Source organism: Equus przewalskii, chromosome 2 (genome assembly GCF_037783145.1).
Source record: "Equus przewalskii isolate Varuska chromosome 2, EquPr2, whole genome shotgun sequence".
Classification (NCBI taxonomy): Eukaryota; Metazoa; Chordata; class Mammalia; order Perissodactyla; family Equidae; genus Equus; species Equus przewalskii.
Window position 1 is genome coordinate 88,654,714 of NC_091832.1, and position 72,089 is coordinate 88,726,802.

The 72,089-nt window shown below is 36.6% G+C and overlaps 1 protein-coding gene across 2 annotated transcripts; it reads right to left on the reverse strand.

Annotated features, from left to right (window-relative positions):
- Positions 1-3,421: 3,421 nt before the first annotated feature.
- On the reverse strand, positions 3,422-34,789 carry USP38 (ubiquitin specific peptidase 38). Of its 2 annotated transcripts, XM_008531588.2 has the most exons (10): positions 33,583-34,778; positions 31,899-32,034; positions 26,566-26,695; positions 24,729-24,830; positions 20,808-20,966; positions 18,492-18,685; positions 15,058-15,151; positions 12,539-12,645; positions 9,987-11,346; positions 3,422-4,630 (listed from the first exon to the last, which is right to left on the reverse strand). In XM_008531588.2, the coding sequence occupies exons 1-10, from the start codon at positions 34,262-34,264 to the stop codon at positions 4,469-4,471; spliced, it is 3,126 nt and encodes a 1,041-aa protein (XP_008529810.2). In that variant the 5' UTR covers positions 34,265-34,778; the 3' UTR covers positions 3,422-4,468. The 2 variants fall into 2 exon arrangements, with proteins under 2 accessions (XP_008529810.2, XP_070465037.1); XM_070608936.1 differs by lacking the exon at positions 31,899-32,034 and having other exon boundaries at positions 33,583-34,789.
- Positions 34,790-72,089: the final 37,300 nt, after the last annotated feature.

A 72,089-nucleotide genomic window follows, 5' to 3' on the forward strand; every position in this document is an offset into this window, starting at 1 on the left:
AAAACCACTGATGTAGCCAGGGAAGGCTAACTTTTTCATCCCTCTGAAATCAAGATGTGTATGTGCGCGTGTGTGTGTGTGTGTCTAGCACACAAAGCAAAACATAAAAACATGAGATCTATTTAAAAGAAAAACAACTGCAGGCCATAACTGACACTTATGAGAGCTGGCAACACACTTGGCTGACTTCTTAGATTCTATTTTTAACGTTAAATCCACACTGGTTATGTAACATTGGAACTAAAGGTTTTACATAACAAATCCCTTTGAATTTGTAAAACCCAGATTGTTGATTTTATAAAAATCTTTATTTCATTTCTTTAAAAATTATTTCTATAGCAAAATTTATTTTTATACGGGAAAGCTGCAGTTCCTTTACGAGCTAGGTTTTTTTTAAAAGCACTGTTTACTTTGAAACCTTGTTTTTTTAAATCCCTTTTTCATTTTGAGGTTCATTCACTTCCAAAAAGGACTCTATAAGAAAATTAACTTAGTAAAGCAAAATAAGGCTGACACTATGATGATACATGACAGTTTGGTAAATGCTTAAGAAGGTGTGTGGAGAGAGAGAGAGAGATATATATATGTATGGAACAACTTATATTTGACTTATTTTTTAAGTTTCACTGGGATAAATTTTAATTCAAATTTCCTTGCTGTTGCACTTTAACCTCTTAATTACAGGATCACAATTATCCAAAGTTTAACCTTACTCCTCTAGATGATGTTACTGAATTATTAATAATAGTTAACATTTCCTAACAAGTTTTCATAAAATGTGAACTTATCCTTCTCTACTTCAGAAATATTTAGTTTCAGAAATCTACCCATTAGAAAAAACAGAGGATGAAAGGATATACAAAGTACACCATTCTTATGAAAAAAATACCATATATAAATGTACAATATTTTTTCCTCTGAAATATTCATTTAAAAAGCTCTCTTTAGGGGTCCAGCCCTGTGGCCGAGTGGTTGAGTTCACGTGCTCCACTTTGGCAGCCCAGAGTTTCGCTGGGTTCGCATCCTGGGCGCGGACACGGCACCGCTCACCAAGGCACGCTGAGGCGGCATCCCACATGCCACAACTAGAAGGACCCACAACTAAAAAATAAACAACTATGTACCGGGGGGCTTTGGGGAGAAAAAGGAAAAAAATAAAATCTTTAAAAAAAAAAGCTCTCTTTGCACAGAGTATATTACATGAAGTACACAATCATAGGAAAAGATAAACTGAGAATAAAGAACTGGACCAAAGTACACAACATCCAATGGTGATTTCCATTAAGATCTGTGTGCTGGACAGACTACACCAATTATGTTTTCCTTAAACTGTGCCAGGCACACAATAAGCATTCAACCTCCTCTTATAAGAGGGTAGCAACAAGTTTTTAAAGAGGTAGTATAGCAAAAGACAATTCCTTTTGTAAATAACATTATAAAAATAACAGAACTAAATGAGAAGGAACACTATAGATATGAGCTTACGAATTACTTTTTAAATACTTTTTCTTTCCAAATGTGAGTTAAAATATAACAGGCCTTTTGGACCTGTCACAACGTTCCCAATACCTCTAGACATTATGAGGAATCTTTATTTCTACATCCAAAGGATTCTTCTGGAATCTTAAGGTACGGAGATAAAGGTCAGGGATCTCTAGCCTGATGCTGCCCTGCTTCTCTGATTTATTCAGCTGGAAGAGGGGTGGTGGGAAGATACTTGGAGAATGAGCTAGATTCCTTGTTCCAACTTGAGCTATGTAAATATCATGAATTAGGGTTGCAAAAGACACCTGCTTAGTAGGGCTTGCATGGCCGACCACATCACACATATTTTGTTCTTTGCATAGCTCTCTGAAAAAAAATTCTACTTTTCTCAATGTGTCAATAAAGATCTTTGAAAGGAACAGACTTAGATTTCCAGTTTTTCATTTTGTTAGTAGTGAGGCCTAATGTGCTCTTTTTAGCAGCAACAAGCAGCTTCATTTAAACTGATTACTTTGGACTGAGTTAAAGAGAAATAGCGGGGCTGGCCCCATGCCCGAGTGATTAAGTGTGCGTGCTCTGCTTTGGCGGCCTAGGGTTTTGCTGGTTCAAATCCTGGGCGCAGACCTAGCACCACTCATTAAGCCATGCTGAGGTGGCATCCTACACAGCACAACTAGAAGGACCTACAACTAGAATATACAACTATGTACTGGGGGGCTTTGGGGAGAAGAAGAAAAAAAAAGAGAAATAGCAATAGTACTCTGGCCAGCCTTCAGATTCAGACATTTGCAAGAAGCAGAGAAAAGTTCAAGGGCTAGGAACAGGGGAGAAAGAAAAGACCTAATATGACAATTAAATAAAACTGCAAGTTAGTAACAGGGATGCTCATTACTGACTGAAGAATAAAGTGATCAGAGCAATTCTACGCATTAGCTTTTTAAAAAAGTTCAGGTGGATGAATTTTTGAATGAAGCTTCTGATTATTCTGGTTCCAAGTCTTCCACAGGTATAAATGCTTTACATTCAGCAAATAATTAATGTTATTATATTTTTAATCTTAAAAAGAAGTTTTTAAGTCTCTGGTATTGGTATGAAGTTATTATCTAAATAGTCTCAGTATTATTGCATAACTAGAATGTCACCTTTTTGTTATCATCTTGAAAATTCAATACGTATTACCTTGACACACAAAACCCTTGAGTGACTTGATATTCATAGATAAAACTGTGTATAGGTTTAATTGTCTTTATGGAAGTTCCTAGAAGCAGCTGAGCCCAATATCAAGCCACCAAGTATTAAATGACTTTACCAATTTCAATAAATGCTAAGACTGTATTATAATCTGATTATAAATCATTATCTAGCAGTGGATAACTGAACACATAGGGTAGCTTAGAAATTTGCTATTAGAACAAGAGGAAGCCCACAGGAAAGAAGGTGTAATAAAAATCCTTGTTCACTCATTTATCGGGAAGAGAAATCTCAATCAATTCTGCAAGGAATTTTCAGTTTTTAATCCAATCAAATTTCCTAATCTTTCTAGTGACTGGAAGCAGGTTAGGAGTGAGAGGTAGTGGAATGAAGATGAGGAATTCTGTTTGTAACTAATGACACTAAAAGCCTGGGAAAAAGATAAAACCCAAATCACCAAAGAACATTCTTTCCTTAAAATGTTTTCAAAATAAATATGAGACCAATCTTTAGAACAATGTACAACCATGGATAAGTGAAAGCCCTTAGGAAGGGGGACATTTCGGATAACTCTTGAATCTTGTATAATCAAGACCCAGGAGAACTGGCTTGTTTCCAGTTTCCTGGCAAAAGAAAATGCGGGATGGTAGGGTCTGACATTTCAATGTTTTATCTGAAACTATGAAATAGAAACAACTGTGCAAAACATATGACTCAAACAAAAGAAAACCCAAATGTACAACTCTGAAAATATGCGATCAATGTTTAATATTCTGAGGATTAAGTAACAAAATCAAAAAAGATTTTTTACTTGACTAGGTTCATTTCTTCTGAATTCTTCTAAGAGTTAAAAATGAACTATCACACTTATTGATTTAGAACCATCAGATTTTACTTCAGGAAAATCTAATACCTTTCAAAAAGTTATAATTTTAATGTTAGCACAAAAAATTACTTCCTAACATTTCATTTTAAAAAAACTTTTCCGCAGCCAAAGATTCCTATTTTTGAATTACAATACTGCAAGGCACATACAGAACTCACCTCCTTCAAAACACACAGAAGAAATACTCCCTGAAATATAATTTTAAAATCCTTAAACAATTATAAATACTACAAATTTAGCAATTTTTAGGTAAAAATGTTGCTCCTATAGGATCATGCACCTTTCTTAAAATCATTCAGCACATATGTATAAATAATCCTTTTTTAAAACATTTGTATTTGAAATGCAGATACAGTGATGCTGAAGACAGCACTAAAACCTGAAAAGTACTACAGCTTGATACATTTTATGTTATTGCCTTCATTAGAGACTGTATCATCTCTAGTATTTTTCAAAGACTTGAATTTAATAATGGGATAACTACATAGGAAATAAAGGGTTTTCCTTCTTTTTTAACAATATTTCCTTCACTTCTAACATTAATTCTTTTAAAAGATGCTAAATGAATTATATTTTTTCTTAATAGGACCATTTAAATACCTCTACTAAATTTAATGCAGCTTAATTAGGGACCAGGTACACATTTTCCTCTGAAAATTTTTGGTCAAGCATATCTATCCACGAAAGCAAATGGAATTTTAAGAGGTAGATTTTTTTCCCATGATGCATTTTGTTAATAAATGTATTGTCAAGAAAATTAAATCAAGCACTGAGTGTGTTTTCTTAAAGTATAAGGGTCTAATGAAAAGAAAAATAAAAGATATGATATGGTATTTGTTACAGTTTGACATTTTAACAGTCACGGTACTGGATGTTTCGTGACCAGTGCATTTTGGACTCTCGGGATCAAAACACGAGTCTGCCGACTGTATTAAATCCTCCGCCGCCGCCTCCACCAGTTGGTCCGCAGCTTCCTGGCGGATCATTGTCGTCAAATCCATTGGGCCGAAACGAACAGGAGGCAGATGCAGCTTGTAGGGCCCGGGCTCGAGCATTCAACTCTTGTTCCTAAAATTAAAAGTAATTTTTATACAGTGAAAATCCTAAATACAACTGATGGGTATATCACCTATATAAATATTTTAAAACTGCCTTAATCCTTAATAAGCATCCTTCAAATTTCAGTAACTAAAAAATTACTGATTATACTAATCCTTACCAAATCTTACTAAGGTAAGTATGTAAACACAGATGGAGCAAACAAGATAGAGAGCAAAATCCTGGTGAAACTCGACAGAACAACAGATCCTAAAGGCTGTTCTGTTTCAATAGAGAACACTCTGTTTCAATACTGCCTCACTTTACAGAAGAGGAAACTGAAGCCCACAGCTCTAAAATTTCTCTACAGAAATACTACAATTCTTGCAACACTCATCAACACAAATAGGAAGAGATTTCTTTTCTAATATACAGAATGTAGAGTTCAACAGTTATGACGATGGATTATCCACTCTCTATCAAGTGGGGCTATTTTGGAAGTGGGTGATTACAGTAAAAGGTACAAATAATGAAAGAGGACTGAATTTTTTCTACCCTTTCCTTAGAATACTTCTCAGTAAATAAAAGTAAGACAGATCTCAAAAACACTGCTAAGGAAAATGGAACCTATCTCCTTAAAAATTTTCCCTACCAGATTATTACAACTTTTATCAGGAACCACATTTATCATGTGCCAGACACATATTAGGTCCTCAATAAATATTAATGATCTCAGATTATAACACTGTAAGGTACTTAGCCACAAAAGGAGCCAATGTGAATAAAAAATGACAAATTCATTTGGAAAGGTTTAAAACTGGATTCCAAAACTGGCACAAACTCCTTGGAAGCATATGCAAAACATTCTGGCATGTGCTCATCTTTCTGGGAAAGGGTCTATAACTTTCAAATGAGGTGGATGTCAACAAGGTTTAACAGTCACTGGTAATAGCGTAACTCTTAATTTGTTAGGCAGAATCATCCTGAAGAACTTTCAAATACAGTTAACATTAATAACAGAAACTGTACTATTTCCAATTTTCAACTGAAAGCCCACTTACTTTGCTCCATCCAGCAAGGTAATATTATAATTTCTAGCTAATTTTTTTTTAAAGATTTTATTTTTTTCCTTTTTCTCCCCAAAGCCCCCCGGTACATAGTTGTATATTTTAGTTGTGGGTCCTTCTAGTTGTGGCATGTGGGACACCGCCTCAGCCTGGCTTGATGAGCGGTGCCATGTCCGCATCCAGGATCCAAACCTGCAAAACCCAGGGCCGCCGCAGCAGAGTGTGCGAATTTAACCACTTGGCCACGGGGCTGGCCCCTCTAGCTAAATTTTTTTAGTTAACTGTTCTCCCCCTTTTATAAGACGCCCAATTTTTTATTATGGGGAAAAAACCCCAGGCTTATCCTGACATCTATCCCTCATATTATAGATACCTTGTTTCTCAGTAGCATACAGTGACTGCTGTGTGATTCCCAATACACAAATGATCAAGTGTCACATATTTCTATGGCTGAATGTGACCTTAGATAACAAATCCTTGTAACAGAACGACCTAATTAACCCTGATAGGGCTTAGAGAGGCTTCTAAAATATAATTTGCAGGATATTTCTCAAAAACATTTTTTTTTCATTTTTCTCTGTCATTTACAACATTTATAATTGCTGTGCCCTCTGTATAAGGTCTAACTACACAATATTTTTCAGGAGATATATTAATTTATTCTTCCATCTGTAAAATTAAAGCAAGAATTACAAATGTTTTATAGATAGAAAATAAAAGCCATAGATAAATCAGAAATAGACACAAAAATAAGAAACAAAATCCTCTGCTGTAGCTCTATAATTTATTAAACTATCTAAACAAGCAATGAAAATATAACTCTGTGCCTAAGAAACAATATCTGGTTTCAGGTACAGATCATGTTATCTAATGAAATAAACAAAATTGAAGGAATGGGCAAGGTAGAGCTCAAGAATTTCTGCTCCCGAAAGACATGGCATTTTGCCTGGACTTTGTAAAAAGTGCTTTCTCCCCAGAAGCTATTTTGAAGGACACACAAAACACAAAATTAAGTGAATAACTCCACTGCTTCTGAGACACCTGAAACCTATATTTCAAGACACAGAGCTTCCCAAGAAAGTAATATTCCTTTTTTGCTTTCTTACCTATTTATATAAATACATGGCTGACAGAGAAAAATGTATGATACTCTGTTTCAGAAGACAAGCTTAAAAATGGGTAAAAGTAGGGAAAATTCCTTTCCATTTTATTTCTCTTAATACAGATGAGAAAATTGTGTATAAAGTCAAAAATTAGGATTCTCACAGAATATGCAATTTATATGCTAATTTTTTATCAAGTAATAAAGTTAATTCATATTTCAGTAGTGGACTATAGGTCTATTCACAGAAAGGAGTTACTGTTGCTTTGGGACAAATAACTTTCAGTATATTTAGATCTCTCATTTAAGTAAATCTGTTAACATGAAATTAATTCATCTTTTATTTTTCTTTAAACTACACAGATATAATGTATACTCTCTGTATGTACGGCAAGAAAAAAATTAAGACATCAAACTACCACCTTTTCCAAAGAAACAAAGAAAAGAAACCTAGTAAGAAAGGAGAGAAGTCTGCCTGCAGTTGACGTGGGACCTGTGGGACAGGTGATATCTTCACAGTGCACTGGTGGTGCAACTTACACAATCTTTCTCTCACTGGATTTTAACCAAAAGCATAATTTTTGTAGTCCAGGCGCTAAAATAATGGAGATACTCCTAATGGAAGTTGGACTGAGGTGAAAGAAATATATGGAGAGTAAAGCCTTTTCCAAAATTTACTTTGAGGTCCACAATTTGTTTTGCTCTCCTGTGTGTCAGGCTATGAAACAGAGTAGAAAATGATTTGTCATATAGTATTTTCTGCCCAGGCTTTTCAAAACCACTAATCTTGCCAATACTAGAAACAGCAAGAGTTTCTTTCTAACACTTGTAAATCTAGTTGTGACTTTAGTAAAATTCAAAAGTGGAATCCTAAAAAAAGCTTGCTAAAATTATACAAGGTGAATTTCTAATGTGATTGTAAAGTATTAAAAAAGAAAGCAGCTCCCCGGATATGTACTAAAATGGTAAATTCATTTGCAGTACTGCTCAAAAGTAAAGAAGCTCAAAATGTTCAACTCCACATCCTTACTTTTACTAAAATTCAATTAAATTTTTACAACTGTTTTATAAATAGATACAATGCTATTTCTTAGAGCTAAAGTTGTATTCTAGACTTAGCAATCCACTATAAGCCATTATTACTATTAAATAGGCACAAATTTTGAACTATACCTAAAAAAGCGAATGTAAAAACAAAAATGAGAGTAAGAAAAACATATATATACACACTCTCTGTGCTCAAAATGAAAAAAATGACAGCTGAAAACTGCTGTATACAAAAATCTCAACATCACACACTCCCCCTGCCTGGCAATTCTGAGAACGTGTTTATCAGTAACAGAAGAAACAACAGTCTCTGAACACAGACTTAAAACACCAGAATGATTTGGTTAAATAGTATGAGAAACATCACAATTCAAACCATATCAATTACATTATTGTATTTAAATGTAAATAATACAAAATATAAATATATTTAAGTTTCTAATTAAGAGTTGAATATTTATTATTGTAATTTGCTTTAAAAAGGCACTTTGACAATTAAGCTTTAATAGCCTGTCTTAATACAGGTAAATAAATACCTTAACGCAAAACTTAGCAATATCTTTTCTCATTAACAATTTGCTAATCTGAGACTTAAGATAGAATTTAGAACTGCCCAACACTGAAAAACTGAATTAACAAAGTACATAATGCTTTTCTTTTATAGTGACAAAGTACATAATGCTTTTCTTTTATAGTGACAAAGTACATAATGCTTTTCTTTTATAGTGACATATGGGCCTTAAAACAATAGTAAGAATGACTCATCACACTCAAATATTGTAAAATCAGGATGCAATGGGGTAAATGGCAAGATAGAGAAAATCATTCAGAGTTAGGCTACAACAGAGTTGTTACGGTTGTAAGAGCTTTTAGAATTCCAATCACGGAAATTAGAGTAGTTTATAGTAGTTTTTCATCTTTTCAAAACTCATGTCTCTCCTTTGATAAATACTTCACCCAATCATTGATATATAAATAATCTGCATATTTCCAAAAGTCAAGACTGCATTAGGCTTTATTTTCTATGTTATATAGTACAGAAAATTTCTATTTCAACCCAACCTTCTTACCCTCACTCCACCCCTCCAAGAGGGACATGGCTGAATACATTCCATTACCTTGACTGTAAGCCTTCTGATTGGATAATAGAATCTTTGGTAGTGAATCAGTTCTAACAAATATTCTGAATTTCTAATTTTTTTCCTCTAAAGTTTATTATTTTTGTGTCACTCTAAAATACCACCATATCCCTTTAAAAATGTATCATGTATCATTGAGCATTTTACAGTAAATTTGAAAATGTCCTTCTAAAAATCAGCACCATAGTGGCCTATTTCTTCTCTTATTCTATCTGTATCTTTTAAGAGTTTTGTGACTTTGTGTGAAACACAAAATTTTTAGAAACTTATCTAAACTCATAAAATCACTTGGACTACCCAATTAATATGCCTACAGTCTCACCTATAATTACTGCTGATCCTTTATGTTGATAGCAAGTTGGCAGGCTTCAAAGAAAAATACTTTCAGCAAGATCTTCATTAACTTTAAAGTCACTAACTCCTTGCAAAAAGTATATTTACAAGTAAATTCAGGTGATATGAAACTTTTATTCCATGGCTTTTCTTTACTAATTGTTCTATCATCTCCTTGGTTTTATTGCTCAGGTCCTTCAAGAGTAAAAATGTCCTTGCTCTACACAGTCTGCCTCTTAGTGTTCTTTATCTTATTCACCTGAATGTCGATAAACAGCCCTTCAAATATTTATACAAAGGTCTAGAATGGAATAAACACCAAATTTAGCAGTTGTTTCCCCAGGCAGTGGGACTGAAGAGCAGAGGGAAGATACTTACATTTTAGTAAACTTGCCATATTTCTGTGGAATGACTTTATAATGATCTCATCTTTTGTAATTAAAAACAAATAAGGTCTTCTATACTGCAACTAATTGTGACTTTTCATAATTAATTCATAACATTAGAAAGTAAGACAATTTAGTTATGTAGGTTGAACCCATTTCATATAAACTCAGACTCAAATTTCAAAATCACCACTGTAAATTCCTTAAAAATGTAGACGTTAAGCTGGATTTCAAAATTAGGGTACTCATTTAACCACCCGTTAAGAGTTTAAATATTTTCTACAAATGATGAAGCTTATATTTCCAACTTACCTGTAAATAGAGTTTATTGTCTTTTGTTATAGCATCCATAAGTTCTTTCTGTAGAGGTGGGTCTCCATTTACCCAGAGTCCACTGGTTGAATTATTAGCACTTAAACCATTAGTGCTGTTCTGTTTTTTATACAAAAGCACATAAGCTGTGTCCTTTGGAAACCTACTTGTAATTTTCTGGACTGAATGAAATGAAGTAAACGTCACTCTGCTATCATTAAATAAAAACCATTCTTTTGACATTTCCTTATTTTCCAAATCCTGTTCAATAACTGCACTGGGACTATCTCTTCCTAGTAAATGACTCCGGGAGGACGCTAATGCCAGAGTTTCAGACTGGTGGCACACCTGGTATGAGGACTCTGAACCTGTGATGTTTCTGGCATAAGAATAGTAATGCCCACTTTCAGAGGATATACCAGAGTGAACGACAACAGAACTTAATAGATAGGGCACCAATCTGGGGCAGCAAACTTCTTCAGTTCCAGAAGGCTTTAATTTTTTAGCTAGGTTCTCACTAATATCAGTGAAGTCGACATCTATAGACCAACTTTCTGACAATGAAGAGAAAGAAGTAGTTCTTTTAACTGGCAACTCCAAAACCAGTGGCAGTGACACATTGTCTAAAATTTTTCTTCTCACATGATACTTCTGATCATATGAAAATCTCAGAAGAGTAAGAATAAGGTATTCAGGTTCCTCCGTGATTTGCATAGTTTTCTCAGCATTCTGCAGAGAGGCACAGTTTTCACAATAATATTGGTTGTCACCAGTTAGAATCTCTGGAGCCAAAAAATAATTTAGTAAGTCAGTTACAGAAGGTGTGGTTTCACCTCCTGGTTTGTGAGGTACATCTTTATTAACAAGAATCTTGCTAGATTCATTAGGGACAGAAGTGTTTTCAGTGCAGCAAAACTCATCAGGAGGACTGCCTACCATTCTTTCATTCACAGCTGAGTCACAGACAAAGGCAGCTGTTGCTGGATTATAAACTCCCAGTTCTTCCGAAGGACCGGGGACACTGGCTCGCAGTAGACCACCACCTTGTGTATTGGGTGATAATGCTGGATCTTGAAAAGACAAGTTTTCCAAAGAGGAAGGACAAAAGGCAAGTGAAAGATCCGTAAAGGCTTCCACTTTTTGTGAGGTACTCCTGCAGTTCAAACAACATATGTGAGTCCGTAGTTTTCCACCAAACATTTTTTCTATTAAAGTCTTCTCACCATCACTTGTGCAAGGGCTCTCTGTTAGGAAAGCTGCCTTACCGGCTACTTCCTGTAAAGAAGTTTCACTGCACCCCAGACTTTCAGAAGGCTTGTGTGAGGACTGAACTTTCAAGATCTTTTCTTCTTCATGGAGCCTGCAGGACAGTATATCATTATATAGCTACTTCACTTAAGTTTAAATGTCATTTCTATTTAAAAATATTGATGGCTTAAACAGTCAAATTATTTTTATCAAATATAATGCTTAATTTAAAAAATCAAGTTTCTCCCTTTTTTCAATCAAGCAGAATATTGAACAACTGGAGAATGTAGATTAGAAGAGAAGCCAGGGGCTATTACTTCCCTATAGTCTTATTACATTTTCTTCATACTGCTATTTTATAGCACTTATTACATTACAGTTAATTATATATGTCCATTAATTGTCTGCTCTACCTGTCTGCCTGACATCTCACGGAAAGCCTGGCACACAGAAACCATCTGACATATCCTCAGCTGAATGGAAGGAAGATCGCACATGTTGAGCTCAACTAACTTTACTAGTCATTCATATCACAGAAGGGAAGCAAACACAAGGAGATACAAGAAGAGAATAGGTTTTATTAACGGAGTGGTAAAGACAATAAAATATACCAAACGCACTCAAGTTCAAACTGGTCTAAAGAAGCAGCTATTAAATTTTTTGGTCTCAAGACCCCTTTATATTCTTAAAAATAATTGAGGAACCCAAGAGCTTTCATTTATGTAGTTGTATCTATCAATATTTACTGTATTCAAAAACTGAGAATACAAGTAATAATACATTTAAAAACAATAATAAACTCATTACATGTTAATTAATATAAACAACATTTTTTAATGAAAAAGTTATATTTTCTAAAACTAAAAAAATTTAATGAGAAGAATGGCACCATTTTATATTTTGCAAGTATTTCAAGTATCTGGCTTAGAAGACAGCTGTATCCTCATAGCTGCTTTGCATTCAATCTATTGTAATATGTTGTCTTAGATGAAGCATATGGAGAAAACCTGGCCTCAACTATATATACACAGATATGTAGTTGGAAAAGGGAAGACCTCTGAAAGTGATTTGGAAACCCCTAGGGGTCCTTGTACCACACTTTGAGAACAGCTGGTCTAAAGTAAGAAAATTTAAAAAAGAAACCAAATTAAGAACAAAAGAACACTTAAAAAAATACAAGGAACGCAAGGTATTTTAAAGACTAACACTTGAAATATGTTTTTAAAGGTAAAAACAATATTCTGTAGAAATAATCTGTTATGAAAGAACACAATTCAAATCATAACTTTAAAAATACTTTTTACCTGTCTAGCAGAAATCTGAGGTATTCAGAACAGTCCTGCTGAGATCTAGGGGTAAACCATGGAGGTCTGGAAGCCTCAAAGAATATCCGAGGTGCATAAGCTTCTCTCTTTTGATATTAGTATAGAAAATACAAGGAAGTGATTCTCACACTATGAACCAAATAAATGAAATCTCAATATATGTTTAATAAAGATTACTTAAAATTACCTTGTGCTTAACCTTTACTACAAAGTGCCAAACATGGAGGAAGACAAAATTAGTTCGAAATCAATTTACGTAAATTTCAATCATAACTTCTCATTTTGCAGATGAGAATTAAGATCTAGAGAAATGATGTGACTTGCCCAAGGTCACACAGCTAAATTAGTGGCAGGGGGAATTACATCAGAACCCAGGTCTAACTCTTAATATAATGCTCTTGGCATTATCCCTCTATGATAGTCATGTACTTGAGTCCACAATTTTTTGAAAAACCAAATCTGAAAAAGATATGTTAATGAATATATATTTTGGATAAAGTAATAAGGGGAATACTCTACAAGGGCCATGCATACATCCTTTAGGTGAATATTTCCTAGACTGGGTCCACACGTCATAAATATACAGAATGTGAGCGCACTGGTTAGGGACCTTGCTGATTTTATTTTTTTTAGTACAGTGGCAGTTTAGTGAAGTGGTTGTTCTTTGGGGAGCAATCTAGACTTTGGAGCAATCTAGGTTCAAATCCTAGATTTTGCCACAAGAAAAAAAGAACTGAAAAGGCATCTGAAAAGATGTGATTATAACTTGAAAATTTACAATTCTTCCAATATTTTGGATATTTGTGGTATATAACAGAGAGTCCTCAGTTAAGGAAAACTTCATTGAAATAGGACTGTTATAGTACTTTGAAGGAAGGAAGTTTAGAGTACTGCTTGAGCATGGGCGCCAGAGTCATTTGGTCTATATCCCAATCTTGCATGAGTTTGTATGACCCTGAAAAAAGGTAACATGAGCCCGTTTTTTCATCTGTAAAATGGGAATACTACCTTATTAACTCACAGATCGGTTTTGAAGATTAAGAGATGACACAAGTAAACCACTTAGCACAGGAGCTAGACCAATTTAAATGCTCAATAAATGTTAGCTTTATTAATTACAAGAAAAAAGCCTTTTCAATTAAAAGGAAATCTGCCTACCTAAAATAATTCTTTTTGGCCTGCTATCAGACAGGGTCTTAACTCTGACAGAACTTTAATTAGGTTCTCTTGTTAATTCTTTTCTTTTTCTCTTGGGAGCATGGAAATCTCCTAAGGTTTTTTCTAATAGTTCTGATTTAATAAGTTAATATAGTATCTATAATGTATTCATGTCTACATGTATATACGTAGATACATATATACATACATATTACATATAGTATACAGTAAATATAGACTAGTGATAAAGCAAGTGCAGAAGTTAATTTACTAGGAAAGAATGTTTGGGAGTTGGAGGGAGGAGATTTCATCTCCCTTGGTCCTGAGATCTAAATTTAATTTGTGAACATAGTTCCCCTAGATAGAGAATAACAACATTATCCCTTTGAGTATATTAGTACTCATAGGCCATCACTATCATCTAATATGTCAATCCAGTCTTAATTCTTTCCATTTAAGAAGTTATACTTGAGATACTTCTTAGCTTATAGAAAGGAAATAAGGCATTCCTGTCAAGTCAATCCCATCAGTTCTGAATCCATCTTCTCTTCTGGCTCTAATGACCTACTCCTTTAGACCTCTGTGAAACTAAGACAATCAGAGTAAAACCAGAAAATAATAATATGTATTATTTATAAATGGTATATATTATTCACACGCATTGCTCAAAATTTACAGTTCCTTGAGCATAAGGATTCCTCTTTGTATGCTTATCAGACTGTATATTGTGTCTCTCAATGTCTGCTGAATGAATGAATACATACTATGTGTGATTTTCTTGCCATTAGTATAAATTCATTTCCTTGGATTAATTTGTGGACATAAAAGATGAGCACAAAATTTTAAGCTCTAGAATGTAATGGATGAACAATTCTTATTGCAAATAAAATAAACGGTTCTGTTTATCCATTACGTTCTAGAACTTAAAGTTTTAGTCACAATGAAAGAGAAGGCAATGTGCCACAAAATTATTTTAATTGTTCATTACTCTGAAAATCTATCAGTCTAGTACCTATAAACTATTAAAGACATATTTAAAAAGATTTCCTCATGAATGAGCTTATTTACTGGATAATCAGATTTTACCTGTAATAATTAGAAAAATAGGTCAGCATAATATTCATCTACAAGAATGGAAAGTAGGAGGAAGAAATAAAAATTTAGGGCATATCCTGGTTTTAGGCAGTATCTCTTTAGCATTTCTAAGTGGATTTGTTGTGTTGGGTGAGATATATATTATTTTATCAATTAAAAAGGTTCACCAAGTTTGGTCTAATGTGAAATTTAAAGAGTGTTATCAATGAAGTTAACATATACATATTACACATATTTACACTTACCTGTGTATGAGCCAAAAAGGCAAAAAGATGCTGTAATTTTTTCATTAGTGAATTGCACCCATTTAGATTTAAAGATAATACTTGTCTCCTGAAACTGAAAGTGAATAAAATATAATGATTTTTGTGTACATATGTTCACCCACATGCATTTCATTAAGGCTAAAAGGTAGTTAGTTCAAGAATATATTATCCTCAAAGTAAAACTTCAGTTACCTGATGGTCCTTTAGCTAGCAAAGTTACTACCTACAATGTAGTGAAGAAGGAAGGGGAGAATGATGTTAAATGAAGACTTATTATGTGGCCTGGCAATGGCCTATGTGCTGTTACATATTATTCCTATTTTCTGAATTAGCAAATAGAAACAGATTAAGCTATTAATTAATAAACTAAGTAAGCAACTTTTAAACACTGCATGAAATTAAAAAAAATAAGCTGTTAACAAAACATACTGTAAAGTTAGAGTGACTTAAAGAGTGTGCTACTAGTACAGGATGCGAAAAGGATAAACTATTCAAAAAATAGCACGTATAGGAACAATTGGGATCTATTTGGGAAAAAATGGAGTTAGATAAGATTTTATACCATTAGAAATGCCATGTAGGAGTAATGAGTTAAAGTACAAAACTACTGAAGTATTTTTTTTTTAAAAGGGGAAATTTAGAGGGGCAAGGCTTCCTAAAATTCACACACTATAAATGAAAAATAGCAGATCTGACTACATAAAATAAAAAACTACAAATGAAACACTACAAATTTGGATCACACTGACTAGAAGAAAGCATCTAACAAAGGATTATCATCTAAAGTATATTTAAATCAATATGAAAAAGAAAAGACCCAATAGAAAGGTGCACAAAGAAAGCAACAGGTTACTCAGAAGAGAAGCACAAACGAACAAAGAAAATAGAGTGGGAAAAATTGTAATGGTCAGCAAAATGCAAATTATGACAAAAAGACATTTCTCCCCAGATTGGAAAAAATTTTAAAGACTGATTATCATATGAAGTACTACTAAAGGTATGAGGTCATAGGTACCATCACATACAGTCATGCATCACTTAACAACGAGGATCCATTCCGAGAAATGTGTCATTAGGTGATTTTGTCATCGTGCGGACATCATAGAGTGGACTTACACAAACCTAGGTGGTATAGCCTACTACACACCTAGGCTAGATGGTACTGATCTTATGGGACCACTCTTGTTGTACATGAGGTCTGTCGTTGACCGAAAGGCTGTTAATGCGGCAAATGACTGTATGAGTATGCAAGTTCAAATGCTATAGTCTTTCTGAAGAGCAATTTGGCATACCCTGTTCAGAGAATATCCTCTACATATGCATATGAGCAGAGAGATGTGAATTATGAGCAAAACCACCTAATGCTCATCGATAGGAGTATGGTTAAATAAATTATGGTATACCCATTTACTCAGAATGACATAGCTCTTTCATTGTCCTAACATGGGAATATGTCCAATACAATTAAAAGATAAAAACAAGTGGCTGGAAAAGAATACACAAATAAGATTTTTCTATATTTTTTTAAAAAACAATGCATTTGTAGATAAAAACTAGATAAAATCTTATAAAAAAGGTCTGGGACAATGCACACAAAACTGTTAACAAATTACCTTTGGGAATGGGAATGTCTAATTTTTTTTAATTAAAAAAATTTTTTTTATATCTGATTTTTGTTTTACATACTTCTAGATTTAGTTTTTTTAAACCATGAAGAATTCACATATTACCACAGAAATAAAATATGCCATCTGCCTATTCTGAAATAGTATCATTGGCGACTGTACAACGGGGTGTGCTCTTTGAAGGGCTGTTGCCAGTTATAATTGCTCTGGGTCTCTGCTTTCCCCATCACCAAGACGGCTGCACTGGATGACCTCTAGCGGTGAGACATGGATTCTTTCACTTTTACGCCTAGTATCACTTGTGACTAAGAGTACACATTTTCTTAAAAAACAAACAAAAAATCCCAAATATGAACAAACCAGAAAACAAAAGAGAATACTAAACCAAACAAAAAACACCTTAGTGTTGATAGTATATTCTGGGGCCAAGAAATAAAATAAAACTAACTCTTCATCTTTCAGTTTATGATTTCTCTAGGTAGGGAGAAAAACTTAAAAAGGCTTGGAACTCAATTTATACACATCTTTGGTCAAGTTCCACGATTACAGCAGGCCCTCCATACCCGTGGGTTCCACAGTCTGAACATGTATGGACTCTTTTTCTTGTCATTATTCCCTAAACAATATAGTATGACAACTATTTACACAGCATTTACAATGTATTAGGTGTTAGAAGTAAGCTACAGATGATTTAAAGTATACAGGATGATGTGCAAAGGTTGTGTGAAAACACTACGCCACTTCATATAACGGACTTGAGCATCTGCGGATTTTGGTATCTGCAGGGGACCCTGGAACCAATCCCCCTCACATATGAGGGCGAACTGTACTCTTTCAGTATTGAAGAGAAAAATTCAACCATGTTTTTGCCTTTAGGTATCACTATTTTGTACCTTTACATAGAGTATTCACATAGCTAACAATCTCTGATTTCCTATTTGTTTGCTGCAACAGAAAATGAATTTGAAAGTAAATCTGCAAGAGGGCAAAGGAACACGTCTGTTAGTACATGTTCAGTATTTATCAACCTGGGGTGGGACGCAGAGCTTAAAGTTTTTTTAACAGCAACAGAGAAGTTATTGATCTGATAAAAAGCAAAATATCTACAAGCAGAAAAATCTAAAAATGACCCCCTCAAAAGATACATATGTTATTTTATTTTTTATTTTATCTTTTTTGAGGAAGATTAGCCCTGAGCTAACTACTGCCAATCCTCCTCTTTTTGCTGAGGAAGACTGGCCCTTAGCTAACCTCCACGCCCATCTTCCTCTACTTCATGCATGGGACGCCTATCACAAGCATGGCTGTTGCCAAGCGGTGCCATGTCCGCACCTGGGATCCGAACAGGCGAACCCCAGGCCACTGAGAAGCGGAACGTGCGAACTTAACTGCTGTGCCACCGGGCAAGCCCCAATATATATGTTAAAATAAAATACACTGTCTTATACGATAAGAACAAATTAGTACTTAAGGAAACTTAAAACTCTTTGGAATAAACTCAATCAATCCCTTTGTTACACTAATAAATATCAAGTCAGAGTAACTCAAAAGATTCTACATGCAATACATAATATAAATATAAAGTAGACTTTATGTAAGTTAACATTTTAATAGCTCCTGAGCACTAAAAGCAACTTCATTTCTGAATAAGGCAATTATATGAAAATATTAATATTTCTGCCATTTATAATAACGTGAAGACAAGCCCACCATCTTATATTTCATCAGCATGCATCAATTTCTACAGTTAAAATGAAAAAAAAAAAAAAGGTCCAAATTTGAACTTACTCTGTGGCCATAAACAACGCCTGTATAACACTGTTCATATAACATGTATTTCCTAGGTTAATAAGACCAGTTTTCCCAGTTTCAGATTTTCCAGAAAGTCTAGACAAGCAAGATGCCAAAGAATTGGATTGCGAAGTCCAGGCACTTTGACTGAGAATCAATTTAATCTTCTCTTCACTGGGCTTAGGAAAATCCTGTCAGTCATGAAAAGGAAAAATAGTTTAAAAATATAAACTATTCTTGTTATTAACATCATAAAGAAAGTTCTTCCGCTGACATATTTTTTTTTTTTGAGGAAGATCAGCCCTGAGCTAACATCTGCTGCCAATCCTCCTCTTTTTACAGAGGAAGAAGGGCCGTGAGCTAACATCCGTGCCCATCTTCCTCTACTTTTTATGTGTAATGCCTGCCACAGCGTGGCTTGCCACACGGTGCCATGTCTGCACCCAGGATACGAACCGGCGAACCCCGGGCCGCCAAAGCTAACAGCTGTGCCACTGGGCCAGCCCCTCCACTGACATTTAACCTTTCTTTTTTCCCACTTAGTTTTGAAATCACTGACAGTACTTGACCAGCCATCAAAAAATCAAATTATACTACATGGTAAAAATAATCATCTCCTAAAATAAATCTCTGCTGAAGGCAGAGTTTCTCAAGCTGAGGAGTACTCAAGAATCAGGAGTTCAGGTCACATTTGAACTACTTATGTTTCCTATTTGCCAGCAAAATGTTTTCAAAACAAAACTTTGAGTTCAGGGAATATACTGCAGTGTTATTCAAAGACAACAGAATGAGGACTTAAAATTAGCACACAATTGAATAAGCTCAACAAATAATTTGCTAATTTTGTAATACAAAGAAATACCTCCTTTTCATTCACTACCAATATCTACCCAGTATTAACCCTTAGAAATAAAAGCTCAAAGTAATCAGGGGATGGAAAACGAAAGCATTTAAGCACAACGACCTCTGACTTTGAAAAATAAAACTCAATCTCACGGTTAACCATAGAGAAAATTATTACAAGACATAAGAGATAAAATTTTAAGCATTAAGTGATTTCAAGCACGAGCATTGGAGAATAAGGAAACTTGGTAAAATCATTAAGGCTTTTTTTGGACTGCTTTTCCCATGTGGTAATCAGCCCTCAGAAAACATTTTCTGAAGGAAGTTTAATCTCCTGATTTTTTGTTGACAGCTAATAGAAAGCGCTTCCCTTGGGTTAAGAGCGAGGCCCTTGCTTCTTCTGAGACTACTTCAGTTATCAGAATTCTCAATATGTAAAGCACTGAAAAATAACAATCAATTAATAACAGCAACAGCTTTCTTCTATGGACATAGTGACATCATAGGAAGAGATTAACATTACTATCAAATCCATGACACAAAGCTCCTACATGTGCAGACAGTTACTTCTGAAGCGTCAAAGCGTCATACCAGTGGTACTCATTAATTGCTGCAGTCTTGTGTTCTGGGCTAAACCAAAACCACTTTGATTTAGCCAACTATATAATAGCAAAAATATAAAACAGCAAAAAATATCAAAAATATGATAGCAAAAAGAACATGTCTTGTATTCATTTAAGATACAGAAGTGATGATGAAACTTATATTGTATTTCAGATCTCAAAAAGGAACAATATTAGTAGAACTGATTTCTAATAACTTCCGATTAAGTGTGAGTGAGGCAGAGTCTCCAACTCTTTTTGCTACACCCTGATTAGCCATTAAGTTTACTAAGAGGAAAGTGGGCTTATTGTGACCCATTCTTCAAGACAAACAGAATCAGTGCTTTTTAGATCCAATATCTATACAAAGTTGAAAAACAGAGTAATTTCACAAATAATTCAAATAAAGATTCTATGAAATATGGACATTCATGAACAGTTCATAGCAAAAATGGAATAAAAAACAGGGAAGAAATCAAAGTTAAATATTTTATTAAACTGCCTTTCCTTGATTCTAAGGTGTATTTTAAATATTTTAATACTTCTGAACACTAGATGTATTCACTTAATATAGCATTTCTTTTTAACAAATTTCCCCAAAAGCTGTTATAAATTTAAAGATATGCTTGCAACTGATGGCATTGTAGAACTGAAGAAATATGGTTATTCATTTAGATGAGTTATAGCAAATAGGAAAAAGATTACCCCCTAAATATTAGTGAACCCTGATTCCAATTGCATTTTCCAAACAAAAAGCATAGTACCATAAAATAGTAAACTGAATAGCTGGTATAGGAATGTTCCACCACATTCACCTATCACATCTTGGGCTGCAGTTCCACAAATATTGGTCCAACTATCATCATACCTTTATTGCTTCCAGAATAGGTTCGTAGAGATCTGGAAATCCAGAATAATGATACATCATACAGTGTATCAATTCTGTCAATTGCACTAAGAAGGCTGTACTGGAAGGCAGACCATCACTTTTGAAGGAGTGAACCAAATTAACTACATGAGGAACAATCTGAAGAGAAAAAAAGACAAACATTCTTCAACTTACACAAATTGACAATGAATTCTCTAGTCTACAAGTGCAATGCAAATGTTACACGATCAGCAAATACTTTCTTGTATGTTCAGTCACATCCTTTTCCTGAAAAAGTTATGAAGCTAAAAATTTCTAGGGGCCGGCCTGGTTGCGCAGTGGTTAAGTTCGTACGTTCCGCTTCTCGGTGGCCCTGGGGTTCGTCGGTTTGGATCCTGGGTGTGGACGTGGCACGGCTTGGCATGCCATGCTGTGGTAGGCGTCCCACATATAAAGTAGAGGAAGATGGGCGTGGATGTTAGCTCAGGGCCAGGCTTCCTCAGCAAAAAGAGGAGGACTGGCAGTAGTTAGCTCAGGGCTAATGTTCCTCAAAAAAGAAAAAAATAATTTCTAGAATATCAAGGTAAATCTAATTTTCAAAGTCACATATAATTGTAATTCCATGTAAGACCCCTCTCCTCATCCTTATACTTCATCTAAAACACAAACTAAGGTACAAAATAAGAGCCTTAGTCACTGCTGCCATTCTAAAAAAAATGCCTTAAGCTGAAAAAATTAGGGCTATTATATTTACCAGATTGTTCAATAGGAACAAACTTTTAAAAGATAAACCTAGAATTAGCTTGAGAGCTCCATCTAGTGCAAATTTAAGATTTTTCACTTGAAAGAATTACACATACTTTGCACATTTAAAGTCTACTTCAAGAAAGCCTTTGAAATAACTTACGAATGTAACTAAAATTACAGCTCAGGCTAGGATCACCTTTCTTCTGGATAAGCATAGGGACGATGTCCTATGTTAGCATGGTTATTCCCTACCTCCAAAAAGAGGAGATGGTTCTAACGATAAAGGAATCAGAAACTTATTTTTAAGGAACTGAGGTTAAAAATAAAAGGGAACTCTAAAATGCTCATTGCTCATAAACATGTAGAAAACTGTTAGTGTTGATAGTAAGCCCAACAATGTGCTTACATTATAAAATTAGACTAAAAAGTCAATACAGAGTTAATCATATATTTAAGAGGTTATTAACAAAATAAAACAAACTCTATTTTGCAGAAATGGCTCATTTTATCAGTATAGTTCTAGACTTGTTCTAACTAATTATTAATTATAATCTGATGCTACATATTTACACTTCATATGTAAAGGAAGGCATCTTATTATATTCTATTTGTAGAACATTTTTTTGGTTGCTAATTCATGAAAAAAACAAAGTTATAGCTCTATGGTCTAATTCTCAAACAGCAATAACAACAATTACAGTAATATCCCAATTAACTCCCCTTCCTTTCCCCTAAAAAGAATATTCATATTCTTAAATTAACATTGCTATTCTCATTCTGCTCTGTCTGGTTTTACTCTTATGCTTGAGGTCTTAAATCAGTTGCTAGCTTTTGCACTACCTTCTTTAATCTCACCTCCACCAAAGGTATTAATTTGGCCATGAACTAACAGTTCCTAATGAGTTCACTCTATTGCTATCATCTCTACATTTCAAAGCAAATGTGAACTATAATTTTGCTCCTAAAGCCATATCTATCAGATACTCTGTTGCTAAAATAGTCAGAAATCCAATATTATTTTGTTTCCTCAGAGGTGAAGAGAAAGAGAGAGAGAGAAGAGAAGACGGGAAAAGAATTTTTTAAATGATTATTTAATTTACAATTCCAAATCTTCCAAAAGCTTTTCTGGTGTAGATTTGGTCTTTGTAATCCGGTAATATAGTCGTCAACTACTGCATGCTATATGGTCAAAATTGTCACCAACACAGAAATAAGACTAAGTTCTTTACAGGCATATAGATAAACGTGCAAGCAGGCCGTTACCTTCTAAATGCTTCAAAACTGACTTTTTTCTGAAAGAGCAAATCTAAATATTTGTAGACATTATTGTAATACTCATTAAACATAGGTTACTATTTGAGAAAACATGTCTAACATTTAATTACAAGCTTTGATATTTTTTTTCTCTTAAAATAATTCTTTCCCCACTTATAAAAAGCATATGAAAAGCAACTGGGTCCATGATGACACACATTATAAGATCAATCTTGGTTTGCTCTAAAATACTCTCAACATACAATAAAATGAGTAATGATGGTGCTGATTCCAGATTATTACTCATACTTAGCAACTCCTAAACCCGAGTCCTTCGCTGAGTTACTTAGAGTTATAGGTGACTTAACTACCACATGACCTACTACTAGATGCCCAAGTTGATTGTAGTTGAGTAGCAGGTAAGGCTATGCACAGTATGTAGGCAGTAAGTAGGTCTTCGCTTATAGGCTTTACTAAGCCAGATCACAATTTTCAATTTCAGATCTGTTTCTTAAATAAATGATTTCATATTTCAATAAGCCAAATATTTCAAAGTGAACTATTTGTTATTTCAACTACTTTTTTCAGAAAAAAATGCAACTACTACGAAAGGAGATACCTTCCATCTTTTAAAAAACTGTGAGCAAAGAAACAGGTTTAGAATACAGCGTAAGTGACTAATCAGAGAGAGTAACGAATGTCCTTGGTGTGAAGAGCAATAAACACTAGAATGGATGATTAAGATATGCCAGAGAATCCCCTTCCCAGAAATTCTGGAAAAAAACCTTCTCAAATGGCCTATACATAATTGTGCCTGAAGGCGGGGACAAATAATTGATGTTTTTTTTCCTTGGAAGACTTTGCTAGTATACTTGCTATATTAGCTCAAGTTTGAGTTTTGTTTGTATAACAAAGACATATAAAGTTACTGATTGATGATCAAACTCACCAATTAGGGCAATTAACTGTAAAAATCACTCATCTTAAGTGATAATGTATAACGTAATTACTTGTTAGTAAAGTTTACTTACTACAATGCCTGCAGATTTTCATTCAGTGGAAATGAGGCACCGAGCAGCCTATGTGAGTAATATGGTTCTCTGAGGCTAGTTATATTTCTAGCTAATAATCAACAATCAGAATTCTGCACCACTTCATCAGTCTCCTTTGAATTTGTTTGTGGTGGGTCCGTATTTCCAAGATTTTTACATTGTGGTTATATTGATAAGGAGTTTCTAGACTTGTAAAACTGAGGATCAGACCCTGGAGGATGTGAATAACCACACAAAGCACTGCTTTCCTATGATGCCCTAGATAGATAAATGGACAGTTTCCCAAAATAACATTTTGTCATTTCTGTAATGCTTATTACAAACTGTAATAACTGATAAACAAGTCAAATCAAATCAAATCAAAATCAGTGATGCAGCTGGTTAAAATTGGTAGGATTCTGGCTATATGTTAAACATGGGGTCAATAGAATCTGTAGGATATGATTTGAGAGAGAATGAAAAGCTCTAATTATGGGGCTATAAAACAAAGACCGACATTTTCATGCTTTTGAAATTCTAAAGCAGTCACTGGTTTTCAACCACTTTTCTCCTTCTACACTGTTCACATGTGCAACAGACAACCAGTAGTGACACTGACATGTGACATCTCTCATGTGGAGCAGTAACTTTCAATTGCTGATAGTGATTACAAGTGGAGCAGTTTTGGTGAGACCCAAAACATTCTGAAAATATATTCTTTGGAGAGAGATCCCACAGTCCTAATTATCTAAGAAATCATAAAGCTACCTGAAAATACATAGATTTAGAACTAATTTACAATCTTTCACCATATACAAATGTGACTCAATATTAAACTAAAATTTTAAAATGAGGTTTTTCAAGGTAGAAAGCTTGTGTCATAACATACCAAATGGAACGCCTCTGGAGAATGCTGAAAACTGAGCAGCATGTGAGAAAGAACTGCAAGAGCACCGGGTCTCACAAGAGGAAACCAAAGTCGATTAAAAACCTTCAAAAAAGACAAGACATTCACCTTAAGAGTTTGTAGGGAAATCATTAACCCAATCAGTAGTTATTTTCCTAGGGCCCAAAATTATTTATGTGAATATCCCCCTTCCTGGAAAGTTCTATCATAACATAAGTTACTAAACTTTGGGGATGAAGAAATTGGGAAATAACAAAAATATGACAGAGATCAAGAGACTATAATGGCCTAACCAACTCTTAAAACCCCCTGACCAAATAAAAATCTGTCAAACCATGTTTACAAGGTGGATAGCTCCCTGGTCCACTATTCATTCAATTCATTCAAGAAATATTTATTGAGCACCTACTATTGCTTGGCACTATTTTAGGCGCTGGGGATCAAAAAAACAGTCTCTGATCATACAGGGCTTACTGTCTAGAGGTTGGGTGGACACAATAAAAACTAAAATGGAGATAAGTGCTATGAAAGCAGGGTATGATATATAGGGAATGCTGAGTGGCAAAGGGTCTATTTTACATAGGGCATTGAAAAAACATCTTATGAAAAAGGTGACATCTGACTATAAAAAAACTGAAGAGAATGAGAGTAAGACTGGAAGATAGCAGGAAGAAGAGCATAATAAGCAGGGCAAAGGCCCAGCACTGCAAAGGCCCAGAGGCCTCCAGCCTGGTGTATTAGAGACATAGTAAGGAGGGCAGTGTAAGTAAAGCACGGAGACTGAAGCAATAATAGCGGGAGATTAGATGAGAGAAGCAGCAGGTCAAATCATGTGGGACCTTGTGTGACACCTGTAGGGGGCAAAGGGCAGAAGCAGGGAGGCTACTGCAATCAGTACAGCAAGGGATGATGATGACTTTGGACAAGGGTGATAGTGATGTAGCTGGTTAAAAGTGGTACGATTTTAGATGTATTTCAAAAAAGTAGATTCAACAGGATTTGTAGGATACAGGCAGACAGAGAACGAAAAGACACAAGGATGCCTCCAAGGTTTTTGGCCTGAGAGAGTAAAGAGATGGAGTAGACATTTAAGACGGGGAAGCCCAGGTCTGGGAGGGAAAAATCAAGGGTTAGACTGTAGATAAGTTAAATTTGAGATCCAAGTACAGATAGCTGAATACATGAGTATTGAGTTCATAGGGGAATAATGGACTAGAAATATAAACCTTGCAGTCATTAACTTAGAGATGTTATCTAAAGCAATGGGACACATATGTTGTGTACATGAACTGAGAAGAAAGTGGACTAAAGACGAAACTCTAAGGCACTGTAAACTTGGAAAGATCCACTAAAGGAGACTAAGATGCCAGTGAACTAGGACAAAAACTAGGAGAGACTAATGTCCTGGAAATTAAGCGAGGAGAATGTTTCAAGAAGGAGAGATCAACTGTGTCAAGTGCTACTGACAGGTCAAATGAGAGGAGGCCTGAGAAATAATTCCTGGGTTTAGCTACATTGGAAAGCACTAATGTCAAAGACAGTTTTGGCAGAATAATGGTGGTAAAAGCTTGATTAGTTGGATTCAAGAGATAATGGGAAGAATATGTTTTCATGGTAGATATTTGAAAACAGCAAGATTATTTTAATTACCTATACTTAAACAGAATTTTAATTTCTAAAGCCTATTCAAAATCACCAAAAACAAAACCAAAAACAAGAACATATTCAAAATCAGATGCTTTAAAGGGGACAACCCAAAGATAAAAAGATTGATTATACAAGTCCGTACATTCTAATAGATTTATACACTCCCACTTACCAGTTCTATTTTCAGTAAAGTAACATCTATCAAAATAGTAAACTTCTGGACAGCAGCCAGTCCTTTCAGGAGTGCAATCACCCATGTATCCACATGCTGAGCCAATGGCCAGGACAGCCAGTCAATCATTCTGAAAATGGAAGGAAACAAAACTATCAGTATTGAAAATATTTTCAACATTACTTAGTTAGGAATAACAAGAGTTACAGTAGGTAAGTACTCACTCTGTGACTCAATATTTACTGAGCTTGCTTGTGAAAAGCACTGTTCAAGATGTAGAAATCAGTATAATGGGTGTTTGTACTCAAGAAGTTTCCAAACTTATAAGCTGATAGTTTCTTATATAACACATTTCCATAATAAGAATTTCTGATAAATATCATTTTGCATAAATGCCAAGTTTTAAATTTATGCTATATAGCAGTATCAAGAATTTATTAGGCAAATTTACTCTAAGAAGAGCAGTTCAAATATAGCTATCTGAAGTAAGACATACGGATATAAACCAAAATTTCTCCTTTCTGGTGATTACAGTCTAAATATGAAATGCACTGCTAAAAAAGTCTATATTTTTGAATTGTGAAACAGGTTTCTTCATCCCTTTCAAAATCCTATGCAAAAACAGCAAAAGGAAACTTCAAATAGATAAAGGGGTGCTGAATGCGTAAATATCCTAAATGATCTCATTTTGCATTAACGAGTATTTCTCTTCTTGCATATCAACCCAGTTTAACAGAAATAAAGACAAAGTAATATGAGGTCTGATGCAGACTGTCCCTAATGTTAGACATCAATGACAATGAAGACTGGTACAACTCTTTTGGAAAGCAATTGGGCCAAATGTTCCTATTATTTGAACCAGCAATCCACTTTTGGGGACTGTATAAGAAAAGAGTAGTGAAAAAAACAGGTTTTTAATGTCAGAGTGATCTGGTTTAAAAATCTCACTTTGCCATTTATTAGCTGGGGAAGCCTAAATACTTCTGTAAATTATTTAACCTCTTTGTGTGTCAGTTTTGTCATTGATTGATTACAGATAAACATGCTTATTTTACATGGCTGATGTGAAGATTAAATGAGTTAATATAGGACACTGGGAATACTCATTGTGAATGCCTCTCTTCCACCAAATACTAACACATGGCTATAACTAAATAAATACCTTGATCGTACAAAATGTCAAATATAAATCCTCAGTATGGAAAAACACATGACGAAAAGAGCACCTGACATATTAAAAGGACTGGCTTCTAAATTGACATGGTTATTCTCACAATAGCGGTGTTATAACTATCTACATTAATCCTGGAGTGCTACCTTTATTACTATTTTTCTCTTAAGATCAAAATGTTCCATCAAACATTAAGTGTGGCCCCAAAGTCCAAATGCATGTAAACTACAGTATCTGTATGTTCTCTCTGTTCCCTACACACATTTTATTTCCCTTCTTGTTTTTGGCCATCTTCTTCCAACAATGATGGCTATAAGTCATAAAAGTCTGCTTCAATTTGATTGGACTTGCATCTGCCCAAATCCTCTCAGGCACAGGCAATGGAGGATGAGTTATTTTTATGGTTAACTACAGTAACCTTATCCACCATGTACTGGTTACTATTTGAATTTTAAGGACACTCGACCCTGATATACCGATCCAATTTCTTACTATTTAAAGAACATTTAACTATAGTTGTAATTTATGTACTCTGAAGTCTTGTTTCCTCCATTAGACCAGGAGCCAGAGAGCAGTGATCTTGTTCATTTTTGTTTTTTGTTTTTCATCTTTGATCTTTGGATCTCCAGTACTCAGCATAGTGCGTGGCACTGAGAAGGAGCTCAAATTTGTGAATAAATGAAACCATTTCTTTCTATAGCTAAAAAAAAAAAAATACATGCAACTTGAAAACCTTCATTAAAACCGGCAATACTATGAAAGCCCACAAAATAGATTTAATCTTAATTTGTGGAGAATAAAACTAATTTTCACTTTTAGATGGCAACTTAAGTGCTAGATTCACCTTCAGTTTTGCTTGTTCCAATGGTTTAACATTTGGGAAATTTCACATAAAAAACTGGATTTCAGGCTTCTTTTGAAAAATCATACCAGCAACATTGAACTCAAATTTCCTTATGGCAACAAGACAAGTGGAGTTGAGGATCAGCTTTCTCTTTTAGAAGGTGCTTGTGTACCCCATTCCCTATTATTTCAGTTATACCTGGCCTATTTCATATTTTAATGTTACTTTCTGGTCCTGGTATGGTATTTGCATTTCTCTGTATTAGAGAAAATGACAGTAAAGCATGGTAAGTGCTATGTATGGGGAAGTATAAGGTAGGAGTATGGTAAAAATAAACATCCTTTTCAATTACACACGCAGTATAAGAATAATTACTCCTGGTAGATTATTGGCTAAATAGGATTATGTAGGCTAAATTGGAAATGCAATAAAAAAATTGGATCACAATATCCCATAGAAACAAATAGGTAAAAACTAAATTCCAAATATATTTTAAAAACAAAATAAATTGATAACGGTTGTTTTGAAAAGGTTGAAAAATTAAGACTGAGTGTTGAATGCCAAGAAGTAGAATTTGCATTTGATTTAGAAAGTGGTGGAAGTCACTGTAGTTTCTTGATCAGAAGAGAAAAAGAAGTAGGTCAGGATGACTTAGAGAAGAGAGCCAAGTCACTGCTGGCAAAAAGACCAACTAGAAGGCTCTGTTGATTGCATGACTTACGACTTATGAGATGTAAGGAAAAATATTAGCTATTATTACCTAGGCAATGAAGGTGATGGACCAACTGATTTCTAATTTCACTTTCATTTGTGAAATCCATAATTCTCTGAATCTTCCTATTTTACTTACAGGATGACATAATTTAAGATATATTCATCCCAAAGAGAAAGAAATTTTAGTGCTGTTGCAGTCACACTGACAAAGGAATGTTGCTGCTAAGCAGGACACAGAGTTTCATTATGGAGAGATGGATGAGGTCAGTGTGTTTCTTAAAGTAAATGAACAATGATAACTTTACATAAAGACTTGGAAATCAACCATGTATAGGTGAGAATTGATAAAGTGGTAAGAAGAAAGGGAAAAGGAAAATATAAAGAATGGATAATATGAAGAAAATCCTAACAGCACGGTGTCATAGGACTTCTAGAATTTCAAGAACTATAAGTACAAAGACATCAAGAAGATGAGAATAAAACTATAGACCACAGCAAAGACGGCAAGGAGATCACCATAAATTGAAAGCAGTGGGGAGAGAGGCCACTCAGCAGGAACAATAGTTATATAGACTTTTCTCCAATCACAAAGCACTTTCACAAATCTATGGAAGTTAAAGAAGGAATGAGCAACAAGAAATCGGAAGTAAAAGTTACAGGCAAATTGATTTAAGTTCAAGAGCACATGGAAGAAGGAAGAAAAGCTAGAAGAAAAAAAGACTAAATACTGAACAAAAAGGGGAGAAGATGGAGAATGAAAGTCCTCAAAGTGTGTGTTACAGAGAGTGAGATTTGTACACATGTAACTTTATGAGAACCCAACATAAATACTTAAGCTTATATGTTACCTCATGGCTGTAATTCTGTAATAGGTTTACAGAAACAATTTTGTTCCAAATCCCTACATTTTATTTAAATGTGCTACACATACATGCATGAAAAAAATAGAAAACAATTACAAAACAAAAACAGGCAGATATGAAGCAAGACTAGGTAGATAGGAAAAGCTCAAATATAGTCACTGAAATAAAGAAACTCACTAGTTAGAATAATCGGGAGAAAACGAATGAAGTGTACGACAGTATTCACGATCTTCCCTTTAGATCTTTTCAAGGTTTGCTTCCTCATTTCCTGAATGGTCACCTTCTCAGTGAGGCCTTCCTCACCTATCTTATTTAAAATTGCAAACCACTCCCCCACCCTCTATTCCCTTTCTGTCTACTTTTTTCCCCAAAACAGTCATCACTATCCAACATACTAAATTATTTTATCATATTTAATCAAATCTAAAACATAAATCAATTTTAGATATATAATTATGTACCACTAAAGCAGGCAAAGTCCTGCCAATTGAACTAGAACACCAATGACTACACCTTTTGACATTTTAACATCTCTGAAATTAAGATGCGTCTTGGAATCTTGAAATTATTAGTTTACTCTCTGCCTCCCCAACTAGAAAGTAAGCCCCAGAGGAGAGATATTTTTATCCATTTGTTCAAGGAGGTTTTGAAACACTGCCTGGCACTCATGGTAAGTGCCTAAGAAATGTGATTTGAATAAATGAATGAATGATTGAATAAATAAAAGCAAAAAAAGTGCTGACAAGGATAAATAATATTATGTTTACAGCTAGAATTACAAGAATAAAACTGCAAAACAGGAACTGGCCACCTAGTCGAGTGGTTAAGCTGGTGCGCTCCACTTCAGTGGCCCAGGGTTCACAGGTTCAGATCTTGAGTGCGGACATACACACGGCTCATCAAGCCATGCTGTGGCCACACCCCACATAGAAGAACTAGAAGGACTTATAAGTAGGATATACAACTATGTACTGGGGCTTTGGGGAGGAAAAAAAAAAAAGAGGACGATTGGCAACAGATGTTAGCTCAGGGCCAATCTTCCTCACCAAAACAAAAAAAGTATATATATTAAAAAAAAAAAACCAAACTGCAAAACATCAAGGATAGAGAAAACCATAAATGTTCCCAAAAAAGCCTAACTACTCACCAAGGAATGACAACTGGACTGACAGCCGACTCCACATCGGCAACAATAGATGCCAGAAGACTATGCTGTATTATTTTCGAAATGCCAAGAGTAAAAAAGACTATAAAATTAGAATTCTGTATCTTGCCAAATCATCTATTTAAGAATAAGGAAGAAAAAACACATTTCAAACAGACAAAGGCTAAGAGTGTACTATTTCCTGGTTGAAAGAGAAAGCAAAAGTATGCACTTAGCTAGAAAAAAAAAGATTCCAGAGGGAAGAAATAGGTTGCAGCAAAAAGCAACGAGCAAAGAAATTAGTAAAATATATTGATAATCCAACCAACTCCTGACTGTACAGTAAGTGTATATGTGTGTATGTTTTTGGAATTTAAAAAAAGTTGAATTGAAAATGGGTTTGTGAATTACTGGGATGCCTGTAAAGACTATAGCAAGGTAAACAATTCATTCCAATTAATTTGGAGAATTTCTATATATTTGATTCCACGATTTCAGTTTTAAACATTTCTCTAAGTTTTTCACTACCCACAAAATACAACAAAATATCTCCTCCTCCCAAATCTACAATTACCATCTATAGCGTCATGAAAGTACCTGCAAAGAGCTTGGGTCATACTTGCATCTTTTACATTTGGATCCGTAGTAAGGCTCCTGATGAGAACTGTTATCATCTGAAGAGGAATATGCTGCACAAGGCTTGCCAATGCTACAGAAGGTTCAAATGACGCATCTATTTTTTTAATTAAAAAGAAAAAGGAATATGGCAAGAAGGTTCAAGTGAAGTATTTAGAGAGAACAACAATTTACCAAAAAAAAAGTAACTGCAGCAAAGGTGTTAATCAGGAAGCAGTTGTTATGCTCCACCTCATGGGTAGACTAACATACAAGGAATGTTAAATTACAGAAAGGAGAGAGGAAAAGCGAGTAGCAACGATGGCTCATTCTATAGACAGAACTATTGCAATATAAAAATTATTGTTCACTATCACCATACTTAGTCCATAAATTATTTTTTCTTGCCCTCTTTCATAAAGTTGCTATTGTGCTAAAATATTCATCTGTAAAGCAGTAGTCAGAAAAGAAGTGCAAGGCATCTTTTAAATTCCCACTTCAGATCCTCCACAGTAACTTACAACTATTAATCACCATAGTCATTACATTGCTCTAAGGAAGATTTTACAAATCTCTTAAAGAAGTAGAAATTAAGATGAATTTTGGGGGGACTTTGCTTGAACTATATAACAATTAAGCAAGCACAAGGTGAGCACCTTTACTACTACAGTTAGAAAAGTTCTGGGGAAATCTAACAGTTCTAGCAACACAGGCAACACACAAAAAATTACAATTAATAAAATCAACTCAGATACTGCAAATATATAGCTGGTAATTCTTTCATAAATGTATTTAATTCATCAGAATGCATGGAGCTTGCATTGGAACTCTACTCTTATTCCCACTTGTAAGATAGGAGGAGGACACCTCCTTTGCAAGTTCAATTTCGAGTAATAGCCAGGGAGAATGGTTGTGGCAAGCAGAGAGGAAGTGAACATGGTTTTGGATCTGTTGTTTCACAACTTGCAGAGCTGGGAAGCTCCAAGTCCCAACAGGGAATGTAAACGCACAGGTAAAATTCCTGGATGAGAAAGCATTTTCTTGCCAAGTATCACTTGACTCTGTCCTGCTTTCTAAGGATGCAGTTCGTGGGCTATACCGAGAGTACAAAAACACCTACTGAAGGTCTCATACTCCTTCCTTTCCCTCATTCTACCTATATCCTCTCTCACAAACACTACTGTAGACAGAAAATGTCAATATTCAAAAACCACATAGTTAACTGAGATAATCCAGAAATAAAACACACTGCAACGATAAAAGGGGAAAATTCAAAAATGGGGGAAAAACTCATCACAACAAGATGATAGGGTCACAGTACAATAATATGATAAACATCATTACACTACCATTAGTCACTAAGGAATGGAAGCTTTATATAATAGCTGTCATCCTCAAAGGATTCCCTAACTTGAGCAAAGGCTGGTAATTAAGCAACTTGTTTAGTGTCAAAGGTCTTAGACCTCGGCGTCCCCAATCTTCAAAATAGGAACACTGGCTGTTTTTTAAGGTACAAAGTCACAGCCTGAATAGAGCAGCGGATGGGAATAAAATTTTGGATAAGGGTATTCAAGTTTGTGCTCCACGAAGGCTGTTTTTAAGACGTGTGTGAGAGAAACACAGAGAATCTCCAAGAGAGATTTTCTCGGAATCTAAAGACACTTACCTGTGGAAGAAATGCTTGCAAAAACTTCCTGCAGGGAAGGCAGGAGCGTGGAGTGCTCGGCCTTCCAGATGTTCTGCAGCAAGTTACTCACTTTCGTCACCTGGGAGACATATTCCCGCAGCTCTTTCTCTTGGGTGGATACGCACTGGAAGTGGCCGATGGTTCGAACGAGCTGTTGACAGAAGGTGATGGACAGTTTCCCCTTGGGGATGCACTGCACGAAGTCGGTCAGGAGGTCGCTCAGGCGGGCACAGAGCTGCGGCTCCGGCCGCTCGCACACCATCCGCAGCACCTCCACCTGCAGCAGGCTGAAGAGGTCCAGCACCGACGGGCAGCTCATGATCAGCTTGAGGCCGTTGTGAATGTAGTCCAGGATGGCGACGTCCTTCCTGTCCAGCGAGTGGTAGCCCTGCTGAAGGAGGCCCAAGACGAAGGTCTTGTTGAAGAAGGACTCGAACTCCGGCCGGTGGTACCGCGCGTAGGCCTCCAGCACTTGGTGCCCCACCTGCCGCTGAAAGGGGTCCTGGCCCTCCAGGATGAGCCGGGTCGTCAGGTCAAACATGGCCTCGCACTGCGCCTTGTCCAGCCAATGCTCCGCCGATTCCACCACCTTCCGCACAATCATCCGCTTTAGGGACAGCGGGTGCGAAGAACTCACCAGGCCCTCCAGGATCTTGTCCATTGTCGCCACACAGCAAGGCCAGGGCCAGGGGGTAAGGAGCGGTAGGCCACAGCCCCGAGGTGGAGCAGAAGAGCCCCGCGGCGGAGGTGAACTTCGAGCGCAGCAAGAGCGGGACCGACCACCGCCACCGCCGCCTCAGCAGCCACATTTATCAGGCAGGGGGCCCATCCAAGCCCGGGCGGGAGTTGGGAAGCCTGGGACGCGTAAGAACCGGCACTGCCCGTGAAGGACCTAAGGAGCCAGAGGCCCGCACTCCGCCGCCGCCCCGGGCCCGAGGTCCCTCTCAGCATCAGCGCGGAGAGGCCAGCGGGGGCCCCCGGCGGCGGCGGGCGCTCAGGGCCCGGGGCCGCGAGCTGGGAGATGGAGGAAGCCCGCCTCCGCGGCCTGGAGCGGTTGTGGGCGTCCGGGCTCCAGGAGGTCGTGAACTAAAACCGGCCCTGGGTTGAGTTAGGAGCCGCTGTCACGGAGGATATCCCATCAGCCGCGGAGACGAGCAGGCGAATACCTTTGACCCGGATTCAGAATGTCCCGCAAACAGGAAGTGGAGGACGTAGGAGCCTCCGGAAAGGCCCGCCCCTCCGCCCCTCCGCCCCTCCGCCCCTCCGCCCCTCCGCCCCTCCGCCCCTCCGCCCCTCCGCCCCTCCGCCCCTCCGCCCCTCCGCCCCTCCGCCCCTCCGCCCCTCCGCCCCTCCGCCCCTCCGCCCCTCCGCCCCTCCGCAGCCCTAACTCGCGGTCTCCCTCCCGGCTGCGCTCGGACCCCGCCTCGCCCCGCCCCCTTCGCTGCTGCGCAGGCGCGGCCGCCTCCAGTCGAATCGCGCGGCGACGCCCGCGTCGTGGGGAATCGTGTGTCGAGTTGCAGGCGGCTTTTCGAGAGCAGCGGCCCGGAGCGGTCGCGGTGGAGATGGCGGCGACTCTGGGATTCCGACCCTCCGGTCTCTGTCGATTCTGTCCGCCTCAGGTTACTTGTGAAAGCCCGAAAAAGGGCTCTTTATGTAAAATCTTGTGAATGCGAAAGTTTTGGTTACTCAAGCAGAAGAGCATTTGGAGAGAAAGTAAGGAAAAGAACTCAGAACTCGGATTGAGGAGAAATCGTTTAGGGTCTTGCTTCGTTCCTCGAGAAATGAGCTAGAGTTCGTACATGCCAGTGCCTTGCTCCTACGTTGTGCTGCTTAAAGTAAGGACTGTACTGGCCCAGCAGTTGAGCGACGGTTGGTATCAGCAGAGGTTTGTTTCATGAACCCTCTAGCAGGTATCTTTCTCGTGAGCTTTTGTGGCATATCGAAAATTTATAAGCTGTCCAAAAAGTGGGAGGAGACTGAGAAAAATGACAAATGAGAAACAGTGAAAAAGTATATATATGCTTGTGTCATATATAAAAGTGTGAAAACAAAACCAGGTGAAAATTTCACAATACATTTAATATATGTGTATGCTGACATTGAAGATGGTTTGCAATAAAGAAGAACATGATGCAGTCATCATACGTGTGCTCTTTGAAGTTAAATTCCAAAAATTCACAATAAGAATTTAGGCTTTAATCAGAGAGCTTTAAATTGGAAAATATTGCCTAATTATAGTCCCGTTCAGTCTTGGCTAATGCAGTTGTGAAATCAGACATTAATGGTCTCTAATACAGACAAAACTTTGAAGAAATAGTTCGTTTAAAATGTCCAATAGAAAAATGAACAATATTGTACGTTGTTTGCTTTGCTAAATAGTTTTGGTTTTTTTTTAACCAATTTACACAGTGATTACACCAATATGTTTAAGACATCACTTAGGGTAATCTTAAGAAGAATGGTGATTTAGACAAAATAGGAGCTGAGCAGAGGAAACGAGACTGAACTTGTAGGAAGAGATTGAAGATAAAAGAGAAATGAGCTAATTGATGGATCTGAAAGACACTCTTGCTAGAGCACAGGAATAGTTTTAGAACTTTTCAAATAGGTGGAAGATAAAACTAGAGAGAAAGGTTTGACTTTACTGGGAATGGTGCCACATTGGAAGACAAAGACAACATAGTAAAGCACTAAGAGGAAGGAATGATAGGATTGTGGATTTGAGGTGTAGCAGAGAAGATTTGGAATTAGCGTTTGTGGAGGATTTGCTAGGGAGCCAACTGAGGATGAATGAAGATTGCTGAACAATACTAGTGAAGCGATTACTCCAGAGAAGACAGGAGAAAAAGATTAGTTAGTTAAAAACTTGACAGATTACTTTGAATCATCAATAACATTTCTCCCCTTCAGTTAATGTTATGTCTTGAGAAATTGAATGTTGTAAAATAAGATGTCTGAGAGAACATGGTGCAAAAGACAGATAACAGTTTCATCCTATCAGGCTTCCAAAAGCACCGTGACTCAGTATTTTTTAAGTGCTTCTTGAGTGATAGATGCGTGAAATAAAATATTTGGTAGGTTTTTATGCCAAAGTATTCAAAACATGTTTCCTTTTGCCATTGGTAAAGCGTACATATTATGCTCTTCTATGGTTATAAGATTTCAGTGGAAAGTAGCCCAGTTTAAATAATTTATTTTATAACATAACTAAAAATTATAACAGTACCATGTTCCTGTTCAACATTTTAAAATATTTTCAGAAGTGTATCGAAAGGTTTTGTTGCAGTGTGCCATGCCACTGATCACTGGGTTAGATGGCACTATTGCTAAAGGCTTTAAGATTTTGTGTAAGGATTTAGTCTAAGGCCCGAATTGCTAATTAAATGGTTTTTTAAATATCTTCGATCTGGGAATGGGAGCTAAGTGATGGGATGGGGAATTATTCCTTATTAAGTACCCTCTATTTGCATGAGACTCAATATATTATACTTTATCCTTAGTTCTCAAAACCGACCTTTGGAAGTACAACTTCATAGCTGTATTTTATACATAAGGTAATGAAGCCATGAAAGATTAAGTAAAAAGCTATTAGGTGAATGTTGTGTGTGTGTGTGTGAGTGTGTGCGTCTGTTTGCGATGAGCAAAAAGAAAAGGCATTTCCAAAGGCATTGGTTAGAGTTGGCCAACTGCAACAACTCTGAGGTTAACTTTCCCCTGGGATGTTTATATTACCCTTTAGGATCAAAAGCAAGTTCAGTGTTTAGATTAGAAAGAGCTGTGATTAATAAACCATCATATGGAGTAATGATAGATCCCTTATTTTAAACTGTGTAGTTTATGTTCCTGTACAGTTTTGAAATTATAAGAAAAAAACTGGAAAGAAATATACCCACCACTTTGGTATGGTGGGATAGTATTTATTTATGACTTATATAATGCACACCAAGCTAATCTCACTACTCTATTTTAAATCCTCCAGTATTTACCATCTTATTTAGGATAAAATTCAAGTGCCTACCACTGACTACGAGGCCCTATGTGAGGCAGTTGTTGAGTCTTTTCCTATCACCTTCCTCCTTACTACGTGAGCCACCCTGGCCTTCTTGTGGTTCTTCCTCAGGTCAGACTCTTGCAGGTCGTCTGGCTTCTGTACTCACTGAAACCTTCTTCTCTGGCTCCTGTAGTTTGAGTCTCTGTTCAGAAGTCATCTCCCCATGGATGCAGTTTTAGGTTATCTATCAGTCTATTATGTATGCTGTTTATTTCTTTATGGTACTTAAGCACCATGTGAAATTAGTTTATTTGTTATTTATTTAATTGCTTACAGTCCTTTTCTGTCCTCTGGAATCTAAGCTCCATGAGGTCAAGAGACTCTCATTGTGTTAATAACCTCCATATCTAGTAGTTAGAAGAGTACTTGGCTCAAAGTAAACAATCTAACGATTTGTTGAATGAATGAACATTTCATTTTTTTAATGAAATGAAACCTAGGTTAAAAAAATCCTAAAGAATCTACAGAATAACTTCTAGAACTAATAAGTGAATTCAGCAAGGTCTCAGATACAAGATAATAAAGTCAATTATACTTTTATATACTAGCAATGAACACATGGAAACCAAAATAAAAAATGTAATACCATTTACAGTCATTCAAAAACTAGATAACTTAGGTATAAATCTAATGAAACATATACAGGACTCGTACACTAAAACTGACAAAACACTGATGAAACAAATCAGAGACTTGAATATGTGAAGATGCATATTGTATTCATGGATTGGAAGACTCAGTATATAAAGATGTTAATTTCCCCAAATTAATATGCGTGTGTAACACAATTCCTGTTAAAACTCCAGCAAGATTTTTTTGTAGATACAGACAAGATTATTCCAAAATTTATATAGAAAGGCAAAGAAACCGGAATGCAATAATTTTGAAAAAGAAGAATTAAGTGGGAGGAATCACTCTACCCAAATGTAATACTTATTATCTACTAGAGTAATCATGGTATTGGCAGAGGGGTAAACGTACAGATCAAGGGAACAGATTAGATTATTCAGAAATATCGCACACAAATATGCTCAACTGAATTTTGACAAAGGTACAAAAGCTATTCAATGGAGAAAGGATCACCTTTTCAACAAGTAGTGCTGGAGCAATTGGGTATGCATAGGCAAAAAACAAACCTTGACCTAACCTCATGCCCTATACAAAAATTAACTCAAGATGGGTCATAGATTTAAATGTAAAACATAAAACCATAATACTTTAAAAGAAAACATAGGGGAAAATATTTGGGACCTAGGACTTGCTAAAAATACTTAGACATGACACAAAAAGCAAATCAATAAATTGAACTTCATCAAAATTAAAAACTTTTCCCCAGTGAAGGACCTGGTTTAGAGAATGAAAAGACAAGCTACAGGGCTGGCCCCGTGGCCGAGTGGTTAAGTTTGCGCGCTCTGCTGCAGGTGGCCCAGTGTTTCATTGGTTCGAATCCTGGGCGCGGACATGGCACTGCTCATCAAACCACACTGAGGCGGCGTCCCACTTGCCACAACTAGAAGGACCCACAACGAAGAACATACAACTATGTACTGGGGGTCTTTGGGGAGAAAAAGGGAAAAATAAATTTTTTTTTTTAAAAAATGACAAGCTATTACAGACGGATAAAATACTTGTAAAACCAGATACCTGACAAAAGACTTGTATCTAGAATAAAGAACTCTCAAAATTAAATGGTAAAAGACTTGTGTATCAAAGGACACTATCAAGAGAGTGAAAAGACATGCACAGAATGGGAGAAAATATTCGCAAAGCTTATATCTGATAAGTGATTAATATCCAGAATATATAAAGAACTCCTATAAATCAACAACAACAAAACAACCCAATTCAAAACTGGGCAAAGGACCTGAATAGATATTTCTGTGAAGAAGATATGGGGATATATAAATGGTCAATGAGCACATGAAAAAAATGCTCAACATCACTATCCATTAGGAATATGCAAGTCAAAACCACAATGAGATACCACTTCATTTCCATTAGGATGGGTATTGTTAAAAAAAAAAAAAGACAACATAGCAAGTGTTGGTGAGGATGTGGAGAAATTGCATTGCTGATGGGAATGTAAAATGGTCTAGCTGTTGTGGGAAATAATTTGGTGGTTCCTCAGAAAGTTAAACAGAATTACCGTGTGATCCAATCTAGCAATTCCACTTCTAGGTATATACCCCAAAGAATGGAAAGCAGGGGCTCAAACAGATACCTGTACACCAGTGTTCATAGCAGCATAATTCACAATATCCAAAAGGTGGACACAACCCAAATGTTCATCAACAGATAAATGGATATCTATCTGTATATACATATGTATACACACACACACAAAAGAATATTATTCAGTCTCAGAAGGAAATGCAATGTGGATGAACGTGAAAACATTATGCTAATTAAAACATGCCAGACACAAAAGGACAAATATTACATGATTCCACTTGTATGAGGTACCTAGAATAGTCAAATTCATAGAGATAGGAAGTTGAATAGAGGTTACCAGAGGCTGGGGGAAGGAGGAAATGAGGAGTTATTGCTTAATGGGTACAGAGTTTCAGTTTGAGAGGATAAAATTTTTGGAAATGCGTAGTGGTGATGCTTGCGCAACATTGTGAATGTACTTGATGTCATTGAACTGTACACTTAAAAATCGTTGAAATGGTAAGTTCTATGTATATTTTACCACAATAAAAACAATCGATAGTGAAAAAAACAAGCAATCCAATTAAAAATGAGCAAAAGATCTGATGACACATTTCAATGAAGAGGAAATACAGATGGCAAATAAGCACAGGAAAAGATGGTCAACATTACTAGCCACTAGAGAAATACAAATTAAGACCATGAGACATCATTACACTCCTATTAGAACAGCTAAAATAAAAAATGGTAAATGGTGACAGTACCAATTGTGATACTGTAATTTATAAGAAATGTATATATTTGGTCATTCAGGTCACCGAAATATGTTTCTCAGATATATTTAGTCTTCATCCACAGTTCCTGGCTCACAGCAACCAAAACCCTTGGAATTTCCTGGGGGATAAGCCCCACCCAAGGGTGGGGGCTGGTTGTCGGAAGAACTAGCCATGTAATCAGAGGATATGACCTTTTAGTCCCACCCCCCCAATTTCTGCGGAGGGGAAGAGGTCTTGAGGTTGAATCAATTGCCAAATGCCAGTGACTTAGTCAATCATGACTACGTAATAAAACCTCTGTGAAAACCCAGGACAGCTTGTCTGCCCTTTTTCAGAGAACTTCCATGTTGGGGAAACAGAACACTTCCACATGCCAGTGTGCTGGGCCCCAAGCTCCTGGAGGACTGAAGCTCTTTTGTTTAGGATCTTGCCCTAAGTATTTCTTCATCTGGCTGTTGATTCACATCCTTTAATATCCTTTGTAATAAATTGGTAATCCAGTGAGTAAACATATTTTTTTGAGTTCTGTGAGCTATTGTAGCTAATTAATTGAACCTAAGGAGGAGGGTTGTGGGAACCTCTGATTTATAGCCAGTTGGTCAGAAGTACAGATAACAACCTGGGCTTGTGACTGGCATCTGAAGTGGAGGATGGCCTTATGAGACTGAGCCCTTTACCTGTGGAATCTGATTCTATCTCTGGGTAGATAGTATCACAATTCAGTTGAATTCTTGGACACACTGCTGGCATCTGAGAACTGCTTGTTGGTGTGGGGAAGCCACACACACACGCGTATCTTGGAATTGGGTTGAGGAACCGTTTGCACCAGTGCTGGCAAGGATGCAGAGAAACTGGATCTCTCATACAATGCTGGTAGGAATGCAAAATGGCTTGGCCACTCTGGAAAATTGTTTGTTAGTTTCTTAAAAATTAAGTATGCAACTGCTATGTGACCAACCAATTGAACTAGGTTTTTATTCCAGAGAGACAAGCACTTATATTCATACAAAAACATCTACACAAATGTTCATAGCAGCTTTATTTGTAATAGGCAATAACTAGAAACAACTGAAATGTTTGTCAATAGGGGAGTGGCTAAACGAACTGTGGTACATTCATACCATGGAATACTATTCAAAATAAAAAGGAACTAACTCCTGAGACACATTAACTTTGATGGATCTCAAGTACATTATGTTAAGTGAAAAAAGGCAGTGTGAAATGTCATAATGTATGATTCCATTTATATAATATTTTCAAAATGAGAAAATTTTGGAGATGAAGAGCAGATTAGTGGTTGCCAGGGGTTAGGGATGGTGGAGTTAAAGAGGAGGATGGATATCACTATGAAGGGATAGCATGAAGGTGATCTTTGTAGTGATGGAGTGGTTTTATACTGTATTAGTGTGGATTCTCCAGAGAAACAGAACCATATGAGACTTAGTATAAGGAATTAGCTCTCACAGTTAGGAAAGCTGAGAAGTACCAGGATCTGCAGCTGGCAAGCTGGAGTCCTAGGAGTGTTGATGGTATAGTTCCAGTCTAAATCTGAAAGCAGGCAGAGAGAATGAATTCCCTCTTTCTCTGCCTTTTTGTTCTATTCAGGCCTTTAATGGATTGGATGAGGCCCACCAACATTGTGTAAGGCAATCTGCTTTGCTCAGTCTACTGAACTGAATGTTAATCTCATCCAGAGACATCCTTACAGACATACCAGAGAATAATATTTAACCGAATATTTGGGCATCCCATGGCACAGTCAAAGTGACACAAAACTAACCGTCACAAGTCTACCCCTTGTCAGCTTGGCACTCATACACATCTCCTTAAACCATATTTAATCTCCAAATAAAGACAATAGCATGATCATAATTCTACCTAACTATCTGCATACAACGAGAAACACTAACCCCTTCCCCAGAAAAGGAGGTAAAGTTCTTGAGTGATGTTTACTCTTCTCCTTGATATCCTGTAACTTAAATACTATGATGTAAAATTAACAATACTTAAATACTGTATGTTACATCTTATGTTACATGATAAGGGAATAAGAGAGGAAAGAAAAAAAATGTGCTAAATATATTAACATATATACCAGGCAAATTTTTTTTATATATACTAAACAAATATATTACACACAAACATATTCATAACAAAATGAGGAAATACTTATGACAATTACAGTCCTCATTTCTATAACTGGTCATGCAGTTATAGCTGGTATTTATAACAACCTTTTCCCACTATCTTTTCTGTATTCCCTTTGCCTTCAGCAAGCACCTCGGTTGTGGTTCTTTGCCTGGTGGAGTGATCCAAACCTTCAATCCTGAAGAGTCTGGGTCATTAGTAGTCCTGCCTGGATTGGATTGTTGTAGACTTCTGTTGATCTTAATCACAGGGCATGGTATTACTAAGAGATGCCCTGAGGGATCAATCACCCCAAACAGCACAGGAACACCCTTCTTTGCCTGTTGATTCATAGGTATGAGGAGCCCAAAGTGGCCTAGTGGCATTCTTAACTCCCAGTTCAATGGAATCATTGCTGTGTTTCCTAGCAGAAAGTATTTCTCCTTTTTGAACTAAGACTTCTAAGCCAGCCGAGCACAAGGTGACAGGAACAGGGAGAAAAAATTTTGCTAGTAGGTCACTAGAGGTACTAGTGAGTGCTGCTACTCCCATTTCTGTTCCTTGACTTCTGGACCTGTGAATTCTGGCTATAAGAGAAACAATCCCATATATCAGATGCCAATTCAGAGCATATACAGCCTTCGGGAGAACTTTGCTCCAGCCCTGAAAGTTATTGTCACCTAGCTGTCACCATAAGCCTTTGAGTCTTCAAAAGGCTATTCTACTGTTCTATCAAGGTAGCTGCTTCAGGATGGTGGGAAATATGGTAAGACCAGTGAATTCCATGAATATAGGTCCATTGCTGCAATTCATTTGCCGTTAAATGAGTTCTTTGATCAGAAGCAATGCTGTGTAGAAAACTATGATGGTGAATAAGGTGTTCTGTCAGTTCATGAATGGTAGTTTTAGCAAAATCATTTTATTTATGGAAAGCAAATCCATATGCAGAGTAAATGCCTATTCCAGAGAGAACAAAACACCACCCTTCCATGATGGAAACAGTCCAATGTAATCAACCTGCCACAGGTAGCTGGCCACCACCTCGGGAAATGGTGTCATATGAGGGACTCAGTGTTAGTCTCTCCTGTTGGCAGATTGGGCACTCAGCAGTGGCCATACCCATGTTGGCCTTGGTGAGTGGAAGTCCATGTTGCTGAAAATGTCTTACCAATGAGTCTAAAGTAGTCGCTACATTTTGCTTACCAAGTCCAATCAGCATAATATCGTCAATATAATGGACCAATCTGCTATCTTGTGAAAGGGAAAGGTGAGCAAGAAAACTGCAAATTAAATTATGACCCCTAAGTTAGAGCTGGAGAGTTAATAGTCCCCTGAGGTAGGAGAGTGAAGGTTTATTGCTGGCCTTGCTAGCTGGAAACAAACTGCTTCTGGTGGTCTTCTCTAACAGGTATAGAGAAGAAAGCATTTGCCAGATCAATAGCTGCATACCAGGTAATGTGTTAATTTGATCAAGCAATGAAACCACATCTGGTATAGCAACTGCAATTGGAGGCTCCACCTGTTTAAGCTTGTGATAATCCACTGTCATCCTCCAAGATCCAGCTGTCTTCTGCAAAGGTTAAATAGGTGAGTTGAATGGGAATGTAGTGAGAATCACCACTCCTGCATCTCACTAGTCCTTGATTGTGGCACTAATCTGTTTAATCTTTCCAGGAATACGGGTCTTGCTTTAGGTTTCCTATTTAGGTAAAGGCAGTTCTAATGGATTCCACTTGGTCTTACCCACTTTAATAGCCCTCACTCCATAGGTCAGGGAACGAATGTAGGGATTCTGCTAGGTGCTGAGTATATCTGTTCCAAAGATGAATTCTGGAACTGGGGAAATAGCCACAGAATGGGTTAAGGGCCCCACTGGGCCCACTGAGGCCAACTTGAGCTAAAATTCCATTGATCACTTGACCTCCATAAGCTCCTACTCTGATTGATGGGTCACAATGATTTGGATCTCCTGGAATTAGTGTTCATTCTGAGTTAGTGTCCAGTAGTGCCTGAAAGTTCTGATTATTTCCTTTTCCCTAGGGCACAGTTACCCTGGCAAAAGGCTGTAGGTCACTTTAGGAAGGCTGGGAGAAAGATTAATAATATAAATACTTTGCAGTGTACTGGGATCCTTCCTCAAGGACACTCAGCCTCCCCTTCATTCAAGGGGTTCTAAGTCTGTAAACTGGCTCAAGTCTGGGAATTGATTGAAGGGCTATTATTCTCTCTTTTTGTGATTCAAGTTAGACTTTTGTTCACTTGACCTAGATCTTTTCTGCTTCCTATCTATTTCACTTCTAGCAACAGCATGATCAACTAGCCAATGCTATAGGTCTATGCAAGTCAGACTATGCTGATTGTTGCTTTGACTCTGCTGTCCTTTATAGTAACCACAGCCAGCTTGCCTCTGGCAGTTGAGGGCTGCAGTTTGACCCCTGCCACCCCAGGGATCTGATTACTCCCATTGCATTTAGGTTTTCCAATTCAATGACTGCAGTCTCCACTGTAAGGTCTGGCCTACAAAGAAAAGTGGTCACTGAGCTCTTCAAAGACGTTGTGGCTCCCCTCACAAATTTATTTCTCACAGTAGTGATGAAAGGCATGTTTTCTGAACCCTCCCAATGTGAGTAAGTAGGTTTTAAATGACAAATCCACTCTGACATTTCAATCTCCCAAAGCTTTTCAATCCCTCCCTCTAGGTTAAACCGAGGCAGGTCTGGCATTTCTAATTAGCTCACTCTGGAGTAATTGAGATCACTAAGGGAATTAGTGTAGATAGGAGAAGAGAAATAACTCTAAGCTGGGCAACATTAAGATATTTGGAAGACTAGGAGGAAATAACAAAAGAGGCTATGAAGAAGCTACTAGCGTGGTAGGAAGAAAACCAAGAGAGTGTGGTATCCTGGAAGCCACATGAAGCAAACAATTAGCTGCGTCACATTGTTAAGTGGTCTAATAAGATGAGCATTGAGAACTAACTACTGGATTTAACAACATAAAGATAAGAGGTTGCATGGAGTGGAGAGTATCAGAGCCTAACAGCAGATTTAAGAGAAAGTGGGAAAGAAATTGGTGAGAGCAAGTATAAACAACCCTTTCAAGGAGACTTGCTAATGAGAAGGAAAAATGGGGGTGGTAGACATAAAGCAAAGCAAGGTCAAGCAAAAGTTTGTTTTAAGAAAAGAGGAAAAGCATGTTTGTTGGCCAATGGAAAAAAAATCTAGGGAAGAGAGAAAATTATTAATACTGGAGAGAGAAGAAAGAATTGCTCAGACAGTGTCCTTGAGTAGTTAGGAAAAGATCTAGTACACAAATGCAGGAGTTTCACTTTTCTAGAAACATGAACAAGTTCACTCAGTGACAGAAGAGACGGTGGTAGGTAGGGGAGTGAATATGGTTGTGGGAGTTTGCAGAAGTTCTTGTCTGATTGCTTCTATTTTATCAGTGAAATAGAAAGTAAGGTTGTCAATTGAGAGTGAGACTGAGAGAAGAGCTGGAGATTTAGGAGACAGGTGAAGCGATGTAATAGTTGTTTATGAAGAATGGAAACACAGTGTGATTCCTAGGCAGCATTATGTGCTTATTTGAAGTTGGAGATCGTAAAGATAATTGAGACCAATCAATATGCTTATTTGTTTCCTCCAGCTATGTTTACATGCACAGGTGCAAGCATGGAACAGTCAGAGAGTTGGACATAGCCAGGGTTGTGGTTTAGCCAAGTACAAGGAGACAAGAGAAGGGCAGGAGAGTTAAAAGTATATGCAAGGAAGTGATTATGATTGACCATGCAATTTAAGGATAGAATTTAGGATTTGAGGGGTGAGAGACGATGAAAACAAATTAGAATCAATGAATTGTAGGTTCTGATGGGGTCAGAGGGTTGGTGGAATTTTCCAGAATCCAAGTAAAGGTGGTGAGCTGGAAAGATAAGAGGTGGTGATCAGAGAGTGGAATCCGTCACACTGAGAAGATTGAGAGCCAATAGCAATAGTCATTGGGAATGGCAAGGACTGAGGTGCGGCCATGTGAGTTAGTAGCTGGAGTAGGGTCGAGGAAAAAATCACTGGAGGAGAGGAGGTCAAGGCACTGAGTGACAATATATTGGATGGATCATCTATGTGGACATGGAAGTCAACTGAGAATTATGGCAGGAACAGGGTTTGAGATGCTGTCAGGAAGTTAGGCACTAAAATCTCCAAGGAATGGGGTGGAGGGAGACTGGCCTGTAGATTGAGTACTACAGCAGGAAAAGAGAGTGCTGTAGTTTGATGTCATAAAATTTAAACGAGTGTGTTTATGGAGGAAGGAGGAAGAATGGTCTGGAAGGAGCAACAAAGAGTGAGAATGTCATCTTCTCCACCTCCAGGTCTAGTAGTAGTGGAGTTTGGAGTTTGGGCTGCAGAGGAGAGGGCTTCAGGGTTGATCAGTTTTTAAAGCAAAAAGTGAATGGAATGTTCAGAGAAGGCGATTTTGCTGATGACTGAGTCTTAGAGGGCACAGTGGAAAGATTTCAGGTGTTGGATAGAGATAAGAAATGGGTCAGAAAAGGATGCTCTGAGTATTAAGGAATTTGAGTCCAGAATATGAGAGTTGACTTTGGCTTTTTGTAGCAACTAAAATCAACAGGCATAAATGGAATAATGAGATTAATCTTGATGAAAGTCTTTGATAGAAGCTTTAAGTTCAGAATTGAAGCTATAATGAAACAAACGTGCAACCTCAATGCCTATTCAAGGACAAGTTTGGGCTTAGATTAGTCATGAGTGAAATGCCTGTTGGCAAAATGTCTGCTTCGTGAAGGGCACAAGGTGGTATATGCGGTTATGAAGGAATCTGAAGACCTTGAAGATAATCAAGGCTTACTATTCATTACCTTCAATTTACATCATACAGAAATTATTGCTGCTCTCAAACACCTTCATTACCATAAGAGGAACTTTTTCAAATGCTAGACAGTACGTTTCTGCCCTCTTGCCTGAGAGGAGTTTGAATAGTGGTAGTGTGTAGTTGATTTATAGACGTTTTACCTATTGTTACATTCAAACAAAATTTGAAACTGGAAATTTGATTTAAAAAAATCCCAAAAGATCAAAGCAGTCATAACTGGTTGAACATGAGTTCAAAATAAAGAAATGGTGGGGGGACTCCAAACCTAGAATAATTTTTATAGGCATGTAAAAAACTATAAGGGTTCTCCTAAAATCAATCAACATGGGATACAGGAAAAAACAGTGGGTGGGAACGTCAATTTTTGTTTTCATCAACCCACTTGTCTTCTCCCTAAGACTAAAGAGCTGTGTGTCTCTTCTTATTTATAACAGAAACTCAGAACTATCACTGCTGCTTTTGAATACAGAGAGGTGAAAAATTTTGTGGCTGGGGACAACCAAGGTTTTGACTGGCCGGGAGAGTGGGGTAAGCACAGGACGGTGTAAGTAGGAGTGAGATGGGGAAAGAGAAAGCAGGTGGCTGTGGCATGGTTGAAAGTTTTACTTGTTATGTGGTTGGGGTGTGTGCACAGTGTGAAAACTCATGTTTGTTAAGAGGGGGGAGAGGACTGGAATGGATAATTGTGCAATGCTTACATACAGGTTTTGAAGATTTACATGGAAGGCAGGACTGAGAAATTTGTTATTTACTGTTTAGGTTCTTTTTAAGTTTCTGCCGTGGCAATTAATGTAAAAGACACACTTTGGCATGGAAAATTACAGAAAGAATAAAAGCAGGGTCTGTAAATAGCTACCTCACAGTTTTGTTGTAAGCGTAAATTAAAGAGTAAGTAAACATGCAAAGTACATAGCCCAATGCTTGGCTTAAGTTGCATTTTCTTTCTTAAAAGTTTTCTAGAAATTATCCTATTAGTTTTGGAATGGTTTACAAAAATAAAATAATGACTTCTGGTTGCAAGAAACCTCTAGTTATTTAGGTAAGCTCTTTAATGTTGTGCTAGCTATGTATGTGTATAGCTATATATATATATTTAGTCGTGGTAGATCTTCCCTGTCACGGCCCCTTTTCTCAAATCTCATGAACTCATTCTTTCAGATATCAACTTAAATTTTCCATCTTCAGGGGAAGCCTTACCTAACTTCATAAAATAGGTCAAGTATTCTATAAAATATCCTCAGAGCATCCTATACGTCTCACTAGCACCTATCACAATTGTAATTATTTCTCTGCAATTCCTGAATGTCTTCTACCCTAGGAGCTAAGTTCTATGAGGACAGGGATCATGTTTGCCTTCTTTCCTGCTCCTTACCCAGTACCCAGCACACCACCTCCCAGTACTTAGCACTCAATAATTGCTAAATAATGAATCTTGGTCTTAGTGAAAATCCTTTTGGGGATATGTTCACTTAGCATACATCAATATTTTTAGAGAGAGATTTGATAGGAAATACATTTTTTCATGGTATTGTAAATCTTTAGGAATTATGCATGTTAGCTTCCTTTACTGTAACTAAAATACATATATATTTATGTACAGATAAAGAAGAGTTTTCTTCTTTGAAGAGTTTTCTTAAGATAGTGTGGACATTGCCAACATGTTAAGTTACTAAATATTTCAAATATTGTTTTATTGCTTTATTTCTGAGGATTTGTACATATTCTTTCTCAAAGATGTGTCATCAGGGATCTTTATTTCTTAGACAAAACAAGATGTGATAGTCTGTTTTAGACATCAATGTGGAAGAAAATATTTGTATTTTAGGAAGATGGTGCTTGAGTCAGCTTTAGTTTTAAAGCACTTTCATGTGAAGAGCAATGCAGAGTGCTTATTTGAAGTGTCCTTCTAGCTCTACAAAGTAGACTGTGGTGGTGGCAAACATAGAACAAGAGAATGGGGAACAAAGCAGCCCAGATTTCTGTTTTTTAATATGTTGTATACTTTTTTTTTTTTACTTTCAGTTGCAGATTAGAGAAGAAGAAATATTACTGTTTTTCAAAAACAGACCTAAATGGATTGACTCTACCCCCTCTTTTATGTTGTGGCCATGGGTATGTTACATAGTTGGATCTCAGCTTCCTCATCTGCAAAATGAGGATATTACCACCTTATTCCCAGCCATGGTCTATGGATTACATGATCTAGTACACATCAAGAGTCTGATACGTAATGGCACACAACAAATGTTTCCTTTCCCTCTTTCATCAGTTGGTTAGGCTGAGGAAAAACAGCAATGTAGGATTTTAGTGAACCATGTCTCTTGACATTTCGGACCAGGCCCTTCCTTCTCTCTCTCCCTAGTTTCATTTCTTCCTTCTTTCTTTTTTCTACCTATCTGAAAAGGTAAAGGTTGTAGTTTGGATTGTCATTTGTTATTATGAGGACGGTCATTAGAGAATGAGGAGAACGGAGGGTACATACTTTCTCAACCATCCATGCCTAGATCTTGGATTGGTTTAGAACGCTCAGAAAACTGGGAAGTTGTCGTAAGTTTATTGGGAAGAAAATGTCTAATAAAGCATTGAAGAAAACAGCTAAAAGATTATTAAACATATTTATTACTCTTGACTTCATAATATAGATGTAAGTGCTAACTGCGGAGTTTCTGTATTATGAAAGGAGAGGAGTGGGATTGGTGGGAAAGCTAGAAATTGGTTTCTTTGGTTGTTTATTGGTTTGTCTGAGATAAAAGGATAATGAGGCACTTTTTTCTAAGCTTGTAACGGGAACTTTGAATGTAATCCACAAGTGTATTGTCCAAAAGCTATAGAAAGCCTGTCTCCTTTTAATGGCATTTAAAGGATAAAGTCAGCGCTACTGTATTTATCTAACCGAAAATGTTTCTGTCTTAATGTATCTCACAGATTCCATATTATGGTTCTGGTAAAATCCTCTGGATGTGATGGATCACAAAGATAAGTTAACCAATCTATTCAATTTAACTTACAGAAGACACAAATTCTAGTTATTTAAATGATTCATTTGTTCTACTCCAAGGTTTTTTGATTTTTACCAATGTTATGGACCACAGTAGCTTTAACTCCCTATAGATTATTGTGAGATTAATAAAAAATCTTCCTCATAGAAAGGAAAGAGTTTCAACTAATCAGTAGTCACAGGCCACAGACATTACCTAATTCAGTTAAATTTTTATAGTTGGATTCAAATGCTGGGTCAACCCTATAATTCAATTCTCCTACTCCAGTTTCCTGATTGCTGAAATATTGAGTAAGTCAAGAAACCAAACTGATTACATTGCTAATTCATGTAATCCACCCTCAATGGAGCCCTCATTGCTTTTAAACAATTTTTATATTCATCTCTAAATATTTCATATCTTCCCAGCACCCAAACATCCTATCTTGCCTCCTTGGTAATATTCTTCATGCTAACTCCTGTGGAAAGATTGAGGACTATCACATCAACTCCCTTAATTTCCCTCTCCAACAGAAAAAAGTATTTGTATTTTAACACACACTTCCCATCTTCCTTCTAATCTCAAAGAAGAAAATGTCTTTCTCCTTTTTGTAAATTCTGATGTTTGCGCCTTCCACCCCTTCTCACCTTTTTGTGATATTTTGCTTCATCAATTACTTCCTTGTATCATCAATCTCTCCCCACTCTCCTTGCTTTCCCTCAACATACTGACACGTTCCTTTCCTCAATCTTGTTATCATCTTATCTATTTGCCCTTTAGAAGCTCACAGTGTTCTAATAAAACTTTATAAGGCAACAGAGGCCTTACAGTGTCTAAATTGTGTGAAAAAGAATGTTCACTTGATTCTTGTAGCTCAGGAGTCATGCCTTAGTGAGCCTCAGTGAGAATTACCAGTGGAACTAGCCTTAACCATGTGGTTCACTTAGGCATGTACACTTTTAAATTATTGTAGAAAGGTTGTAGTAATTACTTTTATGACTAAAAGTATAATCTCATTTTAGTAATTGAACACCAAAATTATTTTCCTCTTCACATTTTACTCAGGAGTGACCTTGTAGATAAAGATTGACATCATTTACCAGAAAAAAATTGGATATCATTATTCTTGGTGGGAGAACTGCCCCCTCTTGGGTATTTTTGTATCTCTCTGGGTTTACAATTTTCTACCTTGAAAATTGCACTCATTATTTCAGTGACTATTTAGCAGTTATACATCAACTGAATACTTTCCTGGTGTAGGAACGAATCAAGGCCAACCTTACCCTACCAAACCTAGAAAGAAAAGCCATATAAACTTTTGAAAACCAGTTTAAAAATATCCTTAAATTGTTCATATCACTTTTAAATACCACTGTGCCATAATGAAATAGCCAAATAACTATGTTTTTATCACATGGCGTAAGTGTCTCATGAGGTTATGTTTATTTGTTTAAGAGAACAGTTATGCTCGAAAGACATCATTAACACAATAAACAAAGCATTATTACCAAGGGCCATCTGTTGATATATGAAAACAGCATCAGTATATAGAACCAGATAAAAAAATTATGTTTCTACCTAAATGTGTACTTCCAAAAATTAGAGAAATAAGTGCACAGAAGATGTATAGTAATAATATTCAAATGTACTAAATGAGTGTTAGATTTTAAATGCAATTTATATTATTGTTGGAGGCATTTTTGTGGGGGAAAATCTATAAAATTATTAAGTGTTAAAATCACATTTTAGGAGACATCATAATCATGGTGGTATGAGGGGATCCTCTTGTTTCTCCTCCTCAATATATAGCCTGTAAAGCATCCATTACCCAACAAAGACTACACTGCATGTCACATCAGGATCCTGGAGAGATCCACACGTTTGTACATACAAAAGTGGCTGGATTGGAGAATATTAAGGAGGCTAAATGGGGGATCAGCAGAGGCAGAGCCCAGGATCCTGGATCCCTGGCCACAGCAGCTGAGCCAGCCACCACCAGCCCCAGAGAACTCGGTGGGAAGCAGCAGAGGCATGTGTGCCACTCCAGTCAGTCAGCCATGATGGAAGATGTGGCCACAAAAAGTGGAGCAGCAGTGGAGGTGGAGCTCTGTGATGCCAGGCCCCCTGGCTGTGGCTTGGATCCTGATACCAGTGGTGGAAGTGCACACAGGACCCTTACATCCCAACTGCAGTGGTGCTTGTGACCACAAGGTAACAGGCAACAGCTGAGATGGTGCCCCATGAACCCAGCTCTCCTTCCTCTCCCTTTCTCCCCCCACCACAACAGCAGAGCTTCTGACCCAGGTGATCCCAGACTTGGCTGAGGTATCAGCCATCCCTGTGCCCCCAGTGGCAAAGTCAGTGACATCAGTGACATCAGCAATAGCAAGGCATCAGTGACCCCTAGAAGCATAGGTGGCAATGATGAGAGTACCAGTGATGCGCTAAATATAGGCAGTGAAGGAAGCTAAGTATGGCTCCTGAAATATAGCCAAGGGAGCTCAGGTAAGAGAAACCAAAAACTAGTGCTATAGCACCACCTACTGAAAAACAAAAGAAAGGCTTCTAATTGCCAAGCAGTTGAAAAGTTTGAATTAAAGCAAACAAAGCTATACCTAAATAGAAAATATGTTTGCTACAATAAATACACCAGCAGAAGAATAACTCAGAAGCACCACAGAAAGCCACAGTACTATGGCATCACAAAAAACCCCCACAATTCTACATAAACCAAACATAAAATCATGGAAGATTTTGATCTAACTAGTAAAGAATTCAAAATAGCCGTCATGAAGAAACTCAATGAGTTACAAGAAAACTCAGAAAGGCAGTTCAATGAGCTCAGGAATAAAATCAATGAACAGAAGGAATACTTTACCAAAGAAATTGAAACTCTAAGAAAGAACAAAACAGAAATTCTGGAGCTGAGGAGCTCAATAAATGAGATGAAGAATGCATTAGAAAGCATTGAAAATACAGCAAAACATATGGAAGAGAGAATCAGTGAGCTCAAAGATAGAAACCTAGAAATGTTGTAAATAGCAGAGGAGAGAGAGCTAAGACTTAAAAAGAAATTTAGACATTCTACAAGAGTCATCTGACTCCATTAGAAAGGGCAACATAAAGATAATGGGTATCCCAGAAGGAGAAGAGAGAGATAAGGGAGCAGAGAGCTTATTTAAAGAAATAACAGCTGAGAACTTCCCAAACCTGGGAAAGGAAGTGGATAAACAAGTCCATGAGGCTAATAAAACAACTAATTATCTCAATGCAAAAAGACCTTCTCCAAGACACATGACAATAAAACTAAAAAACCAGTGACAAAGACCTTTAACAGAAGCCAGGGAGAAAAAGACAGGAAGCTACAAGGGAATCTGCACTAGGTTACCCACAGATTTCTCAGCAGAACCCTACAGGCCAGGAGAGAGTGGAAAGATATATTCAAAATATTTAAAGATAAAAACTGCCAGCCAAGAATACTCCATCCAGCAAAGTTATCTTTCAGATATGAAAGAGAAATAAAGGCTTTCCCAGACAAACAAAAGCTGAGGGAATTCACTGCCACTAGACCCGCCTTACAAGAAATGTTGAAAACAGCTCTCCTACCTGAAATGAACAGGCAAAGGTATGCAAAGCATTGAACAAGGGGATAAATAGATAGACAGAAGCAGAAAATTGCAGCTCTGTATCAGAATAGGATAGTATACACTTAATTATAACATAAAGCTTAAAGGGAAAGGAAGCATTAAAAGTAACTATAACCATTTCAATTTGGTAACAAACTCACAGTACAAAAATGGATAATTTGTGAGACCAAAAACTTAAAGGGGAAGAGGAAAAAGAAGAAACCTGCATAGGCAAATGAAGATAAGATGCTATCAGCAGAAAAAGAACTACCTTATCAGTGAGAACTTTTATACAAACCATAAAGTAACCACAAAACAAAAATTCAGAGAAGAGTCACAAAACATTAAAAAAGAGGAAAATGAGAAAACCATATCACTGAAGGCCACCAACTGAAATGGTAGACAGAAACACAAAGAAAAAGAAACAATGGAAATATAGAGCAACGAAAAAAACCAAAGATAAAATGGCAGTATTAAGTCCTCACATATCAATAATCACCTTAAATGTAAATGGATTGAATTCACCAGTCAAAAGATGTGGAGTGGCTGGATGGATTAAAAAATAAGACCCCACAATATGCTGCCTCCAGGAGACCCATCTCAGTGCTAAAGACATACATAAGATCAAAGTGAAAGGATGGAAGATAATACTCCAAGAAAATGGCAACCAAAAGAAAGGGGGTATAGCCATAATTATCTGACAAAATAGACTTTAAGACAAAGAGATATCAAGAGACAAAGATGGACATTAGAAAACGATAAAGAGGATAATCCATCAAGAAAGCATAACATTTATTAATATATAAACCGAACATAAGAGCACCAAAATATATTAAGGAGTTATTAACAGATCTAAAGGAAGAAATAGACAGCAACACAATAATCTTAGGGGACTTTAATACCCCATTTACATCAATGGATAGATTATCCAGACAGAAATTCAAGAAGGAAGCATCAGCCTTAAACATTAGATCAGATGAACTTAAAGATATATGTAGAACATTCCATCCAAAAGCAGCAGAATACACATTCTTCTCAAGTGCACACAGGACATTTTTAAAGATATACCATAAGTTGAAAAACAAAACAGGCCTTAATAAAGTTAGGAAGATTGATATCATATCAAGCATCTTTTCTGACCACAATAGTGTGAACCTAGAAATTGACTACAAGGAAGAAGCTGGAAAATCCACAAATATGTGGAGACTAAACAATTCGCTACTAAACAACTTTTGGAGAAGGAAGAAATGAAAGGAGAAGTCAAAAAATACCTGGAGACAAATGAAAGTAAAAACACAACATAACCAAAATCTATAGGATGCAGCAAAAGTGGCACCAAGAGGGAATTTTATAGCAATACAAGCCTACCTCAAAATACAAGCAAAATCTCAAATAAGTAATCTAATGTTACACCTAAAGGAACCAGAAAAAGAAGAACAAATGAAAACTAAAATCAGTAGAAGGAAGGAAATAATAAAAAGCAGAGCAGAAATAACTGAAATAGAGAATAACTGAAATAACTGAAATAACTGAAAAAGACAATGGAAAGGATCAATGAAACTAAGAGCTGATTCTTTGAAAAGATAAACAAAATTGACAATCCTTTAGATAGACTCATCAAGAAAAAAAGAGATAAGGTTCAAATAAATAAAATTGAAAGAAAAGGGGAGAAATTACAATGGATACCACAGAAATGCAAAGGATTATAACAGCATACCATGGAAAGCTATACTGCTGACAAATTGGGTAATCTAGAAGAAACAGATAAATTCCTAGAATCACGCAACCTTCCAAAACTGAATCAAGAAATAGAGATTCTGATTAGATCAATCACTAGGAAGGAGATTGAAACCATAATCAAAAGCCTCCCAAAAAACAAAAGTGCAGGACCAGACAGTTTCTTTGGTGAATTCTACCAAACATTCAAAGAAAATTTAAGACTTGTTCTCAAACTCTACCAAAAAATTGAAGAAGAGAAAATGCTTCCTAACACATTTTTTTAAAAAAGATTTTTTCCTTTTTCTCCCCAAAGCCCCCTGGTACATAGTTGTATATTCTTCATTGTGGGTCCTTCTAGTTGTGGCATGTGGGATGCTGCCTCAGCATAGTTTGATGAACAGTGCTATGTCTGTGCCCAGGATTCGAACCAATGAAACACTGGGCCGCCTGCAGCGGAGTGCACAAACTTAACCACTCGGCCACGGGGCCAGCCCCGCTAACACATTTTATAAGGCTAACATTACCCTGATACCAAAACCAGACAAGGATAACATGAAAAAAGAAAATTATAGATCAACATTGCTGATGAACATAGATGCAAAAATCCTCAACAAAATATTAACAAGTCAAATGCAGCAATACATTAAAAGGATCATACACCTTGATTAACTGGGATTTATACCAGGGATGCAAGTATGGTTCAAAATCCACAAATAAATGTGATACATGAGATTAACAAAATGAAGAATAAAAATCACATGATTATCTCAGTAGATGCAGAGAAAACATTTGATAAGATTCAGCATCCATTTACAATAAAAACTGAATAAAATAGGCAGGGAAAGGATGTACCTCAACATAATAAAAGTCATATGCAACAAACTCACAGCTAACATTATGCTCAATAATGAAAAATTGAAAGCTATTCCCCTAAGAACAGGAACAAGACAAGGATGTCCACTTTTGCTACTCTTATTCAATATGGTATTGGAAGTCCTAGCCAGAGCAATTAAGCAAGAAAAAGAAATAAAACATATCAAAATTGGAAAGGAAGAAGTAAAACTTACTATTTGAAGATGACATGATTTTACATATAGAAAACCTTAAAGACTCCACCAAAACACTATTAGAAATAATAAACGAATACAGTAAAGATGCAGGGTACAAAATCAACATACAAAAATCAGTTGTTTTTCTATACACTGACAATGAATTAACAGAAAGAGAAATCAAGGATACATTTCCACTTACAATCACAACAAAAAGAATAAAATACCTAGGAATAAGCTTAACCAAGGAGGTGAAAGACCTGTACAGTGAAAACTGTAAGACATTGTTAAAAGAAATTCAAGACACAAAGAAATTGAAAGATATTCCAAGCTCATGGATTAAAAGAATTAACATAGTTAAAATGTCTATGTTACCTAAAGCAATCTACAGATTCAATGCAATCCCTATCAAAATCCCAATGACATTTTTCACAGAAATAGAACAAAAAATCCTAAAATTAATATGGACCAACAAAAGACCCCCAAATAGCCAAGCAATCCTGAGAAATAAGAAGAAAGCTGGAGGTATCACACTTCCTGATTTCAAAAAAACACTACAAAGCTATAGCAATCAAAACAGCATAGTATTAGTAGAAAAACAGACACACAGATCAATGGAACAGAATTGAGAGCCCAGAAATAAGCCCACACATCTATGGATAGTTAATTTTTGACAAAGGAGCCAAGAACATAGAATGGAGAAAGGAGAGTCTCTTCAATAAATGGTGTTGAGAAAAAATAAACAAATGGTACTACATCAAACTAAAAAGCTCATGCACAGCAAAGGAAACCATGAACAAAATGAAAAGACAACCTACCAATTGGGTGAAGATATTTGCAAATCATATATCTGATGATGGGTTAGTATCCAAAATATATAAAGAGCTCACACAACTCAACAATAAAAAAATAAACAACATTTTTCCAAAGAAGATACACAGACAGCCAATAGGCACATGAGATGTTCAACATCTACTTATTAGGGATATGCAAATCAAAACCACAATGAGATATCACCTCATGCCCATCAGAATGGCTGTTATTAGAAAGACAAGAAATGACAAGTGTTGCAGAGGATGTGGAGAAATGGGATACATTGCTGGTGGGAATATAAATTGGTGTAGCCACTGTGGAAAACAGTATGAAGATTCCTTAAAAAATTAAAAATAGGAACACCATATGACCTGGCTCTTCCACTCCTGGGTATTTAACCAAAGAACGCAAAAACACTAATTTGAAACAGTATATGCTGCCCTATGTTTATTCCAGCATTATTCACTATAGCCAAGACTTGGAAACATCCTATGTGCCCATCAATGAATGAATGGATAAAGAAGATGTGGTATAGCCATTCCACTACGGGGTATCTATCCAATGAGCTTGAAGTCGGCAATTCCAAAAGTCCTATGTACCCCAATGTTCATTGCAGCATTACTTACAATAGCCAAGACATGGAAGCAACGTAAGTGCCCATCAACAGATGAATGGATAAAGAAAATGTGGTATATATATATAATGGAATACTACTCAGCTGCAAAACAGAACAAAATCATTCCATTTGCAATAACATGGATGGACCTTGAGGGAATTATGTTAAGTGAAATAAGCCAGTTAGAGAAGGATAATCTCAGTATGACTCCACTCATATGAGGAATTTAAAAATGTGGACTAAGAGAACAGATTAGTGGCTACCAGGGGAAAGGTGGGGTGGGGGGTGGGCACAAAGGGTGAAGTGGTGCACCTACAACACGAATGACAAACATTAATGTACAACTGAAATTTCACAAGATTGTAACCTATCATTAACTCAATAAAAAAATTAAAAAAAAAGATGTGATATATATATATATATAAAAGAATACTACTCAGCCATAATAAAGATGAAATCTTGCCATTTGCAACAACATGAGTGGACCTCGAGGGCATTATGCTAAGTGAAATAACTCAAGTGGAGAAAGACAAATACTATAGGATTTCTCTTATACGTAGAAGATAAACAAACAAACACGTAGATACAGAGAACAGACTGGTGGTTACTAGAGGGGAAGGGATGGTAGGGGGAGGGCAAAAGCAGTAAAGGGGCATATTTGTACAGTGATAGATGGCAACTAGACTTTTGGTGGAGAATGCAATGTAGTCTATACAGAAGCTGAAATATGATGTACACTCAAAATTTATACATTATAAGTCAATGTCACCTCAATTAACAAAACACATATTTTAGAGAATTCTGGGAAGATCTTGGAGTAGGAAGCACCAGGAATCTGTCTCCATCTAGACAATCACACTGGCAGAATCTGTCTCATGCAACTATACTGGAACTCTGGAGTCTATTGAAGGCTTGCAGTTTTCAGGGGAAGTCTTAGATGGTACATTGCTGCTAATTTCAGCTCTTAGCACAGTAGCAGCTACTTATTCCCTGCCCTCAGCCATATGACAGGAAGCTGTGCACATGTTTCTGGAGCACCTTACACACAGCTTGCAGGAACAAAAGTGGGCAAAAAAAAAAAAAAGACTCTGTTCTCCAGATATTAAGATCTGATCACGGAGATACAGACAAAAAGGTAAGTGGTCATTATTGTTGCACCTCCTCCCATTGTTGTATGCCCCTCTCCCTCCAGCAGAAGTGACTTCCTGACTATTTAAGCAGCTGGTACCCTTTTCCTACGCCCTTCATTTCTCTCATTCCCCTCTTTTGGGAGCCAGACATTAAAGACTAGGACATTCAAAAACAGCTGCGCATGTTTGCAAAATTAGAAAGTGATTGTGCACGCTCAGGGAAAGGCCCAGAAAAGACTTGGGAAGACCTTACGTTTACACCTCCTGCTGATCCTTGGCACAGAGACAGCCTACAACAATCCAAAAAACAAAAACAATAATAAAAAACACTGACCAAAACCAGTAAACCCTGGGGAAAGGAGGGAATCTGATTTCCAGAGTTACAACATTATTAGGTTAAAATATTCAGTTTTTAATTTAAAAAAATCACAAGGTATACAAAGAAACTGGAAAATATGGCCCATTCAAAGGAAAAAAATAAATCAATAGAAACCGTCCCTGAAAAACACCTGATGGCAAACCTGTTAGACAAAGACTTAAAAGAACTGTCTTAAAGATGTTCAAAAAACTAAAGGAAGATGTGGAGATAGTCAAGAAAATGATGTATGAACAAAATGGAAAAATCAACAAAGAGATAGAAAACCTAAAAAGAAAACTCTGGAGCAGAAAATTACAATAATGAAATTAAAAAAAAAAAATCACTGGAGGGATTCAAAGGCAGATCAGAGCAGACAGAAGAAAAACTTAGTGAACTTGAAGATAAGACAATGGAAATTAATAAGACTAAGGAATAGAAGTAAAAAGACTGAAGAAATGTGAGCAGAACCTGAGGAACCTGTGGGACATGATCAAGTGGATCAAAATATGTATTGGAACCACAGTTGGAGAAAAGAGAAAGGGAAAGAGAGAATATTTAAAGAAATAATGACTGAAAACGTCCCAAATTTGATGAAACGAATGTAAACACGCAAGAAGTTCTATGAACTCCTTCTGTATAAAACAGACACATAAGCTAATGGAATAGAACCAAGAGCCCCAAAATAAACTCATGCATATATGGACAAGTAATGTTTGACAAGGGAACCAAGAATACTCAATGGTGAAAGGACAGTTTCTTCAATAAATGATGTTGGGGGAACTGGATATTTACATGCCAAAGGCTGAAATTAAACCACTTTTTTAAACCATTCACAAAAATTAACTCAAAATGGAATAAGGACTTCAATATAAGACCTGGAATTGTAAAATTCCTAAAGAAAACAGGAAAAAACTCCTTGACATGGGTCCTAGCAATGCTTTTTGGATATGACCCCTAAAACACAAGCAATAAAAGCAAAACTCAACAAGTAGGACTACATCAAACTAAAAAGCATCTGCACAGCAGAAGAAACAATCAACAAAATGAAAAGGCAACTTACAGAATGGGAGAAAATATTTGCTAACCATACATCTGATAAGGGGTTAATATCCAAAATATATAAGAAACTCATATAACTCAAGAGCAAAAACCCAAACAATCCAACTAAAAAATGGGCAAAGGACTTGAATAGATGTTTTTTTTCAAAGAAGACATACAAATGGCCATCATAAAAAGATGCTCAGCATCACTAATCATCAGACAAATGCAAATCAAAACCACAATGAGATATCACCTCACATCTGTTAGGATGGCTATTCTCAAAAAGACAAAAGATAACAAATGCTGGTGAGGATGTGGAGAAAAGGAAATCGTGGTGCACTCTTGGTGGTAATGTAAGTTGGTACAGCCACCATGTGAAAAGTATAGAGGTTTCTTAAAAAATTAAAAATACAGCTACCATATGACCCAGCAATACCACTTATAGGTATATGTCCAAAGGAAATGAAATCACTGTCTCAAAGAGGTATCTGCACTCCCATGTTCACTGTAGCTTTATTCACAGCAGCAAAGATATGGAAACAACCTAAGTGTCCAAAGATGCATGAATGGATATAGAAAATGAGGCATATGTGTATAATGGAATATTGTTCATCTGTAAAAACAAGGAAATCTTGCCATTTGTGACACCATGGATGGACCTTGAAGTCATTTTGCTAAGTCAAATAAGTTAGACAGAGAAAGACAAATACTTTGTGATCTCACATGTGGAATCTAAACATATCAAACTCATAGAAAGAGAGAGTAGAATGGTGGTTGTGGGGGGCTGACAGATGGGGAAATGGGGAGATGTTGGTCAAACAGTACACACTTCCAGTTAGAAGATGAGTAGGTTCTGAGGATCTAAGGTACTGCATGGTGACTATAGTTAACAATACTATATTGTATGCTAGAAAGTTGCTATGAGAGTAGAACTTTAATGTCATCACCATAACCACAACAACAAAATGGTAATTATGTGAGATGAAGAATGTGTTACTAATCTTATTGTGGTAAACATTTCACAATATATACGTATATCAAACCATCCCATTGTGCACCTTAAACTTACACAATGTTATATGATAATTATATCTCAATGAAGCTGGAAAAAATGACAGAAATCCTTCCTTTTTATTTTATACATAATTACTTTATACATAAGTGACAATCATAAGACAGAGATAGTTGAAATGGATAAAAAATACATGACCTAACTATATGTTGTCTATAAGAGACTCACTTTACATCAAAGACACAAATAGATTGAAAGTGAAGGAGTGGAAAAATATATTCCATGAAAGTAGTAACCAAAAGAGAGTAGGGGTTGCTATACTAGTATCAGACAAAATGGACATTAAATAAAAAAAGCTTGCAAGAGATAAAGAAGGACATTATATATTTATAAAAGGTTTGATCAGCAAGAAGATATAACAATTATAAACATTGATGAACCTAATGACATCATCAAAGCATTTGAAGCAAAAACTGACAGAATTAAAGGGAGATATACATTATGCTAAGTTGAATAAGTCAGAGAAAGACAAATACTGTATGATTTCACTTACATGTAGAATCTAAAAAACCAAACTCATAGAAACAGAGAATAGATTGGTGGTTGCCAGAGGTAAGGGGTGGTGGGGAGAGGAAATGGGTGAACGGGGTTAAATGGTACAAATTTCCAGCTATAAGATAAATAATTTCTGGGGATGTAATGTATAGGTTGGTGACTATAGTTAACAATACTATATTGTATATTTGAAAGGTGTTATGACAATGGGTCTTAAAAGCTATCATCACGAGAGAAAGAAATTATAACTATGTGAGGTGGGTGATGGATATTCATTAACTTTATTGTGGTAATCATTTTGGAATATATACATATATCAAATCATTATGTTGTACACCTTAAACTAATACAATATTATATATCAATTATATCTCAATAAAACTGGAAAAAATAAAGAGAGAAATAGTTCTACAATAGTAGTTGAAAGACTTCAATACAGTCTCAGTAGTGGATAGAAAAAAACAGAAGATAAGTAAGGAAATAGAAGACTCAGCACAATAAACTAACTAGATCTAACAGACATATACAGAACACTCTACCCAACAACAATAGCATATATATTCTTCTCAAGTGCACATGGGACATTTTCCAGGATAGAACATATGTTAGATGACATATGAAGTCTCAATAGTTTTAAAAACATATATATTATACAAATGTCTTTTCTGACCACAAAAGGATGAAGTTAAAAAGAAATGAGCTATCAAGCCAAGAAAAGACAGGGAAGAAACTTAAATGCATAATGCTAAGTGAAAGAAGCCAGTCTGAAAGGCTACGTATTTTACCATCCCCACTATATGACATTCTGGAAAAGTCTAAACCAAGGAGAGAGTAAAAATATAAGTGGTTGTCACGGGTTAGAGGGAGGGAGGGATAAACAGATAGAACACAGAGGATTTTTATGGCCGTGAAACTGCTCTATATAATACTGTAAGGATGGACATGTGTATTATGCATTTGTTAAACCCATAGAATGTACAGCACAAAGAGTAAACCCTAATGTAAGCCATGGACTTTAGTTAATAATAATGTATCAATATCGGTTCACCAATTGTAACAAATGTACCACATGATTATAAGTTGTTAATAATGGGGGAAAATCGGGGTAAGGAAGTATGAAAACACTAAACTTTCTGGGAATTTTTCTTTAAACCTAAAACTGCTCTAAAAAAGCAAACCTATTGAAAAAACAATGAACACGTTATGAAAGATAATATTTACCTCATCTATCTATTCTGGACCCTGAACTCTTAATTACAGAGTCAAGCAGGGCTTGCCACTTCTGAGATTTGATTCTACAATGCTTGCAAACTAACAAGTTAGCTTGTTACTGTTTCACTGAAGCATGAGCTTCAGTATATTTGCATTTGTTCCTCTTGCCCCTCATTCATATGTGGGTACACAGAAGGCCTAGTTGGGAGCCTGCACATGCAGTCAGTTATAAGAGAGGAACACTGAACTCGTGAATCCACTGTTTTTATAGCAAGCAGTAAGCAAGACTGCTCTTTGTTTGGGATGAGTGCATTCCCTTATCTCTCAAGATTGCTCTCGGCAAATACAACCTTGAGAAATGGCCTGGGCAAAGAGTGGTCAGGCCTTCACATTCTTGGCCCACCCTGCAAGAATGTGCAGGATTGTAATTGCCCATGGCAGATTGCCTCTCCCAACAGGTCCTTTCAGTTCTGGTATCTCCTTCTAATAATACTCAAGGAAAGAAATTCTTCACATTAGGATTTCTAAAAACCATAAAAATACATTTTCATGTACAGTTGACTTATGTATAGCTATATAAAATTACATGTAAATTCTTCACGAATGGGATACTGATGTCAGTTTCCAATTTCTCCTTAATAAGCATTCTTCTTTGTTCTTGTCTAATCTAGATTTATTTTCTTCCAAGTCCTCCTTATCTTCCTTTGGAGGGTTCCATGCAAATCCGCCCTGGAATGGTCGCATTTTTTCTATCAAAGCCCTTATTACTATTTGCAGAAATTTCTTTACTTATGCATCTGCAGTTCCTAGAACTTCCTTTAAATATGGTCTTTTTCTCATATGACTGCTGTGCACCTTGTTTTCTTTGCCATTTTCTGCAATGGCAAAGGCTATTGTCTACTCCCTTTGGCAGGAAAAGTTGCTTCCTGTTTGATATTCATACTTAAAACAGAACCACAATGGGCAGATCCATGGCCACCATAAGGCTTCCTGGGGAACATTACTAGATAATCTCCTTCCACTTACCTGCATCAGTGCCAGGGACATTGTTGTTTAATCATTTTATTCTCAGTATTGTGTGGGTTGTACAAATCCATGGAAGTATGATTTAATATCTAATCTACAGATGTTTTATAAAAAATGAATGCCCTTAATGAATAAAATAGGATAAGACTAAACTATAATATAGTTTATAACTATCATTTATGTAATAATGGCTGTGGAATGCCTATGCCATTTCTAAATATAATTTTAAATCAAACCAATACTCTTTATCTTCCAAAATAGTATTTTGGTCATGTACATGGATCTAATTATTGCTACTAGCAAAGTTGATAGAATTGACTTACATCTCTTCTTTATCTTTGCTTATCTCTAGTGTTTATAAGAAAACAATGAGGAGATGACATAGCTTGTATAATCTGTGAGCACAGAGAGAAAAAGGAACTCACCAAACCTTTTGCTAATTTTCCTAAAACTCCAGTTTTATTTGATTGTTTCAGAATTGACCGGCCCATGCCCCTTTTGGGGGCAGCACAGAGGGTTATGTTGAGTGAAATATCAAAGGGTTATAACATTTTGAGAAATAGAGTAAAAATAACAGGTAGTTTTCTCTGTTTTTACTTCTCTTGCTGTTAGTAACTCCCTGGGTGGAAGTCACATATATTTAGAAACTGCATTAACGTTTTAAGGCCATTTTGGTGCTAGTTAATAAATTATACTTTCATCATAGTAAAATAACACCTGAATGGACATTCTAATGGGCTTTCAGAGCCAGGATAGTGTGGCAAGGCAGTGGTATTTGCAATTAGGAACAAGAGCTCAACTGGAGAGTTCAACTGCCTGGGTTTAAAACCCAGTGCCACAATTTAGTAGCTATGACTTTGGGAAAATTAATTAATCTCTAGGCTTCAGGCTTCTCATATAATGGTAATAAACACAGAACATAGGGCTTTTTGGATGATTAAATGAAATAATCCATGGAAGGCACTTAGCTTAAGTGCCTGCCATAATATTCCCTCTATAAATGACAGCTCTTATTATTTCTTGGGATTATAAAATGTATTAATAATAGCAATACTCAATGAATGTTTGCTATGAGCTTGGCACTGCATTTTCAGAAGCATTGACTCATTTACTCTTCACCACAATATTCTGAGGTAGTGATCTTAATACAAAAGATTGTATTATCAAATCAAACACGGAAGAATCAGAGATCATACCCTGCATCAAGATTTGCTAATATTCATTATAAGTAATCTTGAGGCACAGGCTTAGCAGGGAGAGGTCTGAGACCACCAACACAGAACCCCACATCCTTTCTTGCTGCATCAGGATTCACTCTGGCACAGATTAACATATGAAGTCTCTAAATAACTAATTCAAGTTGCAATGCTGTTTACACAAAAGAGAATTTTTCAGTAATGACACATTTCCATTTTATACTCTGATAGTTACTAGTTTACATGACATTTTCCACTGCCATGGCCCATAAATCTCTAGATTACAGATTTATGTACAAAAGCAATCAAAACAGACCAGGTATATCCTGCTAAAGTCTTTCCGTAGATAAGGACTGTATTAGTTGTATAGGATTGCCCTAACAAAATATCACAAACTGGATGGCTTATACAGCAGAAATTTATTTTCTCAGTCTTGGGGTTAGAAGCCCAAGATCAAGGTGCAGTCAGGGTTGTTTTCTGATGGGGTCTCTCTTCCTGGCTTTTAGATAACAACCTTCTCACTGTGTCCTCACATGGCCTTTCATTTGTGTGCATGCAGAGAGAGACAGCGCTCTCTTGCGATCTCTTCCTTTTAGAAGGACACCAGCCCCATCGATTTAGGTGCCACCCTTATGACCTCACTTAACCTTTATTACTTCCTTATAGGCCCTGTCTCCAAATATAGTAACATGGGGGGTTAGGCCTTCAACACATGAATTTCAGGGGGACCTAAATTCAGTCCATAACAAGAACTCTGTCACTAGCATGATTTGGTGAAATGATGATTTGGCATAATTAACTTTGCTCCAAGTTTGTCAGGTTTGTCATTAGCATGTTCATAAGGTGATTTAACTAGGTCAACTTCTTTCTTTCCTGCAGGCATCCATTTAGTATAGGAAAAGGATGGATTGCAGGAATACTGCTGCAGGCATCCCTTTAGTATAGGAAAAGGATGGATTGCAGGAATAGTGCTAGCTAGTTTCTTCCCTGGCAGGCACTAGTATTATACCTATTTTAAGGTTGAAGTATTTGGGACACAGACAGGTTAAGTTAGTTGCATAAAGCCAACTGGCTAGTAAATGATGGAGCCTGGATCAAAAAGATATGGCTTATTGAATACCCACATACATAGGCACTAAATTGAATAAAAATCCTCAACCAAATTCACATTTAATTTCCCAATAACTTAAAATTTGAAAGAAGATATTCCAATAGATACATAAAATATACAAATATGTAGCAATACATTGAGAGAGAATATTACACAAACCTAGTTTTTCAGTTTTCCCTTTCACAAGAATGGCACCACCATCTAGGTATGCAAATCAGAAGTCTAGGAATTGTCCAAGACGTTTTCCTCTTCTTCACCCCCTTGTCCAATACCTCATAATAAATTCTATTATTTCTACCTCCTAAATAACTCTATAAGTGATTTTCTTCACTTTTATCCCATCCTCTAGTCTAAGTACTATCTTTTCTCTCCTGAACTATTGCAATAATAAATTTCTAGAAAAGAAAATAGCCTATACCAGCACACACTTGAAATATGCTCTCCAAATCACTTGGAAAATGATCTTTCAAAATGCATATCTGTCCATATCATTCCTCTACTTAAAATATATTAAGGATCTCGAGGAGTGATGCCAGGATCATGGCGGTGTGAGCTCTTCCCTTAGTCTCTTCCCACTAAGACACAATGAAAAGGACATTCATAAACCAACAGAGGATATTAACACAACAAAATAGATGTCTGAGAGATCCATGCAACCATACATCTGAAGGTAAGGGTGCTGGAACCCCCTGGGGAGTCAGTGGAATGAGGTAAGTGGATCTCCTTTCCCTCCCAAGTGGCAGCAATCTAAGGCATGGGACTCTGAGAGAAGGAGAAAAAGGCAGCCTTCTTCAGGAATCCTTGCATTCTCAGAGTTGCCTCCCAGCCTGTGGGGATGGTCCACATGAGGCAGCTAAGCAACTGTGGAGGTGTTCCAACCAAGTTGAGCAGCCCAGGTGGACAGACAGTGTATGCAGAGTAGGAGTGTGCAGGATCGTGCACGTGAAAGAAAGCACCCCTCCTCCCCACCTCCTGGCACACCAGCTCAGCCAGTCTGCAAGAGCAGGGGATCTCAGCCAGAGCACCTAAGACCATGTGTGTACAGCAGCAGCAGCCAGTAGGCAAATGCAGACAGGACCTGGCAGCACAGCGTCCAATGGACAGGCACATCTACTGGGGTCCAGCAGCCTCAGAAAACACAGCTCTTGCCTTCCCTACAGTGATAGGAGGTGGAATCTGTGACCAGATACTATCACTATGCAATGTCAAAAGCCCATCCCATCAAATAACATGAAGAGGTATATTAACACTCTAGACCAGAAGGAAAATGAAAAGTACCCAGAAATCAATCTTGAAGTCACAGAAATTTACAATCTAAATGACAGAGAATTCAACACAGTTATCATAAGGAAACTCTACAAGTTATAAGAAAACTCAGAAAGAGTTCAATGAGCTCAGGAATAAGATTAATGAATAGAAGAAATTCTTCACAAAAGAGACTGAAACTATGAAAAAAAATCAGAAATGTCAAAGATGAAAAACACAGTGAATGAGATAAAGAAAAATCTGAAACCCTTAAAAAACACAGCTGATATTATGGAGGACAGAATCAGTAATTTAGAGGACAGAAATATAGAAATGCTGCAGATGGAGGAGGAGAGAGAACTAAGACTAAAAAGAAATGAAGAAATTCTCTGAGAAATATCTGACTCAATAGGAAATGCAACATAAGGATTATAGGTATTCCAGAGGGAAAAGAGAGGGAGAAAGGAGCAGAGAGCTTGTCCAAAGAAACAATACCTAAGAACTTACCAAACCTGGGGAAGGAGCTGGAATTACATGTAAATGAAGCTAATAGAACTCTTAATTACATCAATGTAAAAAGACCTTCTCCAAAGCATATATTAGTAAAACTGGCAAAAGTCAATGACAAAGGAAAAATATTCAGGGCAGCAAGGCAAAAGAAAATAACCCACAGAGGAACCCTTATCAGGCTTTCAGTGGATTTCTCAGAAGAAACTTTACAGGTTAGGAGAAAGTGGAATGATATATTAAAAAAGATAAAACTTTCAGCCGAGAATACTCTATCCAGCAAAACTATCCTTCAGATAAGATGGAGAAATAAAAACTTTTCCCAATAAACAAAAACTGAGAGAGTTCATTGCCACAAGACCCCCTGAAAAGAAGTGATCAAGAAGGCCCTCATACCTGAAAAAAATGAAAGGGTTTACAAAGCCTTGAGCAATGAGATAGACAGACAAAATCAGAAACAGGTTAGGAAACACTTAATTATAACAGTAAGGATAAAGGGAAGGAAAGCATCAAAAAGACTATAATCACTTCATTTTAATCACAAACTCACAAAACGAAGCGGAGTAAGTTGTGTCAATAATAACTTAGATAGTGAAGAGGAAAGGGATGGAAACTGCTTAGACTAAGGAAATAAGAGGCTATCAGAAAATGGACTATCTCATCTATGAGAACTTTTATATAAGCCTCACAGTAACCACTAAATGAAAATCAGAACAGAAACACAGATGATACATAAAGAGAAAACTGAGAAAACCATCAGAGAGAATCATCAAACTGAATTGGCAGTTGGAAATACATGGGACATGAAACAGGGGAAATACAAAACAGCTGGAAAACAAGTGATAAAATGGAAGTATTAAATCCTTATATATCAATAATCACTCTAAATGTAAATGGATTGAATTCTCCAATCAAGAGACACAGCGTGGCTGGATGGATTAAAAAACAAGACCCACCAATAAACTGCCACCAGGAAATATATCTCAGCTCTAAAGACAAACAGAGGCTCAAAGTTAAGGGTTGGAAGATGATACTCCAAGCTAATGGAAAACAAAAGAAAGCAGTTGTCACCACACTTATATCAGACAAAGAAGACTCCAAGATAAAAAAGACAATGAGAAACAAAGAGGGGCAGTATATAATGATAAAAGAGACACTCCACCAAGAGGACATAACACTTATAAACATATATGCACCCACCATAGGAGCACCAAAGTACATAAAGCAACTATTAACAGACCTCAAAAGAGAAATTGACAGCAATACAATAATTGTAGGGGACCTCAACACCCCACTTACATCAATGGATAGATCATCCAGAAAGAAAGTCAAAAGGAAATAGTGGAATTAATTGAAAAACTATAGCAGATGGACTTAATATGGAACACCCCATGCAAAATCAGCAGAACACACATTCTTCTCAAGTATACATGGAACATTCTCAAAGCAGACCATATGTGAGGAAACAAGGCAAGCCTCAATAAATTTAAGAAGGCCGAAATCATATCACGCATATTTTCTGACCATAATGATACGAAGGTAGAAATCAACTACCAGAAAAAGCTGGGCAAGTGACAAATATGTGGAGACTAAGCAACATGCTACTGAACAACAAATGGATCAATGAGTAAATTAAAGCAGAAATCAAAAAATATTTGGAGGCAAATGAAAATGAAAATACACAATATCAACCCATATGGGATGGAGCAAAAGCAGTCCTAAGAGGGAAATTCATAGCAATACAGGCCCACCTTTACAAATAAGAAAAATCTCAAATAACTAATCTCTAACTATGCCTAACAGAACTAGAAAAAGAACAATTCAAAGCCCAAAGTCAGTAGAAGGAGGGAAATAATACGAATTAGAGCAGAAATTACTGAAATTTAAACAAACAAAAAAAAAAACCAGTAGAAAGGATCAATGAAACTGAGTTGTTTTTTTAAGAAGATAAACAAAATTGACAAACTATTAGCCAGATTCACTAAGAAAAAAGAGAGAAGGCTGGAATAAAGAAAATTAGTAATGAAAGTGGAGAAATTGTAATAGATACCAGAGAAATACAAAGGATTATAAGGGCATATTATGAAAAACTATATGCCAACAAATTGGACAATCTAGAAGAAATGGATAAATGCTTAGACCAACCTACCTCCCCAAACTGAATCAAGAATAAATAGAGAATCTGAATAGACTAATCACAAGTAAAGAGAGTGAAACAGTAATCAAAAACCTCCCAAAAAACAAATGTCCAGGACCAGATGGCTTCTCTGGAGAATTCTACCAAACATTCAAAGAAGATTTAATACCTCTCCTTTTCAAACTATTCCAAAAAATTGAATAAGACAGAACACTTCCTAACTCATTCTACAAAGCCAACATCACCCTGATCCCAAAGCTGGACAAGGACAACACAAAGAAGGAAAATTACAGGCCAATATCGCTGATAAACATAGACACAAAAATCCTCAACAAAGTATTGGCAAACTGAATACAGCAATACTTTAAAAGGATCATACACTATGATCAAGTGGGATTTATACCAGGGACATAAGGATGGTTCAACATCCACAAATCAGTCAATGTGATACACCACATTAACAAAATGAGAAGTAAAAACCACGTGATCTTCTCAATAGATGCAGAGAAAGCATTTGACAAGATCCAACATCCATTTATGATAAAAACTCTCAGTCAAATGGGTACAGAAGGAAAGTACCTCAACATGATAAAGACTATATATGATAAACCCACCGCCAACATCATACTCAACAGGGAAAAACTGAAAGCCATCCCTCTGAAAACAGGAACAAGACAAGAGTACCTACTCTTGCCACTCTTATTAAACATAGTACTGGAGGTTTACGCCAGAGCAATTACACTAGAAAAAGAAATAAAAGGTATCCAAACTGGAAAGGAAGAAGTGAAGCTCTTGCTGTTTGCAGACAACATGCTTTTGAACATAGAAAACCTTAAAGAATTCATTTGAAAACTGTTAGAAATAATCAACAACTACAGTAAAGTTGCAGAGTATAAAATAAACTTACAAAAATCGGTTGCATTTTTATGCTCTAATAACAAACTAACAGAAAGAGAACTCAAGAATACAATCCTATTTACAATCGCAACAAAAAGAATAAAATATCCAGGAATAAATTTAACTAAGGAAGTGAAAGACCTATACACTGAAAACTAGAAGAAATTATTGAAAAACATCAAAGAAGACCTAAAAAAATGGAAAGATATTCCATGCTCGTGGATTGGAAGAATAAATATAGTTAAAATGCCCATATTACCTAAAGC

Excerpts from the sequence above, each read along its gene's own strand:
- USP38 (XM_008531588.2), bottom strand. The coding sequence starts at position 34,264 with ATGGACAAGATCCTGGAGGGCCTGGTGAGTTCTTCGCACCCGCTGTCC. Across the intron at positions 24,831-26,565 it reads CTTTACTGAAAATAGAACTG|GTTTTTAATCGACTTTGGTT; the intron begins GTAAGTGGGAGT and ends TCTTTTTTGAAG. Across the intron at positions 4,631-9,986 it reads ACAATAAACTCTATTTACAG|GAACAAGAGTTGAATGCTCG; the intron begins GTAAGTTGGAAA and ends TTTTAATTTTAG.